Here is a 72,089-nt window from a genome sequence, read left to right on the forward strand (position 1 = left end):
AGCACCATTTGTTTCTAGGCTATCTTTCTTCATGTTAGTTTCATTTATTTGTTATTGTCATCAATGCTGAACTGGATATACCTGCATATTTAACTTTTTGGTGCATTAACTAGGCTTTCTCCTCTTTAATAATTGATTCCTAAAAATATACCGAAATAACTAGTATGAATATTTAATATTTTGAAAAAAATGTAAAATTATGTTTCAAAAAGGATTCACCAGTTTATATTTCCACTACTAGTGTATGAGGTTCCTATCTAACCACATCTTTATTTACAGAGAAAATTGTCAGTTAATTTTTGTCAATTTTATGATTGAGACATATTTTTATTTTTAATTTGCTTTTCTCTACTTATTAAAATTGTGCATATTTACCTAAGCATATTGATTATTTGTAGTTTTTTCTTTGATTGTGATGAATATTTTATTGATTTTCTTTTTTTTCACCTTTTATTTTGGATTCAGAGGGTACATGCACAGGTTTGTTACCTGAGTATATTGTGTGAGGCTGAGGTTTGAGGTATGGATAATCCTGCCACCCAGGTACTAAGCATACTATCCAATAGGTAGTTTTTCAGCCCATGTCCCACTTTCTCTCTCCCGACCTCTAGTGGTCCCCAGTGTCTATTTTTTCCCATCTTTATGTTCATGAGTACCTAATGTTCAGCTCCCATTTATAAGTGAGAACATGTGGTTTTTGGTTTTCTGTTCCTGTGTTAATTCACTTAGAATAATGTTGCTGCAGAGGACATGATTTCGTTCTTCTTTATGGCTGTGTAGTATTCCATGGTGTGTGTGTACCACATTTTCTTTACCTAATCAACCACTGAGGGGCACTTAGGTTGATTCCATGTCTTTGTTACTGTGAGTAGCCAAGCAGCTTTTCAACTCCCTGTCTGCCCACAGTCAGTTAGGAGTCAAGCTCAATTAGCTGCATGTTCTTACAGTCCAGACTTGTGGTTTCTTGCTGAAGTGGACCCTGGGAAGCACTGCTCAGACCTCATGTAGAAGTAAAGGACTTATTTTCCCAGCATCCTGGAGTGTTGCTAACAGAGAGTTCTCTGCCAGCAAGCTCTTCAGAATGGCCTGACTTGAAGAGAGCTGTCTTACCCAATGTTATGCCTTTTCTGGGTAGCCTATATCCATAAATGCCCAACACAGGGGTGTATGGTCCCTGTCCTTTGCTCCAGTTGGTAAAAACCATGATGTATCACCCAGCCACTCTTGCCTGGCTGACACCTCCACTGAGGCTGCATCAGAGTCCAGCTTCTTTTCTGCTGAGTTCTGGTTCCTTCCCTTCCCTTCCCTTCCACAGGTGTGTTCCCAGGGCACTCCTTTGAAAACCCCTGCCCTTTCTCTTTAACTCTTTCAGAGTCTGTATCCCAGGGAACAGCAGTGTTTAGCAGTGCAACTCCTTTTGAAACCTAGTAGACTTATGGTCTATTTGATTCTAGTCTGTTCTATTCATTATCAACCACACCCAAAAGTCTTTGGTTCTTGGTTCTTTGCTTCATTGTCTGTCGCAACCCTGCCTCTCATTCCCAACTTGAGGAGGTGTCTTGAGTTGATCTGGAATCAACGGGAGAGCTACATCTTTGAGCCATTCCATACAATTTAGAATTTAGTAGATCTTATACCCTTAGTTTGCTCTCTGCACAGAAGAATCTTGATCCATTGTGAGGCTTAACAATAGGTAGGAAGTCATAATCTTATTTTTATTTTTTTAGAGATAGGGTCTCACTCTGTCAGGCTGGTGTACAGTGCCACAATCACAGCACACTGTGGCCTTGAACTCCTGGGCTCAAACAATCCTCCCATGTCAGCCTCCCGAGTATCTAGGACTACAGGTTGCACCACCATGTTTGGCTAGTTTTAAATTTTATTTTGTAAGACAGGGTCTTGGTATGTTGCTCAGGCTTGTCTATGTTGCTCCTGGCCTCAAGCAAGCCTCATACCTCAGACTCCCAAAGTGCTGGGATTGCAGGCATGAGCAACTGCACCCAGTGTGTAAGTCATAACTTTAATATTATACTCTCCCCAAGGCTAACTTGTAGTGGGATTGTTTTTCTTTGAGAGATCCTTAAGATCCTTTATTAATGGTTTAAAATACTTTACATGCCAATGCATTCTTACCCTAGAGGGATGACATTTACATTTTACTGAGTCATGCACTACTGGGTGACTTCAAGGCTGAGGAAGGCTGCTGTTTTCAAAAGGATGCCAAACCTGGGCACGTACTCAATTTCTGGATAAGCTGTCACAAGGAGCCACCTGGAGTGAGAAATGGAAACCTGAGAACCTCCTAGTGTGTAGATCTATATCTGTTTCTATACGTATATTTATCATCAATCTGGATATATATGAAATATATTATATGTTTTATATATAATCAGATATATTTTATATATAAGCACATATTTAGGAATGGATGATACATTTTAATATTTTATATATTTCTCTAATTAAAATATATTTCTGGATACTAATATATACTATCTTAAGTATTCAGATAACCGCTGAAATGATGAAGTTTGTCAGTCATTCATTCCTTTGTAAATTATAATATTGTCACTAAATTTTTTCACAGGAAATGAGAGGATGCCTTTGTGTGTGTGTTTGTGAGCGTCTGTGGATAAGGATTCATGTGTGTTTTTCTAACAAAAGAGCCACTCTGTTATTTAACAGTAGAATATATTTTTCAATTTGATTTAACATTTATATTTTCCCTAATCTCTTGCTAATTAGAAAATGTGTCTATGCTCTTCAATGTTCCAGTTCAGTACCCGAACCCACAGAGTTCCCAAGGGAATTGTTAGAATTCAATGCAAGATGGAGTTTTCCCCAAAAAAGTCAACATTTTCTTCAAACTGCATTCAGACAGCAGATGGGGTCAAGGAGGCAACCAATACTTATCTCTGGAACCTCCATCAACCTAATCCATTCATATAAAAAGATGCTCATGCTGAGAATAAACTGCGGGTAACTTCAAGACTCTGGTAACTATGGACAAAAACGTTAGAAATTGAAATAAGGTGAGTTCTCCCAACACCTTCCAGTTTTACATGCAGAAAATGTAGTTTGCTATATAATCTGTATTACAAACATCTTCCATCTTCCATTCTGCTGCTTAGAGCCTGAGGGATGTTGGAGCCATGAACTAGAAGGTGCTCACCTCCCAGAAAACTTTGCAGATCAGAGCTCAAATTCTTGCCTTGGATTGTGTACCTCCACGTTTTTAAGCGAGCGAAAAAATTGAACTTTGGATTGTTTGAGCCACAGATATTTAGATTTACAACACATGGATAAAAATCTAATTCCAACTGAAACATCATTCCACTTGGAGTAAAACCCAAAGCCTTACGCAGCCCTAGTGATCTGTTTACTAGCTACATACACTCATGAGTCTCCCGCTCTGTCTACTCTAAGGCTACTCAGACCAACACTGCTGGCTCAGGCCTTTAGACATTTCCTCAGCCTACATTATTTTTCCCCCAGAGAATTGTATGGCTCTCTCTCCCTTAATTGAGTTTTCTCTTCAAATATCATTTTTATTAGAATGGCCTTCCCTGATCTATATATTAATATTAACTCTATCCTCCATCTCTTCCGTTTCCTGCTTTTTCGGCTTTGTTGTTCTCCTTAATCCTCATCATAATCTAAAATACTAACTAATCACACACTTATGTGTTCATTTTCTGCCTCTCTCCACTAGTATGCAAGTTCCATGAGTTCAGGGTGCCTTTTTACTCACTGCTGTATGTCCACCACCTTGAATAGTGCCTGGCTTATTGTAGCTCAATGAATGAATGAATGAATGTGAAGGCACATCATCTAGACCATGAGAATACAATAGCTAGTTGATATTATTATGTGCCTGAGAATCCAAAAATATTGTAAGGTTTATGGTTTTCAAAAGTTAGAAAGCCTTACATAGCAAAAAAAAAAAAAAAAAAAAAAAAAAAAAAAAAAATTAAAACTGTTCCTTCTTTGCCAGAAAGCTATGGATATTCAATCCATACCTTTTTAAACAGTACAGCCCATATGGAAGAAAACTGATGAATATTAGAAATCTTACAGAATAAAAATGTCATTGATATGAAGTAAATAGCTTCAACTGGAAGTAGGCAAAAAATATTTTCATGAAAAAAACAAACTAGAAATTCAGTATAAATCTGGAAATCAAACAGTTAAGAAATTTAGTGTAAATTTAGAATTTAATTGTGTAGCATTGCTATAGAATTTTAGAATCTGAGATTTTCAAGCTTAATATTTTTTTCTCAGTTTTATCTTCTATTATTTGGGATAGAGAAGCAATGGGCTTTCAACTTTTCAAGAATCCAAATTTCCAAAATCTCTTCTTCTACATAACTGCTTGCAAACTGGTTCTTTCAGAGCTTCTCTCTTTCTTGTAATTTTTCTGTCAAATGTAGTCAAAAGCATTTGATATACACTATTAAAATTTTATTTTCCAATCTTCTCTCCCAGAGTGACACTTTAATTAGCTACCTAATTTGCCTCTAAAATTATCTCTGGTTTGCTACATGTTTGCCGCTACACAACATAGTTTCTTGCCTTCTGACTACTAAGCCATTGACATACACATTTGAGACACTTGTCAGAGCCAGACCCAGCTCTTGCTACCAATATTTTTATCAGTCAAGATAAAGTTGATTATGCTTTGGTACAAGCATGCTGAAATCTTGGTGGCTAAACACAGCAAATATTTATTTCTCACACACATTTAACCTGCTCTGGGTCTCTGGGTGACTCTAAATCAATCCAGTGGGTTAACTTTCAGGATTTTTAGACATTGGTGTATGTTACCCCACTATGAAGATTCTTCCATGACAACCACAGCAGGGAAGCAGAGAGTACACAAAATTATGCACCTGCTCCTTAGTGCTGCAAGTTAGAATGGACATACATAACTTAATATTTTTAGTCGATCATTGGACAGAACTATGATTTGTCCACATAAGCATGAGAGGACTAGGAGATGTTATTCCCCTGGCCTCCAGTAAGGGAAAGATAACTGGATATGGGGAGCACCCGACAGAGCAGTGAGCAGTGGCAATGGTAATGTCTGTCGCCAATATCACAGGCATTGGTTTCTGCTTAACTCCACTGTGACCTCAACAGTAAATAAAATTTTTAATCTTCTGTAACTGGCACCATTTGATCCAAAATTTAAAAGTAGTTACTTATAGCAAAGGAGGTCAATTTGAAACATCTTTGAATCACAGACTATGCCAAATCATCCAGGTTGATTACCATATCACAGGAAAGTGCCTTTGGGTAACAGTTGCAAGCTGTATTCGGATCCCAAAACTGAAATCTTTGGGCATTCTAAAAGGGCTGTCATGGGTACAAATCTTAGTAATTATTTCATCATTATCACCATTTCTTTTACTATTTTATTCAGGGCAGAAATGTTTAGCAAAATAATCTTTTCAAATTGTATACGTTTGATTATAGAAATTTGTGGTATAATAATTCAGAAATTATATTTTTCATACTGGAATGCATGATTTTTTTCTGGAGGCACTTTAAAATACATTGTTGTATTTTATTTAAGTTGAATATGAAAATATTTCACAAGATTATTGTCATCAGAAGAAATATAAAAGGCATGTGGTTCAACTTCACACACGTATAGTACACAAGAAACTGAACACAGGATGATGAGGCTGGTACTGTCAAGAAACTGTCCAAGGGAATTAAATTGGATGCTGATTATGTGCACACTAGACAATCTTCAAAGAAGATTAAGAAGATGATTAAGAAGATGATTACTCTAACGACCACTAATGGAGTATTGTATGATTTCAAGTTACTTAACCAGTAATGGGGGTAGATTTTCTCTTGTATCTGTATTCTCTAATTTTGTTGTTTTAAAATTCATATTCTAACTATCCCTCAAATTATCTGAGGCAGATAACACAAGCCTGGTGGACTTCCACTTCCAGCAATTGAGAGAATATCCACATAGTCCTCCTACCATAAATACCTATAAAACTGGACACATATTTTTAGGTATCAGACAAAGGCAGTACAAGACTGATCGTTGAGGGAAGGGGAACGCGTAAGGGGTACCTTCCCCCATCCCCGTTTTCTCCAGCTCTGTGCCAAGGGCAATGTCCCCTTAGCACAGAGGGCAGGTTGAGGCCGAGCCAAGCACAGTGGTTCAGGGAACTGGGAGGCAGAGACCAAGTTCTGGCCCCTGACACAAAGGAGCAGGCCTAACAGGTGCCACAAAGGAGGAAGCCACACACAGGGACCTCGAGACTGTTGTCTCTAACAATTTTTCTTCAAATTTCATCTGCAAAATTTGGTTTGTATCTTCCTTATTGGAGTTTAAAACTGTGAGATCCTGAAATTGGTAAGAATTTATTTCAAAGTTGTAGGTTTCCTCTCCCTCTACCTGCAGAGTAATACTTTAATTACGTGTATTAGTCATATTCCTGAAATAGTCTATCAGACACTAGGTGTTCATTCAATTTCCAAAGAAAAGGTCACCTTTTCCTGGGCAATATCCTCCCCTGGACAGAATTTTATAATCATAAGTTGCACACTTTTAGAAGTTGTCATTATAATATGCCAAGATACTTAACTTCTGGTAAAAGTAAGGAATAAAAGTTATTTTATAAAAAACATTTTATTTTTAAAATGACATTTAAATAGTCATTTCTCTACTCTTCCATCATATGCTGATATTTATCAGAATTTATCTAGCTTTTTTTCTCTTTGTGCTTTACTCATACATTGTTCTTAGTTTTCAAGTTGCCACCCTATGTTATAAAACACAGGGTCCTGGGATCCCTTCAGGTAGTGAAACAGACTCTTTGTGAAGGCACCTGGGAATATACTTCAAACAAGCCCCATAGGGTTATCTCATTATCAGTTGAGTGTGGGGAGCTCATCTTACTCAAAGTTGGTTTTGTGTTTAAACATTCACAAAGGTCCCTTTATCTTCCCCAACCTGATCAAACTTGGTGTGTGAACCTGGGAGCTATCTATCTATCTATCTATCTATCTATCTATCTATCTATCATCTATCTATTATCTGTCTATCATCTATCTATCATCTATCTATCTATCATCTGTCTGTCTATCATCTATCTATCATCTATCTATTTATCTATCTATTATCTATCATCTGTCTATCTATCTATTGTCTATCTATCTATCATCTATCTGTCTATCTATCATCTATAACTTTCAGGTCAAAACATATTATAAACACTCATATTTAGCTTTATTTGGGTTATTACCTAAAATTTTGTTAGTTGGAGAACTAAAATGAAACAGTAAAAACTAGAGAATCTGTATTATTTTCTTGTTTATGATATAACCTAGTAGTATCTGACCTAAATTTCCAGCTTTGAAATCTACACTTAGGAGAGAATGATCTGCTTTGGTTCATACATTTATTCAAAAAGTAATAATGAAAGAACTGACAGCATTGTTCTAAGCCTTATGATTACAACAGTGAACAAAAGAGACAGAAATCCTTGACAGCTTACCCTCTTCCTGAAACTTGGCATAGTTTAAAAAAAAAAAAAGAGAGAAAGAGAATCCTACCATTGAGTTGCCCCACTTTTTGTGTACTAATGCGTGTAACTCAAAAATAAGGAAAGAATTAGGCCATTTTGCATTAGAAGTGCATTCAGTCAGTTTGCCTCAGAATAATTTTCTATTTCCTTAGGTGAGAAGACTCAGTATAATCTAATAAATAATTCTGGTGAAGATAAATCAAGAGTAACTTCGCTTGCCCTTCATGAAAGAAGCTAAGTGGATTTAAATTAGTTTCCTGAGTGTGAGGGTTGTTAAAACACAAAATGAGTGGTAAAAATATAGGGAAAACCTTTACTCACAAATGCATTCAGACATTATGATAATGTTTCAGATAAAAGCTTGAAATTCTTCCTCCTACAACAGAGTATATGAAATCAAATATTTTCATGAAAATTTTAGTAAGGCACATCTCATTTTAGCCTAAAGTAGTAGCTTTAAAAATATGTACCAACTTATTTCTTTTCTTAACTTTTGATTCACTATATACTTAAAAAACACTTAAAGTTATGTTGACTAAAAATTAAAGTAACAAATCTTAGATGGTAAATTTGTAGAAACCAGTGTCCAAATTAGTTTTGAGCACAGATAAAAGTTATATTTTGCCATTAAAATGTGGGTATTAAAATAACCAGTTGTTTTGTGAATTACGAAGGTTAAAAACTTGCAAGCTTCTGCTGCAACCACAAAGATGCACAGATAAACGAAGAGAGAGCAAAGCTTTGCTTTAAAACCTTTGGATTTAAATTCTGGATTGGAATTAATGATGACATCAGGGAATTGGGATTGTTTCCTCAGAGAGCAAATCTACAGTAAAGGCCACCATTTCTGCAGTATCTGCACTAAAATTTCTATAGCAAATACGTGAATTTTGGTGATTAGATAAAACTGAATATATTGAACTTAATATTTACAAATATATAATGGATATTAATATTGTTATAGACACCTTGTAATGCAGGCATTTGTATAATGTGGAGATGGAAGAAAGCCTAAGTTTAAAACAAGGAAAACCATTGGTATTAGTGAGATAAACGTGATACTGTGACAAGAAGAAAGAAGATAGAGAAGACGGCTTATTTCACTCAAATATTTTTGGAGTTTGGAACGCGTGAACACTTCTACACAGGCGAGGGACATTTGCCTTTCATTCCTTCTTGCACTTTTCTATACATATTCTAATTGATATATAATAATAAGGAGAACCCAAATACTGAATGAGATGACTTTCTAATGATGCTGTAGGATTTTTATCCAACTAAATTCAACATTGAGTACACTGCTCAGACAATGCACAGAGTGATAGGAAGAGGAGCCCTTCTCTCAGAAGCACTTCACCAGGCCCTCAGACTTCTCCACATGTGGGGCTGATAACAAGGCTATGTGTATCAATGTGACTAACTTATGCACGATAAGAATAGCGGATTTTAAAAAGGCAAAAAAACAAAAAAACAAAAAACCTTCTGATTTTATTTCATAACAAACATTTCCAAATCTTTTGTGATGTCATTTCTTTTCTTTTCTTTTTTTTTTTTTTTTTTTTTTACGGGGCTCGCTTCCTCCGCCCGGGCTGGGGTGCGGTGGCCGGATCTCAGCCCCCTGCCAGCTCCCCCCCCCGGGTTCACGCCATTCTCCTGCCTCAGCCTCCCAAGTGGCTGGGATTACAGGCGCCCGCCACCTCGCCCCGCTAGTTTTTTTGTATTTTTTAGTAGAGATGGGGTTTCACCGTGTTCGCCAGGATGGTCTCGATCTCCTGACCTCGTGATCCGCCCGTCTCGGCCTCCCAAAGTGCTAGGATTACAGGCTTGAGCCACCGCGCCCGGCCGTCATTTCTTTAAAGTATGGAAAGATTCTTTCAGGTATACAGATGCTTTAGGGAATAAACTCCCCTTTTTTTAAACCAATTCATTTACACAAATGTGTTGAGCTGAAAGTTTTCTAAAAATTTCAAAAGAAAAGGCATTTTAGACTCTGCTGTCAATCAGGTGGCATGCATATTTTGTGTGGTTGATAATTCTTTTCTATGGTGCTATCTAATAATGCTATCATATGATTCACAGATAATTTAGTATGTGACAATTCATTTTTGGAAAAGAGAACTAAGTAAATGTGTCTTCTTCATTTACCTTTCAGGAAAGGCCTGAAGAACACTGAGTCTATGTTTTAAAAAATTTAAAATATAAAAATAAAAATAAATGGTATAAATTTTAAAAATCATGAAGGACACAAACATTGTTTATCTCATTGTAGTACTCCATAATTTCTTAATAATGGCTATTACTTTATGCCTGATTCATAAAAATATACAAAATATGGCTTTTGTGATTTAAAGAAGAAAAATACAATTGTTTAGATAACAAGACTATAGAACAACTTTATACGTATCAGTCTGTTGGCTATTAGGGTACTAATATGTTATTATCATTGTGACATTGGAAAGTAGAACAGAAATTATTAGAAAGATGCAGGGAAATAGTGAAGGAGTGAAAGCCATGCCATCTAAATATATGCAAGATTGATATATTGATTATTTTGAGTTGGAAACATTGGAGAAATTGTAGTTTCAGAAAGTGTGAGCTGACCCTGTCTCTTCCTGCATCCAGTAAGCCATAAAGATTCATCTAGGAGGCATGCCCGCCCCATAGAAGGGCAAAAAAACAGCACTTATCACCAGAGATTGGGAACTGGAGGCTGCAATGGACCTGAATAAATTTACTTAATGAAGTACTCCTTATCTTCCACTAGTTTTATACCCTCCCAAATATTTCCTAGTGACTCACCTAGAAATTTCCTGCTTCTAGCCAGATCCCCTTTGTCCTTTCATTTCTTCTCAAATTTATTCTTTGTCTAAATGGTATAAAAGCATTTTCCTTTGTCCACTTCTTTGGACTTCACTCTCTTGTGAAGATTCCCTTATATGTGGAAAACTAATCAAATTTGTATGCCTTTCTCTTGTTAATCTCTGTGGAGTCAATTCTAGATCCAAACGAAGAGCCCAGGGTTGGAGGTGGTCTCTGGCTCCCCTGCAATAGAGAATATAACATATCTGAAAACTCTTTCAGCTCATCTTCAAAACTAGTCTGCAACATTAATGTTAAAGTAAGGATTCTAATTATTGCCTTCTTTTTCTTTTCCAGTAAAAATAGTAAGACTGGCTCATAATCTAACTTTCTGTGTAGAATGCTTGTTGACTATCATGAATACGTTCTAGTTTTGGCTAAGCACAAATATTTGCAATATTTAATATATTACTTAGCATTGGATATATTGTTCAGACACCTTTGAAATTCATTTGTGAACTGCATAAATTACCACTATATTAGGCTGCCAGTGGTAACTTAGTTAAGGATCAAATAATTACAATTTCTTTTTGGAATTAGTTTTTATCATTCATGACTCTCTCCTCTCAAAAAAGAAGGATCTTCCTTTAAGAACCCCAAACTGAAAACCAAATATCTGAGAATATTTTGTGTAACAAGCTAAGTAACTCTAAACAGGGACACTCCTGCATGGGTACCTTAGATAATGATCATAAACATTAGATTCTTTCCCTGATCTCTGCAAAAGCATACCTCCAGCCCTAGATCAACTGGGAAATATTACAAAGGCTTGGCTACTCAACGGTACTAGTTGGTTGGATATCCCTAGATTCAAGCATACACGGGTCTCTCAAAGATTTCTTTAACCTGGAATTAAACACAAAAAGAATTATGTGATAGCAGAATAAAAAAAAAATCTTAGGGGTCAAATCTACTGACGGTTTACTTTACAGTTCCTGCCTTAGAAAGATGTGGCCAGTCCCATTACTGCCAAAATCTTCACTTATATTTTATTCTAATTTCTTTATGATTTTGGTGTTTATATTTACTTATTAATATATCTTTTTACCTTTCATAAAATATTTATTAAGGTTATAATGAGAAATAACACCATTTAGACATTTCAGGTTTTAATCTTCTTGCTTACACACATAAATATAACTTAAAGGGTATAGATTACTGGATCACAAATGTTTTTCTTAGTGTTCTTTGGACTGTGATGCATTTTCTCCTTGAATTTAGCATTGATGAAAATGGTGCCATCAACCTGATTATTGAATCTCTTTCATCACCTGAAGGCATAATTTTTTTCTTATATATTTGAAATGACAATAAAAGAGAATCAGGGTATGTCTAGATGTTGGTCTCATTCTTTGATTTTGCATTGTGTATAGTGAGAACTGTTGGTCTGGAAATTCAGATATTTTGATTTTGACAATTGCTTCTATAATCTATTGGGAATTGTATGGTAGGCAGTATGAGGTAAAGATGCAGCCATTTTGAGGGAATTATTTGAGGAGGATCAACACAATGTATGGTAAACACTATTTATGTTTTCTAATGATAAAGTTGGGCATAAGCACATAAGGGCTATATATTTACCAGTGATAAGTGTAAGCAAATAAGCATCATCTATGATGATTCCAAACATGGTCTTGTATTGCTGTCAATATATCTTTATTAAAGTCATCTTTGGTCACAGGTATTTAATAGTCAAGGTCTTTGTTTTATTTCTGCTTTGAAGCTTACATATTTTACTTTTATTCAGGAGGTCTCTGACTTCCTTTGTACCAGCTCAGTATGGGGATTAAGTATTTCCTATGTAAACTACTGGTGATTACTGCTGTACATCCTATTTCACTAACTTAAAAATATTAATTGAGTTCCTAATGTGTGTTCTTAATAGGGTGTGGTACCTGCCCTGAAGGAGTTTACAATTTGATCAAAAAGCCAGACAAGTAAACAAATTACATTACATATAGTAGTGCCATCAAAGGCATCTTAGAAGAAATACAATAGGAGAGGGATCTGGACCACTTCCTGCTAGAGCAGAAACATCTTTGGCCCTACCAATTTATGTGTTATACTGCCCAGTTCATTCGTTCATTCATTCATTCGTGTTGCATATGGTTTTCGGGCAATGTCACTGAAAGCAAGCTCAATAAGAAACACTGGGCATTTTCCTCATGTTGCACGTCTTCTTTACCTTTCTTCTAATTTGTACTTCAAATGTTATTCTGCTATTTTAAACTATTTTGGTATTTTTCTCTCGGTTTGGGAAAAGTAGAGAATTAGCATAATGATTTAGGTACATCAAACAAAATATTTTTATATATGTTCTTCAAATATTTCAACCTAGAATTTACAGAAGAATTATCTTAATTTTGTGTACAATTTCAGAGCAAAAGGAGTCAGAAGCAAACATTCAAAAGGCAGGAAAATCTAAGAGACTATTATGCTATTAATTTTCTCAATTAAATTTTGAATGGCTACATTTCATGAGGCTCTTGAAATTCCTATAGCATAAAAGTAACAGAGAAACAACATGCAGCATCTTCTGTTTATCCCTCCAGTCCCTCACTCCTTCTTCCTCCTGCGCCAGCCTGCCTGGGTCTAGCTGACTCACCTCCATGGGCTGCACCCACACCCTCACTTGCTCTCTGGCTTCCCACAAGGTTAGGCCAATGGACACCCCACAGGAGGTCAGAGGGCAAGAAGGGATTGAAGGGTGGTTCCCGTGGCTCCTTCCTGTGAACCTGTGGAGTGAGGAGATCCAGTCACATCCTCCTACCAAGTGTTTGGTCCTGCCATGCTATCCAGACCACACAGTTCCAGAAATTGCTCCCTTGTTTCATTCTTTCAGGCCCATGGAGGTTAATGCCTCTTCTTCCTCAACTGTGGCTCCTCCATGAGAACCCCAAACTGAAAATAAGGTATCTGAGAATATATTGGATAACAGGCAAAATAACCTCTAGCAGGGACATCCCTGTGCAGGAATCTCAGAGAATCATCGTAAACATGAGGTTCCAGAGTACACTTTTTCTTATTTCTACTCATCTCCTTAAGCATTACTCATACTTTTCATAGTCTTCTCCTAAGACTTTGCAAATTCCCCAAATCCAGTGTGAAATGTACTCTAAATTGTATTTCAACGAAAACCCCATGAATGGAGACTGTCTAAAGTATAACTTGGGCTAACTGAAAGTTTAAACAGGTGTATTTCTTCATTTTAAAAGATGTCAAGTTAAAAGAACAGAATAATTATAAGGGAGAAATTCTATTTCCTCATAATTTGATATCATTATAAATTGCATACAAGAGATTATATTTTGACTTCACGTTAATTTGAAATAAGCATTAATTATTTAGAAGCTTCACTAGAAAGATTATAAAATACGAATGTAAAACATTATATCATGCTGTACTAGCTTTGGTAACTACAAGTCATCCATATCAGAATGTCCAGCACTCAATAAATACTTATTAAATGAATGAATTGCCTATAATTCAAAAGTATATGTTACAACTTAAATTAAGTGAATGTATTTACAAAAGAAAAAAATCTTCAGAAAATTAAATTTCATCAGATAAGGAAAAATAAACAGGATTTAAAAAAATAGACCATCTTATACCTGCAAATTTTCAGAATTATATATCTGGGCTGAGAAGTGAAAAGAAATTGGACAGCTTAGTTGGGAAAGAGGTTGTTAGACAGTCACCTCTTAGTTTTCGATGATAGTCATTCTGTTGGCTTATTATAAATGGACTTGAAGCAATCCGGATACAAGAGGGTAGTACATTACTGACGTTTTAAGTGCTATCAAGAATTGACATTTCAAGCAAAGTTTTAGTTGGTAAGCAGAAGTGTTAGTAATCGGGAAAGATGTTACGCATTTGGCCAGTTTTATTGACTCTAATTTCGTGGCTTTATTACATGGTCAGTATTTTTTTAGTTCCAAGAATTTCCCCTTGTGTACATATTTATAAGTCTCCCTGGATAACATATTTTGTTCCCTAGCCTTCTATGGCAATAACCTAGGGGAGCTACCACTTGTAGGAGTAAGAAGGAGCCAGGGCTTAGGTCCAAATGGCTGGGTCTTAAACTCTGTCTTCTCTGCTTACTACTTGGTGACCTTAAACAGATGACTTCCTTTTGCATGCCTCAGTTTTCTCATCTGGAGGATGGGGATGATGATAACAGCACCAATCTGAGAATTAGATGAGCTGAGACTTCACAAGCATTCAACAAATGTAGATTATCTTTCCCAGAAGTGCTATTTCTGCTGGTCCATTTCTAAGCATGCCCAGTTTCTATCTGACTATAATAGGACATGAAATGAAAACATTCCATGAATTCAACAGGCAAAAAATACAATATTTCTTGACCATTTCTTTAACATAAGCTAGTCTTGAAACAAGTCAACCTTTAGAAAAAAAAATCTCACGTGCTACCTTGACTCAGTTTCTCTGGAATGACTACAATTTGAGAGTGAGACGCTAGGAGCCATCAACTCAAATGATGTTTTCCTGTCCATTCCATAAACAGTGATTTGGCTTTTCATTGCACTCTTGCATACTTCTAGCACGGAGTTGTTTTATGGCAACATGCTGTGGTGCCCAAATCTTTATATGTGGTAGCCACGTCTTGTGTGCATGGCACCATCTTCGATCCCCAGAACCTTTTGGAAGGCAAAGGTCATCTGAAGAGAAGCTACTCAGGGAGCGCAGCAGCAGAACTCCCTCAAATCACAGCAAAGGGGAGACTGTTGCTTAGAGATGGCACAATCTGAGCAGTAAATTACCATACAGATGCCATGGTTATTATGTCATCTTACTACACCTTTTCCAGTTCTCAGCATTGTATTCTAAGTACCTAAATAAGAACCTCCATGAATTATCAATATTATCTCTGTGTCACTCACATAGGGCCATAAAAGAAAGCAGATAAATGATAATAGACTTTAGACTTCGATTAAAGTTCTGTGACCTTTAAGTTACAGAAACTTGAGTTGTACATAAATTATCTGCAAGCCAAGCTGACATGGTGATTAAGCTGTAATAATGGCCAGTTTTAAGGGCAACCTCACAAGTGACTCAGTTGGCCAAGAATGATGATGGACAAACTGTGAATAATGACGCATATCCAGGACCACTTCTAAGCATATAGATCACAGGCAGCACAAAACGCTCTGGCTGAGGATCCATCAGAGGCATCTTTGCTTGCAAATACTGTATTTTTCCACTAGCCAGCCCAGTAACTGAAAACCTAGAGGCTTTCCTAGGGTTGAAACATCTTTGAAATACTTTAAACAACAAACATTACCTGAGAGGGGTCTTCAATTAACTCAGTAGCATCCTTTGATATTAGACTTTATTGATTCATTCATTAAACATTTATTAAGCTTGTACTGTGTACTTGGCAGTGAAAATAGAGATGAAGGCTACACTCACCTCTTTTAGTCAGCAGCCAGTCTAGCTGGAAACATGGAGGGGTTAAAAACATCAGTCTTGGGGAAGAAGTCTGTGGAGAAGAAATTCAAGTGTCCTGAGGACCCGGCAGTGGAGTGCCTATACCTGTAAGGAGTTAAGGTATGGCTGATGGCATTTGAATTCTATCTTATAAGTAACATAATTCAGTGGGAAGATTTTAACTGGAAAATGATAACATCAGATTTGGATCTGAGAGCTAATACTGAGGTAGCAATATAAAGGAGTGAACGGGGACAGTGGGCTGGGGAAATGGAAATATGGAAATTAAGAAAGCTACCGCAATGCTCTAGGCAAGACATGATAAAGACATGAACTCGGCTGGTTTAGTAGGAATTTAAAGGAGGTTTTGGATTCAAGAGTTTATTTAGGAGTCAGGGTCAGCAATAGTTCTGATTGGAAATTTGGGTATGAGAGGTTTCTGGCCACGGTGACTGCATATCTCTGTTGGTGCTGTTCATAAAGAGAATATGACAATCAGGTTTGAGGGATGGGGAAAGTGATGAGCTTGCTGTGGAAAGCTGGGTGAGAGCTGCCAGTGGATATGAAAAAGAAAGTGGCCAGTAGGCACCAGGGCACAGATGCAGGGACTTAGCAGGAATGAGCTGGGCTGAGTGGCAGACTTGAGTGCTGTGTCACCAGCACAGAGAGGTAACTGGGGCTGGGAGTATGAAATACATTTCCTTTTAACTGTTACATTACCAAAAATGTGATAAAATCTGGATAGCAAATAAACACACACTACAAATGCAATCACAACCAACTATATATGTACACAAAAAGTGTCATATTATGAAAACATGAACACACTGTGTTTCAGTGTTAACTTATGGGAAATTATTATCTTCTATTTAAAATGTAATCGCTTCCAAAGAAATAAAAATAAAGATTTGGGGAAAGAATATAAACATATTCTCCAGTGTTTAGCAAAGGTGTTTTCTCATGACTTTGTTAATGACAACTAGGGCTTTTGGAGTTTAATGGTATATTATGAAGCTCCATATTTTGTTCACTGCTAACCATTATAAGTGATTCTAACTTAATTACCTCTTTAAAAATTGCTATAGGTTCAGGTTCATTCACATCCTCAGCAGCTGAGAGGATCAGGACTTCTTATAGTAACAGCGACTTGCATTTCAAGGCTATGTGTGTGATTCCATGATTCATTGATAATGTGCCATTTTTCTTCCTGAAAAAAGTTTTGTCTCCTAGGGCTCCATTGGGATATGTTAAAAAGGGAAAAGTGCTACATTACACAGTATTGGAAATGCAGAAGTTACAGGGTTTGGCTTTTAGTTATTTGAGTGTGTTTCTGTTTTTTCTTTTTTTTTTTTTTTGTCTTTTCTTTTTCTTTTACATGGAGTTTCACTCTGTCGCCCAGGCTGGAATACAGTGGCACGATCTCAGTTCATTGCAACCTCCGCCTCCTGGGTTCAAGCAATTCTCCTGCCTCAGCCTCCTGACTAGCTGGGACAACAGGTGCCTGCTGCCACACCTGGCTAATTTTCATATTTTTAATAGAGACAGGGTTTTACCATCTTGGCCAGGATGGTCTCGAACTCCTGACTTCAGGTTATCTACCCACCTCGGCCTCCCAAAGTACTGGGATTACAGGCGTGAGCCACCACGCCTGTGTGTGTTTCCTTAGTATAACTCTGAAGCAAAATATACAACTGAGCGGCCCTGAGAAGAGAATGTGCCGTTAATTGTAAAGTTCAGTCATCATAACTTAGTTGGCTATGTCAAGACCTTGATGAAATACAAAAGAAAAATGTAATTTTAAAGGCATAATCCAATCAGAAAATAAAGTTTATAAAAATATTTTTTGGGCCGGGCGCGGTGGTTCACGCCTGTAATTCCAACACTCTGGGAGGCCGAGGCGGGCAGATCACGAGGTCAGGAGATCGAGACCATCCTGGCTAACATGGTGAAACCCATCTCTACCAAAAAAAAAAAAAAAAAATTAGCAGGGCGTGGTGGCAAGCACCTGTAGTCCCAGCTATTCAGGAGGCTGAGGCAGGAGAATGGTGTGAACCCAGGAGGCAGAGCTTGCAGTGAGCCGAGATTGCGCTACTGCACTTCCACCTGGGTGAAAGAGTGAAACTCCGTCTCAAAAAAAAAAAAAAAAAATTTGTACTACATTCTTCACTTCCATGATTTTATGAAGGCTCACCAAGTGAAAATTTGAGATGAATTATTTACATTGGTAATATTACTGATAGAGATAGAAATGTGTTCTTTCTTGTTTTCACTGTGAAGACACAGAATTTCATACAATTCTGAGAACAACTGTATGAAAGTGCATTTTGGGATGCATCCTCAGTCTTTGGATTTAAATGGACCTCTGTTAGTTGCTGTTGCTAGTGCTTTCACCCTTGTGAAAATATCTTCATATATAAGAACCACATAGTCAAAGACAGTTGGAGGAGCTAAAATGAAATTATTCCAGTTGAAATATTATTGAGAAATAGAAACATAGTATAATAGAAACATTAAAAACAGTGTCTAAAATGATTGTATCCAAATCTGAAATTCACTCTCCCACATCCTTATTTATAAATTTGTGGTTAAAATTTTAAAAACCCAGAAGTTAAAAATTAGAGGCCATATAAATGAAGACTTGATCATTATATGTACATGTTTATTTTGTTCTACATTATATATGTGCTGAGCAAAATAGTGTCAATAAACAATATGAAATCACACATATTTATTTATTCGACAGATATTTATTAAAGGCCTATTCCAGGCACTCTTCTGGATTCGATGTACAAGTCTCTGCCCTCTGCCAGCTTATGATCTAATGAGTCAGGTAGATAATAAGCATGCAAACAACAAAATACTGTGTAATATCAGCTGGGGCTGTGAAGGGAACCAGAGCAGGATAAGGCGAGAGAGAGAGATGTAGGAAGGTGTCACTGTAGATCGAGTGTTCAGAGAAGGCTTCTTTCAGGAGGCAGCATTGAAGCCAACTGTGAATAAAATGAGGCAGCCATTCCCTGGAAGAATTTTGGGAAGAGCATGACAGGGAGAGAAAATACCCACCACAAATACTAAGAAGGATTGAGCTTTGGTGTGAAGTCAGTGAAGAGGGTGATAGGAGATGAAATTGCAGAGGGGCAGAGGCCAGACCACAGCGGGTCTTGCTAGCCTGGAAGAGGAATTTACGTTTTATTCTCATTGTAGAGGAAGACTGCAGAGGTTTCTGAGCAGGGAGGACTCTACATGATTTATTTTGTAAAGGATCACACCAGCTGCTGTGAGATGCAGGCTTCGGAGCAGGGGTTCTCAGAAGGGGGTGATTTTGTCTCCCAGGAGACATTCAGTACTAAGACATATTAACTAGAAAAACCATTAAACTATTAAAAGAGAGTTTTTTTTTTTTTTTTAAAGACTCTAAGGAATGCAGAAATAGCAACTGAAGGAAACAGGCCTAAGACAGAGTAAACAAGGAATGAATGAACAGCTTGGAAGAGGGCCCTCCGCAAGGCTGAATGTGACCTCATCAGAGAGGCAGTGGCTGCCAGGAGCACCTGCCACCCCTGGAGGGAGGAAACTTCTTCCCGCAGACATATGTTGCAGCTCCACAGTTAGTCAAGTGCTGGTGGCAGAGAAACTCAGTGAATGTGGCAGCCACACCATAGGAAAAAACCCTACTGGAATCAGGAAGAGAAGCGACTTCATTTTGCTTTCACAAAGTCTAACACTGTGTCAGCTGGAAAAAGAGAAATATTTATAGGATCTAACTACAATATTGCAACACAGGGCAAAGAAGGAGGGATTTGGTGTTGACAGATAACGAAATGACAACTTGTATCACGTACGCCTTTTCAGGTTCCATATGCACACTTCCTCAGGCATTTAAACTCCCACAAGACAAATACCTTTACCTTTTCACCTAACAAGATGCAGCTATCCTTCCTACAAGTGAAGACATTCTTACCCTTTCCCTCAAATGAGAAACACAGTCCGAATAGTCACTGCAACTGTCACAGAACGTATTAGTTACTTCTCAAATTTAGTCATCTTCCACTGAGAATCATGCTATCCAAAGACGAACTTAAAAAGTTAACATCCAATGAGGATGAATCTTTACTTCCTCCATGATAAGCCTCCATGTCGAGTCTCCTGTGTAATCAACCTGCAACTAGGTAGCTGGCTGTACCTCCAAAAGAATGATTCCATATTTGGGGCTAAAACATTTCTCTCTGCTGTTGGCTGATTAGAGACTCAGTAGCAGCAGCAGCCAGGTCAGCCTTGATAGAGAGAAATCCATGTTGTTGAGCGCACGAATAGCCTCCATTCCTGTCACCATGGACATTTTGCTCTTGGGTTCATAAGTACTGCGTTGTTGGTGAAAGAGGCTGGCCAGCATCCACAGAAGTCACCATTTGTCCAGCTGATTACTGACAGCCTCCATTTCAGGGAATGCCCTTTGATGAGTATTCATATGAAACATTGTGGTACACAGTCTGCCTGATGATGCCTGGTTCCCGACATTCATGCCCTTGTGTAATTCCCTCCCCTAAGTGTGTGCGGAACCTAATGTCTTGCTTCCAGGAAATAAAATATAGCAAAAGTGATGCTGTGTCCCTTCAGAGATTAGTTTCTAAAAGACCATAATTTTTCTCTTACTGGCATTCTCTCTCTGGCTCTGTTTGCATACTTGCCCTGATAGAGAGGGAGGGCTATCTGCCAAGGAATCAAGGGTGACCTCTGGCTTACAGCGAGTGAGGAATTAAGGTCTTCAGATTCAGAAACGGAATCTTTGCCAACAGTCATGTGAGTGGGCCTGGAAGTGGCTCTTTTCCCTCAAGACTTCAGTTGAGATTGCAGACCTGGTTGATGTCTTAACTGCAACCTTATGAGACCATGAAGCAGAGGAGCCAGCTAAGCCATTACTGGATTGTTGCTTTAAGCTACTAAGATTTTTGGGTGATAAATACACAGAATAGATAATGAATACAGACACAAATATCTTCAAAATCTATGATCTATGTAACTCTTTCCCAAACCTTATTGTCACCAGTCTTCCAATCCTGTCCTTTGCACATTTACCATTCAGCCAATCCTTCAGCTTTTGCCCATGAATTGATGTAGGGTAATATTTCTAGCCACATGCTGTCTGGACAAGGCAGACCTATCTTGTTTCAAATAACATGAGAGATGTCCGAGAAATCAAATAATTAGGATTCAATTTTACTGTAATTTTTGAGGGCTTACTTTTTGAATGTGTTGTATGTTGTAAGGTATAAACTCAGTCATTTCCTCTTTAACATGCTTACATATTCTAGGGTCAGAAATCTTTTTTTTTTTTTTGAGACGGAGTCTTGCTCTGTCGCCCAGGCTGGAGTGCAGTGGCCGGATCTCAGCTCACTGCAAGCTCCGCCTCCCGGGTTCACGCCATTCTCCCGCCTCAGCCTCCCGAGCAGCTGGGACTACAGGTGCCCACCACCACGCCAGGCTAGTTTTTTTGTATTTTTTAGTAGAGACGGGGTTTCACCGTGTTAGCCAGCATGGTCTTGATCTCCTGACCTCGTGATCCGCCCGTCTCGGCCTCCCAAAGTGCTGGGATTACAGGCTTGAGCCACCGCGCCCGGCCCTTATCCTCATTTTCTATAACCTTCAGAAACTAGCTACAGTGCCACATCCTCAATGACATCTTCCCTGATTTCTCCCAATTGGTAAGAACAGTTCCTTTTAATGGACCTCCACAAGACTTTGCCTGAATACTGCTTTGCCTTTATCACAGCAGTTTATCCTGGATGGCATGTTTCTAAAGTGTGTTCTGAAGAAGGCTAGTAGTCCCTTGGAAGCTTCCACATAGAGAAGTGTTCTTAGGACATGTTAAGTCTAAAGAATTTTGTCTACTGCTCTTTGTCTCGGAGTTTCCTGATTTACATGAGCATACTGAAGATTCTAAAAGGATCTGCAATACAGAAAGTTTTTATCTTTAACTTACCATATTTAATCATTTTCACCTATTATCTACCATTAACTTTCAGAGCCCTTTTGCCATATACAGTATCTGCTTTCTTATTGTTGTATTTCTAGGTAGTCTATACATTATCTTATGCATTATAGTTACTTGATGATTGTTGAATGTGATGCATCTCGCTCCACACTCTGAGCCAGATTTTGGTAATGTTTTCTTGCAGGCAATTCTGCTAGAACTTTAACCAGGCCATCAGGAACTAAAGGAAATGAATTATTACTACTACCAGAGGGGGCTGACTGAGAAATTAGAACTGCTTGAGGCAACCATTAATGGAAGAAGTGAGGAAGATGAATACACGACACCACAGGAATTTAAATGGAACAATTATAAACTTTTGGAAGTCTTACCACTGGCTTGATGAAAGAAGACATAAAAATGATAAGAAACCCAATATTCAAATGAAATATTAGAGCATTAGTTCTAGTGAATAAAGTACTGATGAGTCAGCCCAGTCAGAGAAGCATCCAGCGTTTTCCAGGTGGTTTATTCATTTACCAACTTTGTGTGTGTGTGTGTGACAGAGTTTTGCTTTTTCGCCCAGGCTGGAGTGCAGTGACGTCATCTTGGCTCACTACAGGCTCCACCTCCCGGGTTCACGCCATTCTCCTGCCTCAGCCTGCCAAGTAGCTGGGACTACAGGTGCCCGCCACCACACCTGGCTAATTTTGTGTGTGTGTGTGTATTTTTAGTAGAGACGGGGTTTCACCACGTTAGCCAGGATGGTCTTGATCTCCTGACCTCATGATCCGCCTGCCTCGGCCACCCAAAGTGCTGGGATTACAGGCGTGAGCCACTGCACCCGGCCACATTTACCAACTTTTAATAAGGCACAGTTTGCCATGACGTGGTTGACTGTTGCGTAATCCATGTACGTACTATATTTGAAGATTTTAAATCTATTGTGACATGACTCCATGTGCTCCTGGTCTGCCTTCTAAGATGGTAAAGAGGAATCCGTTTTCTCCTAGGCTTTTATTAATAGAATCAGTGACCACTTTGCTGTGATCATTTTTCCCTTTAGCGTTGCCTTCAGAAGTACAATGTGCAGAAATTGGAAAGTGCTGTCATCTCTTTAGTGTCATCAAAAGCATTTCATTTTTAAACAGTAATAACCAAGATGCTCTAAGTGCCTTTGTCCCCAAAAAAATGAACTCAGATAAATGTTGCAACTTATTTTATTACTTGACATGCCTTCTGAAGAACATCTGTGTAAACAGAACCACATCATGCACACATTTCTGCCCTGCCACTTGGGACCGGCAGTACCTTTATTGTCCATTACTCAGTCTTAATTATACTCCTGGCACACAGGGTTCCAATATGAAGATATATTTTTTGGTATTTTGACCAATTTATGTTCATCATCTTATCTTTCTAAGCTATAAAAACAAACTGATATCAGAATGGCTTATTTAATCCTGTTTTAGCCTCCAACTTAAATTCTCCAAGTGAAAATGATTTATTAACATAAAAAAATAGCTGCTGACTATATGGGACCAATTCTTCAGAAATAACGAAAGCAGAAAGTAATTCATAGAGGTTAGAAAAGGTCATTTCCTTACAATTGAGAAGTTCTTTCATTTTGAGGCTATTGGTCAGAGGTACTACTAGGTTTAAACATTGTAATGAACATAGGAGATCAGCAATCAATAAAATGATACATTTCTTGTTTTGGTTTCTTGTTGTTGTTTTTAAGACAAAGTCTCCCTTTGTGGCCTGGGCTGAAGTGGTGCAGTGGCGCAATCTCAGCTCACTGCAGTGCTCCGCCTCCCGGGTTGAAGTGATTCTGCAGCCTCAGCCTCCCAAGTAGCTGGAACCATAGGCGCCGGCCACCATGCTTGGCTAATCTTTTGTATTTGTAATAGAGACAGCGTTTTGCCATGTTGCCCAGGCTGGTCTCGAACTTCTGAGCTCAGGAGAACAATACATTTCTTAAGGAAAATGCTTAACTTAAGATTGGCTGGCTACTTATCAAAATTCCCTTTCCTTTGGCTCTTATGAAAGAAATGGATTAACCCTAAGTACAATTGCAAAAATCACATAAATATATTTTATATTTGAATCTGAATGTTGGCTTGGCACTGAAATTGCATATAATAAATCAATTAGTGGGATTTAACTTTGACAATTCTTGATTGATGAACACAATTAAAACATTTTACTTGGAATTCATTCTGTGGCTTACAATTCCAGTATTGTAAAACCAGTGAAATCATGACAACATAAATGGTATGGACTATCTTCTAATATGTCTAAATATAAGTTCACTATGCTTCATAGCAACTCATTAACTAAACACATTTACAGATTTCTGGGAAGGGCTTCCAATTTCTTTTTCTTTTTAATAGACTTTTATTTTTTAGACCATTTTTAGGTTTACAGAAAAACTGAGCACAAAATACAGAGAATTCCCATCTCGTCCCTGCAATCACTTACCTTCACACACACAGTTTGTCCTACTGTTAGCATCTTGAATTAATGTCGTACATTTGTTACAATTGATGAACCAATATTGATACATTATTAATAACTAAAGCTCCTAGTTTATATGAGGGTTCAGTTTTTCGTGTCATACAAGTGTACAGGTTTTGACAAATACATACAATCAAGTATCCACAGTTATAGAACTATGCAGAGTAGTTTGGCTGCCCTAAAAATCTCCCGCGCATTACTTATTCACCCCTCCTTGTTCCCCATCTCCTGCTCCCTCAAACCTTGGGAATCACTGATCTTCTTTACTTTGCCTTTCCAGAATGTCATATCATTGGAACCATGCAGGATGGAGCTTTTTCTGACTAACTTCCTTCACTAAGCAATATACACTTCGGTTTCCTCCATGTCTCTTCATGGTGTGATATCTTCTATCACTGAATAATATTCCATTGTATGAATATATCACAGTTTGTTTATCCAGACACCTATTGAAGGACATTTTGGTTGCTGCCACCTTTTGGCAATTCTGCATAAAGCTGCTATAAACATTCACATGCAGGTTTTGTGTGAACATAAATTTTTAAGTGATTTGCCTAAATATCTAGGAGCACAATTGCTAGATGGTATTATAAGACTATATTTAGATTTGTAAGAAATGGCCACATTGTCTTCCACATTGGTTGTACTACATTGTATTCTCACTAGCAATGAATGAGAGTTCTTGTCCACCAACATTTGGTGTTGTCAGGGTCTTGTATTAGGTATATGGCTGTATCTCATTATTACCTATCTTACAACTTTCTAAAGATATAGAGCTTTGACCGTTTTCCATAATCTTATTTGCCATCTGTGTATCTTTTTTGGTATTTCTTCTTCTGTATTTGATATTTCTTCTTCTGTATATCTACTGTGTCCATTAGAGCCGATTGAACGTATGTGCTCCCATCCCAAATTTCTATGTGGAATCTCTAATCCCCAATGTGATGATTTGAAGGTGGGGACCTTTGGGAGGTAATTTGGTCATGAGGGTTAGGGATCAGTGCCATTATAAGAGGAGAATGAAATAGATCTTACCTCTTTCTCTCTCTGCTGTGTAAGAATAGCAAGAAACTGGACATCTGTAAACCAGGAATAGGGTCCACACCTAGAACCCAATCGTGGGGGCACCCTGATCTCAGACTTTCAGCCTCCAAAACTGTGAGAAGCAACTTTCTGTTGCTTAGGCCACCCAAACCATAGTAGTTTTGAGACAGCCAGGTGGGAGGAGGTCCTCAGAAAACCTCCAACCAGCTTGTGCACTCACTGGGGTGGAGCCTCAGGAGGTTCATGCACTTTGCAGGGGGGAGGAGCCTGTCTCCTCCTCTTCCTCTGTGGAACCTGGGATTTGAGCTGTGGGAAGCACTCTAACAGGGACTCTGGCCTTGGAGAGGATCCCTGTTTCACAACCCCCACCTTTTTTTCCCTTTCCACCCAATAAAACCCTGTTTTACTCATATTTCAAACCATCTGCGAGCCTAAATTTTCGTGGCCCGTGGGACAGACAAGGATCCCATCTTTAGCTGAACCAAGGAAAAGTTCTGCAACCATTTGCTGTAGTCGCCTGAACTAAGTCAGAGCCCTTAGCATATTAATTGTAGTTAAATTCCAAGTCTGATCGTTCCAAAATCTCTGCCATATCTGAGGCTAATCCTGATGTTTGCTTTGCCTCTTCAGACTATGTTTTGTCTTTTAGTGTCTGCTGTAATTTTTTGTTAAAATCCAAACATGGTGTATTGTGTGAAAGGAACTTTCATTAATGAAGTTTTATGCTTATCCTGGCTGGGAGTTAAGCTCCATTTACTGCTTGTTGTAGCTATAGGTGTCAGAAGCTAAAATTTCTTCTATTGCCCTTGTTTTTGTCTCCTCTGTTGTTTTTGGGTTTCCCTAAACCCAAAATATAACTGCAATTCTTTCGGTTATATTTCCCTGCTATTATACAGAAGCAGCTCCACTGACATGGTAGTAAAATGTAGAGAGAGAAGAGGCATTCTATAGTCCTTTGATTAGACCTCTGTCTTTTAGTGAGCCTATGCATTGGGAGGGATGACCCTAGCAAATGCTTCTTAGCTTCCCCTCTAACCATCTTAAGTGAGTCAGGAAGGCTGGAGAGGTTGGAGTTGGGTATTTCCCTCCCCTAGTGATGAAGGTTAGAAGAGGCTGAAATTGGGTATTTCCCTTACTCCACATGAGTTAGGCTGGTGAAGTAGCTTCCTTTGAGGGCAAGCCTTTGCTAAGAAGAGCAGAAGCTCTGGATGTATTTTAAAATTGTAACCTTTCCCCTCCCCATGCAGGAAGCTGGAGGGAATTTTTATTTTAACTGCATAGTGAGAACCTGGTGGTAAAAGTGATAAAAGTGTGGGGATCTCCTAAGGCTGTGCCCACAGAAGTTTTACTTTCTCAATCTAGTCCATGCTCATTCTTCAGCAATTGGTTTCAACCAGTTGCTGGCCTTAGTGGTGACTCCATCCCCTGTCAGCTGTGATCCTCTTTATCTACCTGTCGCTCTTTCTGTAGAGTTTTGGACTGGTGGCTGGCCCTCCATCCTCAATTTTTGGGTGGATCTAAGAAGAGTTGATGATTTTCAGAGCCTGGCTTTGCCATTGCTATGAGGACATGAGTAATGACCTCCAAACTCTTTACATGTCAAACTGAACTAGATGTCTCCTGCTTGTGTTTTTTTGCTTTGCACATTTTATGAAACAGAACTTTAATACTTTGACCAAATGATGTTTCAGACTTTGAATTTAGTATTTTTCCTGAGTTTTCCTATTAGCATTATTACACAAACATCATTTAATGTGATGACTTACATATGCATCCTAAAATTATAACCAGATATCACACATACAGGAAAATGTCAAAATCCACAACTGGGTTTTTAGTGCTTTACTTCTCAGAATATGAGGGAGCATCAAGACAGAGACAGTCTTTGTCAAATTTTCCCCGAAAAATGGCATGCTGGCTTTGATGGAAAGCGAAGACAGGCTTTTCAGTTCTGTGTGTAACATCAACCCAATGATGTGCTATAGACAAGTGACTTGCTTTTATTCTGTCTCAATTTCCTCATATAACAGTAGTAGTAACAGCAAGAGCAAAGATGTAATGAATACTAATTATATCAAGGCAGTATTCTTAACACTTTACATATATTATCATTAAATCCTCAAAGTAATTTAAGAGATGGAAAACATAAGGCATAAAAAGTTTAAGTGATTTATGCAGGGTTGCACAGCTAGTAAGTGGTGCAGACATGCTCTAAAGCCCTCCTCGTTAAACATGAGAAAAAAACCCAAACACCATGTGATGATGGAAGTGAAGAGTATCCTAGGCAGAGGAATAAGAACAATAAGCTTATTTCTACTCTCATGTCTTTGCAAAGATAGAAATAAGTTCCAAATGTTTGAAGGACACAAACGTCCAATTTGACTACAGCAAAATAAATAAAGTAAAAAAAATGGGAGAAGATGAGATTAGAGAGGGCTTGTGTCATAATAGCTAATGTTTATCAAGTTCTATTAATTATTAGGTACTGTTGTATTTTATGTTTGTTTTCTTTTAATTCTCAAACAACACTGAAAAGTAGTTCTAATAGTAATCATTACTGTTGTTATTAACACTATTGACAGGCAAAACACATGTGACATAATTTTTTTAAAAACTTCAAAATAACTTATGGATAAGAAAGAAATAATGAAAATGGCAATTTTTATTTATTTATTTATTTATTTTTTTTTTATTTTTATTTTTATTTTTTTTTTGAGACAGAGTCTCGCTCTGTCTCCCAGGCTGGAGTGCAGTGGCCAGATCTCAGCTCACTGCAAGCTCCGCCTCCCAGGTTTACGCCATTCTCCTGCCTCAGCCTCCCGAGTAGCTGGGACTACAGGCGCCTGCCACTTCGCCCGGCTAGTTTTTTGTATGTTTTAGTAGAGACGGGGTTTCACCGGGTTAGCCAGGATGGTCTCGATCTCCTGACCTCGTGATCCGCCCGTCTCGGCCTCCCAAAGTGCTGGGATTACAGGCTTGAGCCACCGCGCCCGGCCGAAAATGGCAATTTTTAAAAAGATCTGACTGCCACAGTGCATATAAGACTTTTAAGATACAGGTGAATTGGTGCTTTGAGGCAGATAGAAAAATAAATAAAAAGTGACCATTGAAACAATCATTGTAAGAATTTGGAAAGGCAACAAAGGAAAAGCCCAAGAAAGAAAGAAAAAATTATTTTAAAATTTTAATAAAATATAAAGAATAGGATCAACAAAACAAATAGCTCAATCTTAGAGAAATCTATTCAAATAGTCCTTTCAAACCTCTGGCAAAATATATTAAGAAAAAGTAAAGTACAAATAAGAATATTAAAAATGAAAGTGGCCAAGAGTAGAGTCAAAAATATTTTTATAACAGCAAGCTATGGTATTTGCAAAATAAAAAATAAATAAAGGATTAAAAATAAAAACTAAATAACATATCAAATAGATAAATCTGAATAAAAGCAAGATGAAGAAGCATAGCTAGATGATGATAATTAAACGTTTAAAATACTCAAAGAAATATTAAATATATTTTGGATTAAAAAATGTACTACAAGTATAGAAGCATGGATGGAAAAGACTCATAACCAACTTCAGAACTGTGGCTACAACTCCAGGTGGAGACCAGCATTTACACTGATTTCAAGGTATGGAGATTTTTGCAGCAAATATGTAATGCAGATCTGGACTCCAGATTCACTAGTAATAAAAGGCACAGGTATTCATTTTGGGATAAGATTTCGTTTCTTTCATCTAAGCTAGGTATAATTTTCCTTTTCTGCCCTCTGAACTGCTAGGGGAGTTTTTATGCACTGGGGTTGTACATATACAGGGGTCTCAGTTTCACCTTTTTTGCCTCAAGTAGTTAAGTCCCATCTGCTGGCTTTCCATGTGTTATTTTAAAAATAGCTTTGTTGAGATATTGCAGTAAACATGCAATAAGTTTCCCCATGTCCCTCTAGTCGTCTCCCCCTGTCTCCTTTTCCTACTCCCCTTCCCATCTCTTTTGCCAAGAAAAAAACTGATCTGATTTCTGTCACAATAGATCAGATTAGATTTTCTACTATTTTATATAAGTACGGTCTTAAGACTCTTTTTTTTTGGTCTGCCTTCTGTTGTTTTGCATAATTACTTTGAGATTCATCCATGTTTTAGTGTGTATCAATTCTTTATTCTTTTTATTGTTGAGCAGTATTCCATCGCATGAATATACTGTAGTTTGTTTATCTATTAACCGGTTGATGAGCATTTGGGTTGTTTTCAGTTTTCGGCTATTAGATATAAATCTACTGTGAGCATTCATGTATAAGGCTTTGTATGAACATATATTTCCTTTTCTTTACAATAAATACTTAGGAATAGAATGACTGGATTACATGGTAGATGCATATTTAATTTTTAAAGATACTATCCAACGTCTTCCGAAGTGGTTGTGCCATTTCATACTCCTAAAGTGTATGAGAGTTTCAGTTCCTCTGTATTCTTGACCACACTTGGTATCATCAGTCTTTTTAATTTTAGCCATTCTAATAAGTGTTGTAGCAGTATCTCTTAGAAGTTTTAATTTGCATTTGCCCAATAATTTATAATGTCAGGCAGCTTTTCATGTGCTTATTTGCCATAAAGTTACCTTTTGTGATAAAATTTTGCCTGTTTCTAAAATTGTACTGTTTGTTTGCACATTGTTAAATTGTGAGAAATTTTAAAAATATTCTGCATAAAGATCTTTTATGAGATATTAACCTTACAAATGCATTCACTCAGTCTGCAGATTGTCTTTTTATTCTCTTTACACTGTCTTTTGAAGAGCAGAAGTATTTAATTTTTGATTAAGTCCAATTTATCAATTCTTTTTTTTTTTTTTTTTTGAGATGGAATTTTGCACCGTTGCCCAGGCTGGAGTGCAGTGGCGCAATCTCTGCTTACTGCAACCTCCGCCTCCTGGGTTCAAGCAATTCTCCTGCCTCAGCATCCCGAGTAGCTGGGACTACACGCACGTACCACCACGCCCGGCTAATTTTTTGTATTTTTAGTAGAGACGGGGTTTCACCGTGTTAGCCAGGATGGTCTCGATCTCCTGACCTTGTGATTCACCCACCTCAGCCTCCCAATGTGCTGGGATTACAGGTGTGAGTCACCGTGCCTGGCCTATCAATTCGTTCTTCAACATTATGCTTTTGATGTTGTATCTAAGAAACCTTAGCTTAACTCAAGCTCACAAAATTTTTGTCCTATGTTTTCTTCCAGAAGCTGTGTAATTTTTGATTTTACATTAGACATACTGTCCTTTGAGTTAATTTTTGTATGTAGTGCAGTATAGCTTAAAGCTCATTTTTTTTTTTTTTTTTTTTTGTTTAGTGGATATCTGTCTGTTCCAGTACCATTTGTTGAAAACACTATTCTTTCTCCACTAAATTGTCTTTGAATGTGTTGAAAATCAGTTGTCCATGGATATGTGGGTCTTTTTCTGAAGTCTTCATTCTGTTTTATTAACTAAAATAGTCTATCTTTATACTAAAACCACACGGTCTTGATTACTATCACTTTATAATAAATGTTGAAATCAGGTAATGCTAGTTTTCCAAATCTGTTTTTCTTTTTTGAAGTTGGACAGTTATTCTAGATCTTGTATATTTACATATGAGTCTTTTGTTAGTTTGTTTGAGACGGAGTCTCTCTCTGTCGCCCAGATTGGAGTGCAGTGGGTGATCTCGGCTCACTGCAACCTCCACCTCCCAGATTCAAGCGATTCTCCTGCCTCAGCCTCCTGAGTAGCTGGGATTACAGGCACGTGCCACCATGCCAGGCTAATTTTTGTATTTTTGGTAGAGACGGGGTTTCACCATGTTGGTCAGGCTGGTCTCGAACTCCTGACCTCATGATCTGCCCACCTCGGCCTCCCAAAGAGTTGGGATTACAGGCATAAGCCACCGTACCCGGCCACATATGAGTTTTAAAATCAGTTTATCAATTTATACTCCCTTCCCCACCCCCAGATAGACATGAGTGGGACATAAGATTTTGAGTGGGATTTCATTGATCTAAAGATCAACTTGAGGGTTAATTAACATCTTAACAATATTGAGTCTTTTGACTCATAAACATGACATGTCTTTCCATTTATTTAGGTCTTTTTAAAATTTCTTCAAGTAATGTGCTATAATTTTCAGTGTATTGGTCTTTTACATCTTTTGTAAGATTTATCCCTACATAGTCATATTGCTTGATAGTATTGTAAATGGTATTTTAAAAAATTTAAATTTCAAAACATTTAAATTTCTGATCATATTAACAATGTATAGGATGTAGAAATGTAAAACACTTTTAAATGGATCTTATATCATACAATCTTGATAAACCCACTTGTTTATCAAGAAGTTTGTTTTTACAGATTCATAAAATTTTCTAGAAGTTTTTTTATAGATTCCAAAAATTTTTCTTCATACACAATTATAGATTCTAGGTTCTAGAAGTATATTCTAGATTCTAGAAGTATTTATAGACAATTATAGATTCTAAAAGTGTTTTCATAGATTCCATAGAAGTTTCTTCATAGACAATTATTGCCTCTTCAGATAACAACAGTTTTACTTCTTTGTTCCCCAAATTGGATGTTTTAAAATTTATTTTTCCTTTTCTTTTTTTTTTGAAATGGAGTCTCGCTCTGCTACCCAGGCTGGAGTGCAGTGGCCTGATCTTGGCTCACTGCAAGCTCCACCTCTCAGGTTCAGGTCATTCTCCTGCCTCAGCCTCCAAAGTAGCTGGGAGTACACGTGCCTACCACCATGTCCGGCTAATTTTGTGTATTTTTAGTAGAGACGGGGTTCAGTGTGTCAGCCAGGATGGTCTCGATCTCCTGACCTCATGATCTGCCTGCCTCTGGCCTCCCAAAGTGCTGGGATTACAGACAGGAGCCACTGCGCCTGGCCTAAAATTTCTTTTTCTTTCCGTATTGCACTGGCTAGAATCTCCTGCATAAGACTGGTTAGAAAGGCTGAGAAAGGACATTCTTGTTGTTAATTTTAAGGAAAAAACATCTAGTCTTTTTGTATGACAAGTACTATGATTTCGATGTTTCTATCTTTTGATTTCTGCCTTGAGAAAAATTTTTTCTAGGCTAAGGAAAAACAGTTTTGAAAGTCAGAGCATCATCAAACCAAGAACAGTGATTGCACTAGATATCATTAGTCTTGGTACTCAATATTCAAATATCACATTCAATACTTTTCAAAATAAGGGGTGGTTGGAGTTAAGTATTTTGTTATTGATAAAAATTTTGGTTCAAGCACTAAAATTGCTAATGGAAATTTCCTTTTTGACAATAGTGTGGGTAGGTTTCAAGGGATATAAGGTAAATTCTATATGTAAATGTTTATTTTACATATATTTTTTTCACTTTTTTTGTGGTTATTGTCATTTCATAAGTGCTGGGAGAAATCTCTTCTCCATATATTCTTAATTTCTTCTTATTAGTCAGCATTTCATGACCGCAAAGTACTATTATGGTAATTTTTATAAATATATATATATATTTACAATTATAAAAGTAATATATGTTTTATTTAAAAGTTTTGGAAATTCAGAAAAATGTAAAGGAAATCAAAGTTACCGATAAGTCCATATCTTACAGAAATATTTTTAACATTTTGGTATATGTGTTTCCATAATGTCACATATTTCCAAGTAATTATGTATATGCAACACACATATAGGCAGGTAGTTTCATTTGGTAATTACTGTATAGAAAACTTAATATATAAAACTTTGTACCTTCTGCTTCTGGTTATAAATGAGGTAGCTTATATCACACAAATCCTCCTATTATGAACTACCATAAAAAATTGAAGAAGAAAAAAGCAACTTAAAACATCTGTTTGAAGGCATTGGGGAGCCGCCAAGAAAGCCAGGATTTAGAACACCAGATTGAAGTACAGAGGAAAGCATAAAGGCCTAACAGGCATGTACTTGGGGTCCCAGCAGGAGGGACAAGGGAGTGGGCTGAGGGCTTTCCAGAATTGAAATACACATGCACACACACGCGCGCGCGCGCACACACACACACACCCCTAAATCACAGATTTAAGAAACTCTATAAACCAAAACCTGGATAAATGGAAAGAAAATCACTCCTAGCGCATCATAGTGTAGCTTCTGAAAGACCAAATCAAAGATATACTTTAACAACAGTGATAGAAAACAGACAAATTACCTTTCAAAGAGCTATAGTGATATAAAAAAACACTTTAAAAAATAAAAATAATGGAAGAAAAAGATCATGGAATTTCAGTGTTGAAAGAAAACAACTGCAAACCTGAAATTTAATATCCAGTGAAACATTTCTTTAAAAAAAGTTGGGCAAAATAAAGATACTTCAAAACAATAACAATAGCAGTAAAAGTTTATCAACACCAGAATGCACTTAAAATATTAAGTGAATTCGTTAGGTAGAAGAAAAGTGATACCAGATGGAAGCATAGTAATGCAGGAAGGAACAGGGAACACTGGAAGCACAAACGTGTGGGTAAATATAAAGGCATATTGCCCATTTGAAAGTAATAATAATGTTTTATAGAGTTTTGAACATATGCAGATTTAGAATATATGTTAACAGTTGCACATAAGGAAGAGGGCAGTAAATGGAGTTTAGTGTTAAAAAGTTTTTGCGGCCGGGCGCGGTGGCTCAAGCCTGTAATCCCAGCACTATGGGAGGCCGAGACGGGTGGATCATGAGGTCAGGAGATCGAGACCATCCTGGCTAACACGGTGAAACCCCGTCTCTACTAAAAAAAAAAAATACAAAAAAAAAACTAGCTGGGGGAGGTGGCGGGTGCCTGTAGTCCCAGCTACTCCGGAGGCTGAGGCAGGAGAATGGCGTAAACCCGGGAGGCAGAGCTTGCAGTGAGCTGAGATCCGGCCACTGCACTCTAGCCCGGACGACAGAGTAAGACTCCGTCTCAAAAAAAACAACAACAACAAAAAAGTTTTTGCATTGTCTGGGAGCCTGTAAAAACAATAATTTAAAGTAGATATTAGTAAGTTAAGGATATATATAATCTCTAGTATATGTCCAAAAGAATCATTAAAGCTTGTAGAAATAATAAGTTAATGGAGTGGGAGAAAGTAAACAATAAAAAAATTAATTAATCCAAAATAATGTAAGAAAGGAAAACAGAATGGAAACGAGATAGGAAAAATAGAGGACAAAGCATATAGCAGGTGTATATCCTTGTCTTAATCTGTTCAAGCTGTTATAATGAAATACTATACACCAGGTGGCTTCTAAACAACAGAAATTTATTTCTCACAGTTCTGGAGGTTGGGAAGTCCAAGAACAAGAGTCTGGCAAATTTGAAGTCCAATGACCATCTTTTTTGCTATAACTCACAAAGCAGTAAGGATGAGGGATTTCCTTGGAGCCTCTTTTATATGGGCCCGCATCTCATTCATTAGGGCTCTGCCCTCATGACCTAATAATCACCTCCCAAGGGTCACCTCCTAATACCATCACATTGAAGATTAGGTTTCAATATGTGAATTTTGGGGAGACACATATATTCAAACCATAACATTCCCCTTTTGGCTCCCCCCAAATTCATGTTCTTCTCATATCCGAAATACATTCATTCCATCCCAATAGTCCCCAAAATCTTAATTTGCTCCAGCATCAACTCAAAAGTTTAAAGTTCAAAGTCTCATTTAAAAATCAGATACGAGTGAGACTCACAGCACAATTCATTCTGAGGCAAACTGCTGTTCAGATGGGAACCTGTGAGATTGAACATGTTGTGTGCTTCCAAAACACAACAGTGGGACCAGGCATAAGACAGATATTCCCATTCCAAAGGGAGAAAGAGGAAAGAAGAAATTCATAGCAGGTGTTTCCCAAGTCCAAAATCGAACAGAGCAAACATTAAGTCTTTTTTGGGGGGATGGGGAGTGGGGACAGAGTTTTGCTCTTATTGCCCAAGCTGGAGTACAATGGTGCAATCTCCCTCACTGCAACCTCTGCCTCCCAGGTTCAAGTGATTCTCCTGCCTCAGTCTCCCCAGTAGCTGGGATCACAGGTGTGTGCCACCACACCTAGCTAATTTTTGTATTTTTTTCAGTAGAGACAGGGTTTGACCATGTTGGCCAGGCTGGTCTCCAACTCCTGACCTCAAGTGATCTACCCACCTCGGCCTCCCAAAATATTGGGATTGCAGGCGTGAGGCACCGTGCCCAGCCAACATTAAATCTTAAGTCTTAAAAATAATCTTTGGTTCCATGTCCCATTTCCAGACATACTGAATGGTGAACCTGTCTCCACAGCTTTGGGCAGCCCTGCTCCCAGGGCAGCTTGGTGCCTGGCTTGCATCCTGGCTCCCTGGGACTAGAATCACACACTGGCTGCTCTACTGCTCTGGGTCAAGGAAGCAGATCTGCCCCAGTTGTGCTGGGCATTGGGCTTCACAGGGACTCTCTGTGGTGCTCCACACCTTCGGAGGCTTTTGCACTCTGTGCCTTTACGAGGGCACTAATTCCATTAATGAGGGCTCTGTTCTTAGTACCTAGTCACCTCCCAAAAGCCCATACCCAAATACTATCAATTGAGGATTAGCTTTCAATATGTAATTTTTGGGGAGACAAAAACATTCAGACCATAACAACCCTAATACTATCTTTAACTACATTTAATATGCTATGAACTCAATACTTCAATTCAAAGACATTGTCAGACTGGATTAAAACAAATGTTCTAATGCTTACATGGGATCCACATTACATACAAAGACACAGAAAGGTTTAAAGTAAAAAGATTTTTTTAAAAAAGCTATTCCATGATAATATTAATGGAAAAACAGTTAATGTAGCTGTAATGAAATCAAACAAAAGTGGCCACATACAGCAAGAAGTAGGAATCTAGTTAGAGATGTTAAAATGATACAAGGTAATATATACCTAAAATATTATAATTATATGTGATATATTCTGTATTATAATGTTAAATGTATAATCATTTGATAAAATAAAATAACATGATGATAAAATCATTATAATCAGACTATCAAGATGAAAGGGTAAATTCCACAGGAAAATACAGCGATCTTAAACTCATGTACCCTTAATAAAACAGCATCAAATTATGTAGTGAAAACTGGCCAGTCATGGTGGCTTGCACCTGTAATCCCAGCACTTTGGGAGGCCACGGCAGGTGGATCACTTGAGGTCAGAAGTTCAAGACCAGTCTGGCCAACATGGTGAAACCCCATCTCTACAAAAAATACATTAAAAAAAAAAAGTAAAAGAAAATTAGCTGAGCGTGGTGGTGTGCCCCTGTAGTCCCAGCTACTCGGGAGGCTGACACAGGAGAATCACTTGAACCCAGGAGGCACAGGCTCCCACCACCATACTTCAGCCTGGGTGATGGAGTGAGTGAGACTCTATCTCAAAAAAAAAAAAAAAAAAAAAATTATGTAGTACAAATTGACAGCATACAATGAAAGCATAAGTAGAGAAATTCACACTCATTAATTGAAATTTTCCCCCATCCTTTCAGTAACTAATGAGACAGTTAGATAAAAGTATTAACAGAAGCCAGGCACGTGGCTCACACATGTAATCCCAGCACTTTGGGAGGCTGAGGCTGGTGGTTCCCTTGAGCTCAGGAACTCGAGACCCACCTGGGCAACATAGTGAGACCCCATCTCTATGAAAAATACAAAAAATTAGTCTAGTGTGGTGGTGCGCACCTGTAGTTCCAGCTACTAGGGGGGCTGAGAGGGGATGATTACTTGTGCCAAGGAGGTTGAGGCTGCAGTGAGCTGCGATTGTGCCACTGTACTCCAGCCTGAGTGACAAAGCAAGACCCAGTCTCAAAAAAAAAAAAAAAAAAAAAAATCAATAGACAAATTTGAACAACATAGTAAATTTGACTAGTTGACAAATTTAGAATTTTGCACCCAACAAATGCAGAACAATTTTTCAAGTACACGTGAAATAATTAGAAAACAACTATACACTGGGGGGTAAGATTCAAAAAATATCTATGAATTGAAGTCATACTGAATATGTTCTCAGTTTACAGTGTAATTAAACAGGAAATCAACAACAAAAAGGGTAGAAAATCTCCAAATGGTTGAAGATGATCAACTATATACATACATGTGTATATACACACAAACATGCACACACATGTATATACACATGTATAAACTATATACATACATGTGTATATACACACAAACATATATACACATGTGTATATGTGTATACAAACATGCACACATGTGTATGCACGTGTGTGTATAAACTATATACACACGTGTGTATATATACACACATATACACGTGTGTATATGTGTATACACATGTGTGTATATATGTGTGTGTATATAGTTGATCATCTTCAACCGTTTGGAGATTTTCTATTATATGTATTTCTTCTTTAACTTTATATGGTGTTTTATCATATAGTGTTTCTTATGGACAAAGCTTAAGAATCATCTGTTATTTTTTTCACAGAAAGCATGAAACGGCAGGGGAGCTGATTTGTATAGATCCTGGTAAAAAGATAATTGAGTAGGTAAATTCCAGGGAGCTTTTGTACAGTGGATCCCCCTGTCAGTGGCTTTGGAGTCCCTAGTTTCAGTTACTCGTGGTCAACTGTGGTCTAAAAATATTAAACTGAAAAGTCCAAGAATAAACAGTTCCTAAGTTTTCAATTGTGTGGGGTTCTGATTGGCGTGATGAGATTCAGCCATCTTACTCCTTCCCACAGAGGGTGAGTCCTCCCTTTGCCCAGCGTTTCCCTGCTGTCTACACTATCCACCTGTTAGTCACTTCACATTCTGGGTTATTAGATGACTGTGGCAACGACCAGTGCGGTATGTTCAAGTCGCCCTGATTTTACTGACTTTTTGCCCTTATTTCTCTCTGGCTCCAAAGTGCAAGAGAAGTGATGCTGGCAATTTAGATATGCCAAAGAGAAGCTGCAAATGCCTCCTTTAAATTAAAAGGTAAAACTTCTGGACTTAATAAGAAAAGAAAAAAAAAATCATATGCAGAGGTTGCCAAGATCTACTAGAAACAAATCTTCTATCCATGAAAATGTGAAGAAGAAAAAAGAAATGCATGATAGTTTTGCTGTTGCATCGTTTTTGGATGGAAGAACAGAAACATGTTCCCACTGATGGCAATGGGTACTATCCATGGTTTCAGGCATCCACTGGGGCTCTTGGAACCTATCCCCCACAGGTATGGGAGGGTTACTGTATTTCTGGCCCTACAGTCTTCTACTGGCGACTTTAGGTTTCTCGGGATCTTAGGCCCCTTTCTCTAAGATGCATCCTAGAGGACCAGAATTGCACTTTATTTGGGCTTTGCCTGCTTTTGTGGAAGGGAAGTTTACTAGAGGATATAATTTCGTGTTTTAATTTGCTGTCTCTCCTAAAGGGAATGTGGGGGGGGGGGGGGGGGGGAAGCAGAAATTGGAAATAACCAATATTTAGTTAATTTCATTAGATTCTCAGGGGAACTGGTGAGGAACCTAAGATGGTTTCCGCTTCCTAAAGGAAGAATCCAAGGTCCAGAGAAATAGCAACAGAGGAGTTCAAGACTGCCCCTGCTAGTCCTTCCTTGGCTACTCTCCGGTGTGATGGCAGGATAGCTTTCATTTGCAGGAGAATCGGGCATGTGTGTGGATAAGTAGAGAATGTGTTGAAAAACTTGCAACATTTTATGAAATATGCATTGTCATGATTCTTTAAAAGGCTTTGCGGAAGCCGTTTGTCTTTACTGATCAAGTCTTCACTTACACAAAAGTAGAAGTAGAAGTAGTTTTAGAAAACATACTAACAATCTTCTATCCCCTTGAAGACCAGCGTAGCAGAAAACAGGTGATTTGCATTATAAAATTGCACTCACAGATTTCACATTACATTAGCCCATTTGTGTTACGGTGTTTAAAAAAATGCAACAGAAGCCCCCACTGCATTGTTCTCCTTTAAAAATAGATCACTTACAACCTAACTTTGTTTTTCTTAAATTCGATTCTTAACAGGAGAGCTTTCTATTATTTCAGATGGAGTGAGGTTGCACTACTAGGATGGAAGAAAGGAATCCCTTAATTTTGGGGGGAGTTTCTGTTCTCTGTTAGTTCCAAGACCATTTTACTGGGGGTGGGGGTTGGGCTCGGCGGTCGGGGCAGTGGAATGCAGTCGCGGCTGCGCCATCCCTGCACTTCCAGGCGCGCGGGAGGGACCCGCGGGGACACGAGCTGTGGACTCTGGCGAACGCGGGGAGGCAGACATCCGGAGGCGGACAACTAGCCAGCAGGCGTCTCAGCCTCCCAGCAGCCAGTGGGCTCCTCTCCTGACAGCTCCAGGAAAGGCTGGAGCTGGCCGTTCCCGGACAGCCAGGTAAGGTAAAGACTGCTGTTGAGCTTGCTGTTACTGAGGGCGCACAGACCCTAGGGAGACCGAAGCTTGCCACTGCGGGATTCGGTGGGGTGACCTGGGTCTACTGAAGTTTCCTAAAAGAGAGGAGGAGGGTTTGTATTTTTCCTACAAAGGGGAGGATTCTTCTCTCTCTAGCACTTCGTTTAATGTATTCAACTGGTAGAAGTGAGATTTCAACAGGTAGCAGAAGCGCTCACGTGGAAGAGGTTTAGGGCGCGGCGGCGCCCCCCTCCGCACACACACACACACCTCAGGACCGCGCCTTTTTCTAAAGTTACACGTCGACGAACTAACCTATGCTTTAAACTCCTCTTTCCAGTCCCGTGAATCCGCAGCGACAGTGGGCCGTGGGGTGGCTGGGAACGGCACCCTTCTCCAGAAAAACTAGAGAACGGCTTGGAGAGCTGAAGCGAGCGTCCGCGAGCAGGTCCGTGCAGACCCGGGCTTCGGGACCGCTGAGCTCCGTGGGGCGGCCGTGGGGGACGCCGGGTCGCCGGCTCCTGTGCCCTCGTTGAGATGGACAACGCCTCGTTCTCGGAACCCTGGCCAGCCAACTCATCGTGCCTGGACCGGGCGCTGAGCTGCTCCAACGCGTCGACTCTGGCGCCGCTGCCGGCACCGCTGGCGGTGGCTGTGCCGGTTGTCTACGCGGTGATCTGCGCCGTGGGTCTGACGGGCAACTCCGCCGTGCTGTACGTGTTGCTGCGGGCGCCCGGCATGAAGACCGTCACCAACCTGTTCATCCTCAACCTGGCCATAGCCGACGAGCTCTTCACGCTGGTGCTGCCCATCAACATCGCCGACTTCCTGCTGCGGCAGTGGCCCTTCGGGGAGCTCATGTGCAAACTCATCGTGGCTATCGACCAGTACAACACCTTCTCCAGCCTCTACTTCCTCACTGTCATGAGCGCCGACCGCTACCTAGTGGTGTTGGCCACTGCGGAGTCGCGCCGGGTGGCCGGCCGCACCTACAGCGCCGCGCGCGCGGTGAGCCTGGCCGTGTGGGGGCTCGTCACACTCGTCGTGCTGCCCTTCGCAGTCTTCGCCCGGCTCGACGACGAACATGGCAGGCGCCAGTGCGTGCTGGTCTTCCCGCAGCCCGAGGCCTTCTGGTGGCTCGCGAGCCGCCTCTACACGCTCGTGCTGGGCTTCGCCATTCCGGTGTCCACCATCTGTGTCCTCTATACCACGCTGCTGTGCCGGCTGCATGCCATGCGGCTGGACAGCCACGCCAAGGCCCTGCAGCGCGCCAAGAAGCGGGTAACGTTCCTGGTGGTGGCGATCCTGGCCGTGTGCCTCCTCTGCTGGACGCCCTACCACCTGAGCACCGTGGTGGCGCTCACCACCGACCTCCCGCAGACGCCGCTCGTCATCGCTATCTCCTACTTCATCACCAGCCTGAGCTACGCCAACAGCTGCCTCAACCCCTTCCTCTACGCCTTCCTGGACGACAGCTTCCGCAGGAACCTCCGCCAGCTGATAACTTGCCGCGCGGCCGCCTGACTCCCCCATCGTCCGGCTACGCAAATGCCCCGCCACCCCTGGCCCGCGCAGGAGGAGCCGCCGCCAGAGTGCGGGACCTGACAGGCCTCCTAGGCCTCCCGGGAAAACTGACTCGCGCCCCATCCCCTACCTAGCAGATCGGAAGCGCCGCGGCAGCGCCCGCAGGTTGACCTTGCCCTCCAGGTGATGCGCGTCCACGCCGCGTGAGGAGCACTGCGGCTAAGATCGCCACGCCGAGCGCTACCTCACGCCGAGGTAGAGGTAGAGGAGGGCAGAGGAGGAGGCGGGTATTGCTGGGAACCACCCACTCCCTGCCCTGCTCCCTGCTCTCTGCTCCCCCACCCCGAGCCCTGGTCGTCTGGAACCTGGCTGGAGTAGGAGCTCTCTGCGCCTTCGAAGGGAGGCCCGAGGACGCTGCGGGCGCCCCTAGGCGTCGGCTCCGCGGGGCCCCTGCTGTAGCTGGCGCACAGCCCGGGCGGGTCACCTTGTCCTCCGCGCGCTCTGGGAAGAGGGTTGGGCGCGAGCGTTTGGCGCCCACCCTGTGAGACGCACTTGCCCTGGAGCCGCGCGTGGGGACCGCTGCCGAGGCCGCCAGCGTCTCTTCAACTCGGGAAAACACACCAACTCGGGGTGCCCCATCGGGGTGTGAGTACACCCCTGTGTAGGTGTGGTGTGCGCGCGTTTGCGGAGGCATGAGATGCCAGGAAGGAGGGTGGCGCTTGGCTGTGACTGCCTAGGATGTGAAACGAATAGTGATCCTTCTTCCTGTGTGCCCCAACTCCTTCTTTTCTTTGCCTTTTCTCTTTCCTATCCGTAATCTCCCCTGAAAATGTCTCAGACTCCCTGAGCAAGGAACCCGGAGTAGCCCGGGCGCGCGGTTCCGGCGCCCCCTGGAGGAGCCAGAGGCTGGGCGCTTAGCGTCCGAGAACCGCGGGGCTTTGTGGTGGAGCGCTCGGGCTGAGCGCGCTTCACAGCGCTGCGGCGCACTGGTCATCGCTGCTTCTAGAGGACGCCAAGCCCCACGCCCCATTCCCCCAATTGGCCTCGTCTCTTGTCTGACTTAGACCAGTTTGTTGTAACTGTTCATGTGTGTACTGTTTTTCAGGACTGAAAACTTTATAGATAATGTACATGTCTTAATCTCACGAGTTGCCATGAGGATCAAATAAGATAAAAAGAAATGCTATCTATCCTCTTGTGTTCCCTTTCTCTGTGCTTCCTGGGCCCCGCCTTAGGGACAGCAGGAAGCAGAGATGACCGATGGCTTCAGGTTTTTTCTGCTGGACTTTTCACAGGGAGCTGTGGATTACGTGGGCTTTATTCCTTAGTTGTAGACAGCATCCGGCAGGTAGTCCCGGTAAACCGGGTAAATACTGGTTCTGGAGTCACCAGGGATACTGGCCAGCATCTTACCTGTGTTTTCATCTCTGCATATGGAAGACAAAGTGGATTGAGAGAGAAGACTGGCACTGGGTTTGCCCAATCCTCTGCAGTTTAGCCTTAGATATGAGGACCGAACCCTAACCAAACTTTGGTCATTGATTATGGTGTTTTAAAAGGTATTAATCTTTGGGATGAAATCCAAACAGGATGAAAATTTCTACAAATGTTTGTTTCCTATGTCATATGTGAGACAAAATGTGAGCGTTGCAGAAGATTTTGTTTGCTTAGTTTGGCATCTTCAATCAATTTCTCAATTATTTAGGTTGAAAATAGCTTTTAATAAATATTTGGAAGAGAAAAAAAGCCCCCTTGGAATGGGGGGAAGCAAACCCCCTCTCTGATTTGGGTGAATGAGAATTGCTTTCTTAGCTCTCAGAGTTTTTAGGACATTGAAATAATTCATAGCCATCAGTTTAGAAAATATACATTAAAAAACCTTCTGTCTTGGGTCGCAAATAATAGTAAATTGTTTAAAAGAAAGTTTTCATCTGCAGTGAGTTTCAAATGGTGGACCTCAGGCCTCTCTCTCCTGGCTGGCTTCAGAGGCTTCTTGGAATTCATTTTAGTATCTTTTGAATTTCTAGGAATCATTCTATTGATTTTCCTTAAAACTCTCAAAATTATCTCATGAATCCTCCGTAACTTTTCAAAATTAAAGTTTTAAACTTAGAGTAACTTCTAGATTTACCTAAGGTGATGGACAAAGAGTAAGGTGAACATTTGGCTACAAACACAGCTGGGGTGATTGTCTGGATTCAATTCTCATCAGTCTTAATAAGTTCAGTAAATGGACTCAGATGGGGGACAGCTGAGTGATCCATCTGTCCACTGTTTCATCCCTACAGTAGATTGACCTCGAGCCTTCTTGGAATCTATGGAGATGACTGCTGGAAAAATATACAGGCTGACATTGCTATTCATCCCCAGCAAGGCATGGATTGGCTTCTGAGTATGCCTGTGTGATTAATTTGGACTCGGTAGTTCAGTTCCTCCTGGGCTTTCTGATCACTGGATAAATTGTTGTATCATTATATCTAGGTCGTTGCCCTTCATATGAGCATGTAGACTGTACATCTCAGGCTTCCTTTTTATGTCTTAGGTAATCAGTTGAATAAATACACACATAAGCCAGACAAAAGTAGAATTTATTCACATCATTGTATTGCAAAGGTTTTAACACTGTGTTGAATTCTTGCAGTTTCTGTGTAAACTCTATGGTTTGGTTTTACCACTTTGAATAGTTAAAAATGTCTATTTGCTTTTACCTAATTTAGTACAGTTACATAATGTATATGCTTATGTTTTCTCTTTGTAAACGCATAAACTCTATAGTCCATTGTAGAGGAGCTCAGTTTAAAATAAAAGCTGAAACATTCTGTGTAATAAGTGAACATTCTATTTTCTGAGAACATGTTATTCACAATTCAGTCACCTTAGCATTTGTGCAGTATTATTATTTAAAAATACTGCCTTCATTGGAAAAGTGATCTAATGAATACTCAATGAATAAATAGAATTATTTGACAGAACAAAATGAAGAATGAACACCCCCACCCCACCTTTTAATTTGGTTGATTGTGAAAATGATGCTAAGCTGCTGATAAACGCAGAGATTCCAGAACTTAAGCTGGGCAGAGAAAGGATGTCAAGCTTTTACCATACCATCAAAAGCCTCATTTCTTAAATATTTAAGCAGCTATGTGGAGGGGGAGAAGGGAAGATAAATTGCTTGAATTATTAGCATACACATCGCTATCAGCAATATGCATAGACATAGCACCAATATGCAAGGTGGAGAATCTCACCTGAAAAACCCACAAACTTATTATAAACCCTTCTTTCCTCAGCAACATGCTGGGAAAACAACAGCAAGACAATAAAACAATAACCCACCTTGGATATTAATAATGTATGCTTATGCACATTAAGAAAGAGATCAGAGAATTCTGCCCATAACAGTCTTTTATTAGCACGGCTTTGGGTCTGGCTCTTCGGCCTCCATTTTACATACAAAGAAAGTGAGATACGAGGAAGTAGATCAATTTAGCCACGCCCATAGAGATCAATGAAGATCAATCAGAGTCATGCAGTTCCTATTCTATTCTAGGAATTGCGTCATCTTTTTTCAACAGAGATGGAATTCGTTGCAATGTGTAATTTGGAAATATTAGACTAGAAAACGATATCTTTTAAATATTTAGTAGATTAAGCAAGGTGTATCTACCATTAGCTCATATGAGATAAACGGAGGGTAAGATTTAATATTATAAAACTCCAGTCTTAATTCAGAGACTTACAAAGTGTATGGGGTTGTTGAAAGTTATATGAGAACAAAAATTCTTAACAAAGCTGTCACACAAAGGCACCATGTGCCTAGCAGCCCCCATGCTTTTTGTACGTGGAACTGTGCTCCAGAGGGACTGTTCGTATAGGAGCCAATGCTAATGATAGCTCTATCTCTATAGAATGGAGCTTTGCAATGGATGATGCTGTCCTTGAATTTAGGGCAAGAGAAATTTATTTGTTTGTACCATATCTCATAAGGTTACATTGGTGACATCACATTAAATAAAAATAAGAGATGGAAAAAGGGAAGGAAATTTAAAATGATATTGTTCAGAAACTGTCAGAATGCATGAACTGCATGCTTCCCACAGTCCAGAAAAGATTTCTCTTGTGCCTGGGAGGCAATAGTGCACACAGACCTGATGCCCTGTTGAGCCAAGACCCAGGGAGCGGCTCAGCATTTTCCTGTAAAATCTGGATCTTCTCACAAAGATTGTTCGACCCCATTCTGAGCTAACCCAAGGACCAGAGTCACAACTGCAATAACCAGGCCACCGTTCACCACGGAAAGAGTGGGTGTGTGCGTAGTCAACAATGTGGAAGAAATTGCAAATGTTCCCAAAGGCGAGGGGCAAATCATTTGTGAATGCTAAATAGTAACAACAAAACGGATATCTTAAATGATTCATCCATTGGGCAAAGCAGCTTCTTCCTTTAGGCAGTGATGAATGGTCTGTAGAGGAGGAAAAATCAGCCCTATTCAGTCACGGTGGTATGAATGCAGCAATCAAACCTGAAAAGATGTAAATATTTAGACCTGCAAAAGTACCAAGTGAATTATCCACATTCTCCTACATAATACTGTTTTGATTCCTTTAACTCCCCTCTTCCAATGAAAATAACATTCCTCATTGCTACATTTCTATTTATTCTCTTTACAGAGGAATTTCAGGGGTCTGAGTTAAAAGGGAGTTACATAATTCCTTAAAAAAAACTGCATCTTGGATTTATCATGACAATGTATTATTATGGTTAAAGATTATATTAAACCTTTAAACGCATTTATTTAAAATGAAAATGTATTTTAAATGTACAGAATATGTTAAGTAATGAGGTTTCTTGTGACTTATACTTCCAGTTGAAAGGAAGAATGCATCTATATAACTTTTCTATTGAATATTTCAAATGATAATGAAAACAACAATCCACATAATTTTTTGAACTTTCATTTAATAATGTTGAGCTCAATTTGTGTTTAAATTTTATGTTTGAAATTGTTTTATTTATTTAAACAATGAGATCTCACTATGTTGCCCAGGCTGGAGATGAACTCTTAGGCTGAATGGATCCTCCCGTCTCAGCCTTCTAAGTAATTAAGACTACTGGTAAGTGCCACCTCGCCTAGCTTGAGATAGTTTAATTTTTATCAAAGTAATACATTAATTTTAAATTACATTTAAAAATAAACAAATGTAAAACATTTCAATAGCTTTAGGAGTACACATAGTTTTTGGTTACATGGGTGAATTGTATAGTGGTGAAGTCTGAGGTTTTAGTGCACCTATCACGCGAGTAGTGTACATCTACCCGTTTTTCCACTCTGTATGCCTTTCGTACTCATAGCTTAGCTCCCACTTACAGGTGAGTACATACTGTATTTGGTTTTTCATGCCTAGTTACTTCACTTACAATAATGTCCTCCAGCTCCATCCAAGTTGCTGCAGAAGACATTATTTCATTCTTTTTAGGGGTCGAGTAGTATTCCATGGTGTATATATTCCACATTTTCTTTATCCGCTCATCTGTTGGTGACCACTTAAGTTGGTTCCATATCTTTGCCATTGTGAATTGTGCGGTCATAAACCTACAAGACCAGGTGTCTTTTTGATATAATGATTTCTTTTCCTTTGGGTAGATCTCCAGCAGTGGGATTGCTGGATTGAATGGTAGATTTACTTTGAATTCTTTGAGAAAACTCCATACTGTTTCCCACAGAGGTTGTACTGATTCACATTCCCACCAGCAGTGTGTAAGCATTCACTTCTCACCACATCCATGCCAACATCTATTGTTTTATGACTTTTTAGTAATGGCCATTCTGGCTGGTTTTATTTGCATTTCCTTGATGATTACACTGATGTTGATGTTGAGCATTTTTTCATGTTTGTTGGCCATTTTTTTTTCTTTTTTTTTGAGACAGTCTCACTGTGCTGCTCAGGCTGGAGTGCAGTGGCACGATCTCAACTCACTGCAACCTCCACCTCCTGGGTTCAAGCGATTCTCTTGCCTCAGCCTCCTAAGTAGCTGGGATTACAGGTGCCTGCTATAATGCCCAGCTAATTTTTGTATTTTCGGTAGAGCCAGGTTTCACAATATTGGCCAGGCTGGTCTCGAACTCCTTACTGCAAGTGATCCCCCTGCCTTCGCCTCCAAACTGCTGGGATTTCAGGCATGAGCCACCCCTCCTGGACTTTGTTGGCCATTTCTGCATCTTCTTTCGAGAAACGCCTATTCATGTCATTTGCCCATTTTTAACGGGATTATTTGTATTTTTCTTGCTGATTTTAAACTTCTACAACTTTTGATTGTCGCAGAAGATTTATTATTATAAGCACCAAGTTTCCACCCAGTCCCAACTGGCCATAGTCCCTCCCAGCCACATGAACTATTGATTCTGAGATTTACCTCCTTGTTACTGACTTATAGATTTATACCTCAATGTTTTACTTGCTTAATTTTGTACATTATGATAGTGAAGATTTTGGGGGCGGGGTTGTTGGCACTTTTGAAAGCCAGTTGTGTTCAGGGGATCCCTCCACTTATTCTGTTTTCAGACTTTTACTTTGTCTCCCTAGTTTTTGTTCCTGTACTTGGTTCCTGTCTTTTTGCAGCACTTGGCTCCCTGTAACGCATCTCTGGAACCAGTTTCTCCAGTCACCAGCAGAGATGGGGAGTAGGTGTCCCCTGGCTGCAGCCGCCAGGCTGGGGAGCCTAACCATTCTTCACACAGCTTTCCTTCAGCCTCCCTATTTGTGGCCCTGCAGCTCACTCCCAACTTCCACGGGCATGGTGGTCTCTCTGAGTGGCTTTACAAGCAAATCAGATTGGATAAAAGCAACACTGCTGTAAACATTTCTGCATTCTGTTGCTCACTAGCGCTCCTTCTGCTGACCAACCTCTCGAAATCCATTGATATCTCTCACCCTTGTCATTGCTTGTCTAGCTCTTTGTCCATTTAAGAAATTTCTTTCCTGTTCTTATAGTAGGGCTTCCATAGAATATAACAGTAAATAAATACTGTGTAAATGCCATCATCTTAAACTGAAGTGAGTGTGTGTGTGTGTGTGTGTGTGTGTGTGTGTGTGTGTAACAGGTTTGATGACATTTTAGAGAACTTTCTTCCTGGCTTAGAAGAACTCAGTAAGAAATGAGTTACTTGGAAGCAACTTAGTCTACAAATGTCAAGAAATATCTTGGAATGAAATGATAAATTCAAGCAATCTAAAATATTAGGTTTCTCTGACAACCAGCATTCTGCTATTTGGAGATACCCACATGTATCTGTCAAGAAAGCGTAGCCCACTCGCCACAGAACCTCTGTGTAGTTCAGCATCACCCTCAGGCCAGGCCCAGCACACACAGCAGCAGTCATCATCCACATAGGCCAGGCTGCCTTTGAGGCCTGTTAATTAGATCAGCTTCTCCAGGTGGCATCAGGGCATCAGCCTTTCCAAAGCTCCCAGTCCGGATCTGAGAATGAGACATGGAACAAAGCCACTCAGATGACATGCAGCTCTGAGAACGTGAGAATCAATGCTTGCCACTGCATGCCTCTGAGTTATGTGGCACTATTGTGGTAAAAGCTGAGACACTGATGTGATTTTATTTTCTTACCCATCAGTAATTATCAGTGATTCTGGGCTTGCTTTTAACTGCTCTCTTTCAGAAGCTTGCACGTTTTTAGAATCTCAAATATCAAAATATTGATTGTTTAGGCTTTCCAGGGCACATGCTTCTCTTGATTATAGTGCTTTATTTTTTTAAAAATCATACAAGAATTATTTCTTTGGCCTGTGGTGTGTATAAAAACTCTTGTTTTTTTCCTTGCCATTAATATATTGAAATATAAATAATCCCCCAAAATAAACATTTTCTCTATGAGTAATAGTTTGTGCCCAGTGAGTAAAACAGAAAACTAGTTAAATTAATTATATTTGTTATTCTCAGTAGGGTGAGCAAAACTGGTAAAATAAATCTGCAAGAGTTATTGTATTTTCTCTCTATTTAAGGTGTTGGTAAAAAGTGGACTTGCTGCCACCTTAAGGATGACTGGTGCAGAAAAATCGAGCTTTGCAGTTGCACCATGCTAGTTTTTGTAGTAATAATGATAATAATCTTGAATTTTTCCTCACTTGCTGGGTTGTTATCATAACATTCTACAGAAAGCGAAAGTGTAGTAATAGTCTTTGCCATTTCTCTACTGCAGTTTGTTCCTTTACTATTGTTATTTTATTTTATCTTATTTTATTTTTTTGGAGATGGAGTCTTGCTCTGTCACCCAGGCTGGAGTGCAGTGGTGTGATCGCAGCTCACCGCAACTTCTGCCTCCCGGGTTCAAGGGATTCTCCTACCTCAGTCTCCTGAGTAGCTGGGGTTACAGGTGTGCTCCACCACACCTGATTAATTTTTGTATTTTTAGTAGAGATGGGGTTTCACCATGTTGTCCAGGCTGGTCTCAAACTCCTGACCTCAAGTGATCCGCCCGCTTTGGCCTCCCAAAATGCTGGGATTACAGGCATGAGCCACTGCCCCCAGACTGCTATTGCTATTTTAGACATTTTTTCTTATTACTATAATGGGATCTTCATACATGTGTTTTAGCTTGTTTTAAAAATCATTTCCTTAGGGTATGCCTAGATGTGGAATTATTCCTTCATTTTCTCACAGTGAAGCCTCTGTGAGGCTTCCCCCTCCACCCTTTCGTCATATGAAAGAGATGTCTCTCCAACCAAACATCAACTGCATCCGGTGGCTCTTGATTCCTTTTCTTGTCACCTTCTCAAGGGCTTGTTTCTTTTGGCTCCCTCTTCTCTTCTAAATTATACACATCCACATACTGCATAATATTTATTAGCATTTGTAGGGGATCAAAATATACCACTCCAAAATATGCTACTTTTATTATTTTATTAGTTTTTATTTATTTGTTTTTTTGAGATGGAGTCTCGCTTTGTCACCCAGGCTGGAGTGCTGTGGTGTGGCCTCAGCTCACTGCAACTTCTGCCTCCCCAGTTCAAACGATTCTCCTGTCTCAGCCTCCAAGCAGCTGGGATTACAGGCAGGTGCCACCATGACCAGCTGTATTTTTGGTAGAGACGGGATTTCACCGTATCGGCCAAGCTGATCTCAAACTCCTGACCTTAAGTAAACTGCTGCCTCAGCTTCCCAAAGTGCTGGGATTACAAGTGTGAGCCACTGCTCCTGGCCTCAAAATATGCTACTTTGGCATGAGGATTATTTTGAGCTGAAGATAATTGAGAAACATTGGACACCAATTCAAAAACACTCTCTGGCTGGGGGCGGTGGCTCACGCCTGTAATTCCAGCACTTTGGGAGGCCGAGGTTGGCAGATCACCTGAGGTCAGGAGTTCGAGACCAGCCTGGCCAACGTGGTGAAACCCTGTCTCTACTAAAAATACCAAAACTAGCTGGGTGTGGTGGCAGGCGCCTGTAATCCCAGCTACTCGGGAGGCTGAGGCAGGAGAATCGCTTGAACCCAGGAGGTGGAGGTTGCAGTGTGCCAAGATTGTGCCATTGCACTCTATCTAGTCTGGGGGACAAGAGCGGGACTTCATCTCAAACAAAACAAAACAAACAAACAGAAAAGAACTCTCTGCCTCTCCTCCCATTTGTTTAAAAGCAGGCTGTCTCTTAATCACCAAAGACAACAATAGACTTGTAGTCCAGAAATGGCACCAAGAGGAATCTGCACAGCAAACCTCGCTTAAACAACTCATTTCTTCCATTAGTTTCCCTCTTACATTTACTTTCCCACAGTTTGCTGCCCCTAAAACCTAAACCCATTTTTAAAATCTTGTCACTTCTCTGTAAGTTTATTGTTCTTTGTTGAGATGGTATGTAAGCCTAAGTTCTAATCACCCTTCAGTTACTCATCACTGAGTTTCTCCACATGTATGCATGCTGCACATGTTAATAAACTCTGTTTCTCTCTTGTTCATCTGTTTTCTGTTGGTTTAATTTCCAGGGCCACATTCAGATAACCTAGGAGGGTAAAAGAAAAGTGCCCCATCCCTAAACATTCAAACATTCTAATGTTTTCAACTTCAATGGTTAATTAAAAATAACTTCTTAGGGCCAGGTGCGGTGGCTCATGCCTGTAATCCCAGCACTTTGGGAGGCCGAGGTGGGTGGATCATGAGGTCAGGAGATCGAGACCATCCTGGCTAACATGGTGAAACCCTGTCTCTACTAAAAATACAAAAAATTAGCCGGGCGTGGTGGCGGGCACCTGTAGTCCCAGGTACTCGGGAGGCTGAGGTGGGAGAATGGCGTGAATCTGGGAGGCAGAGCTTGCGTGAGCAGAGATCGCGCCACTGCACTTCAGCCTGGGCGACAGTGTGAGACTCCGTCTCCAAAAAAAAAAAAAGAAAAAGAAAAACAACTCCTTAAAGCCTTCTCTGCAGATGAATGCCAGCTAATAAATGTAGAAACAAATGAAAGATTTTGAAAAATCACCATTTTGCAGTTAGAATATCAACCACATTAATTTAAGCAAGGTTTATCAATGGATACAAAACTATTGGGTGGAACGTTTACTGGGAGCAAGGATATTTGCATGGTGCCAAGATAGCACCCCAAAGATCACTTGCTAATTGCAAGGGTAAAAGATAGACCTTTATAAAATAGAAATCTGGTTGGATTACCAAATAATCCAATGTAATGTGACTAATGACAAGACAACCTGGGATTATGTGCCGTATGGTACCATGCACTATAACATATATGACATGTTCTTGCTCAAGATGCTTAACTGTAACCTAATCAATTATTTGACTAATTTCTGGAGAAAATAGAAAATCTGGGGATATAAGAATAAGAAAAAAAATGAGGAAACAAATAAACACAAATCTAGAATGTGAGCAATTTCATAAGACAACTGTCTTGCTGAAGTCTCCAAAAAAGTCCGTGTAACACACATACACCCAAAAGAGATGGAGGAAATGTTAAAATAGACTAAAGGAAAATAATAACCAAATGCAATGCATGCACCTTGACTGCATCCTAATTTGAAATGCCCGCTCTAAAAGAGCTTTCAGAGACAACTGGGGAAATCTGAATGTGGATTAGATATTAGGAATTATTAAGTTTTTGGTAAATTTTTTACTTATAGAAAAGATATTTTGGTTATATAGAAGAATTTATTAGGTTATGAAGGTGTAAACGCGAGGGGTGAAGTGTTACGATATTTGTAATTTACTTTTAGATTATTTGGCAAAATATGTGTGTATCTTTAGAAAGCATGTACATCAAAACAGTCACAATTAAAGGAAATACAGGTGTTCTTCGCACTTTTCTTTCAACTTTTCTCCATGTTAGAACACTTTCTTACCCCCACTGTCGTGTCCTAGTGGGAGTCCTGCCATCTCTTGCCTGCACAACTGAAACAACCTTGTGAATGATATGCTTCCCTCCAACCCATTCTCCTTGTAGCGGCAAGAGTTATCTTATGAAAGAATAAATTGTTTCACTCACTCTTTTGCAAATGTCTCTTAAGTAGATTTTCACTACAGTGTGAATAGAATCCAAATGTCTTATCATGTTTACCATGCTCTTTAGGGAACTGCCTGGCTCCACCCTGCTTTGCTCCCCAAACTCTTCACGTGGCTACTTCTCCTGGGCTCACCACACCTTAGCAGTCATGGCTGCCCAGACCCGGGCTTCTGCACCATAGTGTCTCCGCACCTGCTCTGTGCTTGACCAGCCATGCCGCCCCAGTTCTCATAGGGCCAACTCCTTATCCTTGAGGTCACTTATCTACCCAGAAGGAAGATTTAAGCTTACTACTCAATGCTCTTCTCCATTTTTGACTCCTTGTTTCTGCTAGAATTTCTAGGTATTTATTTCTTTGCTTGCTTGACTTTGTCATTCCCACTGCATGTGAGTCGCCTGATGACAGGCCTGGTGCTTCCTGGGATGTCACTGAGCCTTTGACACCCAAAGCAGAATCTGACGTAGTGAGTACCCAGTGAATGGTTTTGAATGCAAGGATAGGTAAATGAATATCTTTCATCCTAGGCATTTATGTTTTAGGCAGCTTCGTTGATCATTTAGAGTTTTGGCAAATTTTCTTTGAAATTTTAAGCCCTGGAAACGACTTTGGAGAACAGACAAGTCAATTTTCCAGAGAAGCCACCAGAGGGAGCACTGAGACCATTTTTGCAAGAAAAAATAATCCCCAGTATTATTAATTATTCAAGTCAGTTGGGTCTTTTATATAACTTCACCAGGTTTTACTCAGAAATGGCAATTTTTCTCATGACTATGTAATCACATCTTGTATATTAAAATAAAAATTACAAATTAAAGTTAAACCCACAAAATTTGAAATATTGATAGTTATAGATTCACTCTTAAAACAGAATTAAGAATTAAGAAACCACAGTTAAGGTAATTTTGACCAGAAACAATTTCAATAATTGTATTAGTCTTCTGTATTGTTAAGATTTTGATGATATGTTTGCACACAATTGTTAGGAAATTTAAATTTAAATTCTATGCGTATGTATACATGATGAAGATATCAGGATTTTAATTTCACGATAGCTTTATTTGTATGTTATTTTTGTATTATCCCAAACATTTGAATTTCTCCAAATACAATCAATTTAAGCATAACATACTTTTTCTTTTCTTTTCTTTTTTTGAGACAGTCTCACCCTGTCGCCCAGGCTGGAGTGCAGTGGAACATCTCAGCTCACTGCCACCTCTGCCTCCCAGGTTCAAGCGATTCTCCCGCCTCAGTCTTTCAAGTAGCTGGGATTATAGGTGCCTGCCACCATGCCTGGCTAATTTTTGTATTTTCAGTAGAGACGGGGTTTCACCATATTGGCCAGGCTGGTATCAGGCTCCCAACCTGAGGTGATCCACCCGACTCGGCCTCCCAAAATGCTGGGATTACAGGCGTAATTTGAGATGTGACAAATTTTACATTTGTTGACATTAGTGCAACCATGATGATATAACTGTTTTTAGTTTAATTCTTACAGAGGAAACTCTTTGGGAAAAAATAACAATAACAACCCTATAAAGTTTGTTATATTAATAACTCTTTTGTCCTGAAAAGTGCAACATGTTTCTTGTGTATTCTTTGTATGTGTGTGATACAGCAAAACAAATGTCTATTAATGCATTAAACAAGATCTAGTGGTGGGTCCAATCATTTACTACAGTTTTGAGGTACTAATAATAATAAACCATGTTTTGAGAATTCTCCAATGCCTGTACTGAGTTACGAACATTTCTGTCATCATTCTTGGTGACAAAGTCTTAGGTACTCCTAATTCTACTATAGTTTGTTGCCATGTTCATAATAGAAATGCAAAATTTTAGTTATGGATTAGAGAACCTTTTTGTTTTTCTTCAATCCAAGTTCATAGATTGCTGAATTCTTTCTTTTCTCTTCTTTATGTCTCTTTTTACTAACTTTTAGGTTCAGGGGTACATGTGCAGATTTGTTATATAGGTAAATTGTATGTCACAGGAGGTCGTTGTACAGATTATTTCATCCCCCAGGTATTAAGCATAGTCCTTGAAAGGTAGTTTTTCGATCCTCACCCTCCTCTCACCCTCCACCTTCATGTAGGTCCCGGGGTCTGTTGTTCTTGTGTGTTCGTAGCCACTGCTCTTTTGGCTCAGTTTAGCTCACAGTGCTGACAGTGCTTCTATTTGGGAAGAGTATCTGTGGGCACCTTAGATTTGATGCCAATTTTAAATCTTCTATTCAAATATGTAAGCTAGTAACCAAACTAAAGTCTAGCATTGACTTACTGATAGCAAAGGAAAATTTCTCTTTCAAAGAAAACGAGTTTGGAACGCCCCCATAAGCCAAGCTGAGAATCCAGAGACTCTTGTCAAAGAATATTGTAAGTAAATGCACAGTAATAAGAAATCCGAGCTTTGGATTTTCCTAAAATATTTCTGATGGGAGAGGAAATTCTTGGCAAGGTGGATGTGAGAAGTTTTCCAGGACTCAAACATTTTCACATTTATCATGCAGAAAATGACTTTGATTGTCTGTCTATGTTGACATTATCCACTCTATTAATCAGAAAATGGGTCTCTTAGGGAATGTGACATAAAACAAAAGCAGATTTAATTAGCATTAATAAGAATAATTCTTTGTAAACTATATATATATATATATATATATATATACCATGTATATTTAGTAATCCTCTGTCACTTTCTCCTATACTGTGACTTGGTCATAGCTTTGGCATTTGTCATAATAACAGCCAAATATTTGGTCTAAAGTTACAAATGAAAATGTGCACAAATCTTTTTAAATAGAAGCAAATATGCCAGAACTGATTTGTATTATAAGTAGTTGAAAAAAATGGAGATTTTTGACTATACCTATTCAACAGTTTATACTACATTTTTTGAAAAATTTAAGACTTTGACTAGACATGTTTATCTTTACTTGCTTATATCTGTGTATCTATCCATCCATAGACAGTAGTTTATACTCTAGTTTTTTTTTTAATTAGACTTTGGCTAAAACAGCATATGCCTAATACCTAAAGAATTCTATAATAATATGTTTTCTATGATTCTGAAGATACTTCAGATTTCCCAATGTATCCAGTCATTGTTAGAATTTTGCATATCTACCATTCCTTTTTTTAGTTATACTAGCCTGCGAGTTAATAAAATATAGTTGCTAAAATATCTGATAAGCAAGTTTTAAATACACGTCAACGTAAAAAGTCATGCTTTAAATACTAAAAGACTGTACTTTTTCCTGCTTACTTTTGTTATTGTTTCCAAAAGGCGAAAAGGACATTGTTTTTGTAATAGTTTAGTACAGCATATGAACATTTCTGTCCAAAAGAAATTTATTTTAAAGGCATGAAACCAGGCCACAGCCACCCTTGATGACACAAAGTTCTGAGAGGCAGATCATGAGCAGCAATTTCAGATCATTTCCCCGAGCAGGAGGGCATTTCAGCTAAGAAAGTACAGCAGAAAAATCATGTACACTCAGCATGCTGATTTACCCAGGACAGAATACCTCTTGTCTAGAAAGGAGCTAGATTAGAAGTCCAATTTTTTGTTTCACATAAAGGAGAATTAACAAATAGTGCTCACAAAGAAAATGATTGAAAATGCTTGTACTGAACCATGTTGAAGTATCTAAAGAAGTATGATATACAGTCACCCAGGTTCATAGTATTACACATCTAGATATATCCACCATGAAAATGTTTGGCGATGTACGGGCAAAATGTTCAAATGGCCTTTTTTTTAAAGCTTCTATTTGGATTTTTTATTTTTTTTCCTGAAATACGGGTGGTCCCAATTAGTTTTACTGAAATAAATCTTTAAAGAAAAAGATAAAGCATTTAAAAAGACAAGTCAAAATGCATCAAGAACCACATATCCAACACAAACTTTCTCCTCAAATGAGTTATGTTTGCCTCACACTAATAACTTTTATTTCACTCAAATTAGAGCAATAATCTTCCATACATAAGTATCTTCCCTGCCCAATTCAAAGAAAATAATCCAAAACAATCAGTAAAGAAAAATATAAGAATTAACAGACCCTTTAAATTTGTTTTAAATATTTTGAATATTTAAAAAGCATTTAAAGTTTGTAATTCCTAGTAGGAAAACATTATCTGAATGAATACCCTAATGGCAAACCACTGTAAAATGCTTCAGCTGAATTTGGGGGAGAGGGGTAGGGATTATCTTCAAAGCACCCCAGCTCTCTTGATGAGAAGGTGAGAGGTACACTGGTTTGTATTATTGCGACATCCATAAGGTGATCTAGGTTGCTTTTCCTTCAGCAAGTGCTTTATTTATCAGAAGGGCATTACTTGACCTCCAAATTTGTCTGACAATTTACTGATGAGAGTCATAACCTTTGGATTGCTCTGGTATTTTGACATATTTGCTGGGTTCTGAGCCATATCTTGGAAGGCCACCATAACTTCTGGATCCTGCATGGCTGCAAGAACCTCTGGATCACTAAGAATTTCATTGAGTCCAGGCATTCCGGCCATTGCAGGCATGGCCTCTCCCATTCCAGGCATTCCTCCGGGAAAACTACCAGGCATTCCCCCAGGAAAGCCACCTGGAAAAGAGCCATACTGAGCTCCTGACTGTCGTCTGGCTTCCTCCTCCCCCTGGGCTCTCTCATGCTCTTCTCGAACCTTTTTAACTCGTTCTATTCTTTGATCTCTCGCTCTTCACGTTTTCGCTCACACTTTCTCCGATGTTCTGCAATTTTCTGTGCCCTAGGTTGAACTTCTTTCAGCATTGCACTAGCATCTTCAGCATAATTCAATTTACAGGCAAGGGCAAGATCATGGGCTGCTTCTTCCCAGTGGCCTAGAAGTCTGTGTACTTCCCTCACCACTTGTAAGGCTGAGCTGAATCAGGATTTATCTCAATGGCTCTGTCACAGTCTCAGATAGCAGCATTTAGCTTCTGTAATTTGACGAAGACACTGGCCCTCTTGGCATACAAAATGGCCAAGCGAGGATTCAGCTTGATGGCATCTGTGAATAAGTCAATGGCTTTCTGGAGTTCACCATCATTTAGGGCTTCAGTAGCAGCCACTTTTTAATCATTTGCCTGATCCATCATCTCCTGCGTTATTTCTGCATTTTCATCTCCCATTTCTTGAGGAGATTAGGGTCTGGTTCAATCACACCTTCTTTATCAATTTCTAGATCACTTTCCTCACTTGATGGTTCATCTGCCTTTAAGTCTTCCTCCACCTTCTTACTATCAGGTTTTTCTTCCTTGGTATTTTCTTCTGATTTAGCTTTCTGAGTAGCAGGTGGTACTTTACCCCCCATGCTCTCTACCCACTCTCTCAGGAAGCGCATTTCCTCGGTGTGCAGAATGCTCGGATCCTGCTTACACATTTTCACAAAGGCCCGAAGCTCGTTCACTTTGCGGGGGTCCATGGTAGGGAGGTGGTGGGCGAAGCTGGGGGACTACGGCCCTGTTCCAGGCCCAGGCGCTGGCTCCGCGTGAGCGCGCAGAAGTATTTGGATATTTTAATACTGGAAGAGGGCTCTAAGAAATGAAAATAGCTGAATATCTGCATCCCTTAATTAACCTATTATTCTTTCATTCATTCATTCACTCAACAAACACATGTTTGAGGTCTTACTATGTGCTATATCTGAACTGTGTATTGAAGGCACAACAGTGAGCAAGGCATGCAGTCTCTGACCTCATGAGCCATAGACAGAGTTCATATTCATTAACTGAACGTTTCCTCTATGTCTCTGTGCTGTGCTGACCACTAGTACTGCAGAAATATAGGAAAAGCTTCCTACTTTCAGAGAGCTCATGGTCTAATGGCGGAGATGAGCACATTCACTACAGGTGAGGCGTCCTGGCATGAAATACACATGAGGTGTTATGGGAATGCAGTAAGAAATAGATTTATGACAGTGTTTCTTCTCTAATAGCTGCTAAAGATGGTTTACTCAGTCATAAAGAAGTCACCTTGTAGTCCTAAGCTGGGTGTTTTTTTATTGATCTATTAGTTTACAGACCATATTGGCCATTTCATTTATCTTGAAAATGAGAGTTTATCACTGAGATCCCGTGGGGCTTTATATTAATTGAGTATTTAAAGAAAATGTTAAAAAAAGAAAGCAAATAGAGAAGTAAATGATTAGGTGTCATGTTGTGGCTTTTGACTTATAAACCTGAATTCGAGGTAAAAAAACCAGGTTTCCTACTCTGCAGCCCATCAATTCCCGGTAGGTGGCTCCATGTGGCTGGAGTCAGGGCTTCCATGAAGTGCTAAGACCTTAAAGCTGTGGCCTTCGCTCTCTGTCCCCTTTCCTCTCTTTTGTAGCAGTCTTTGTCTATTCAAGGGCAAAAATGTGAATTATTTGAGATGTAAACTGCACAAATGTAGAGCAATTTTAGAAATCCAGTATAATTTAACAGATACAGGGCTTTCTGTTGTCTGAGTTTCCAGAAGTCTGCCTTCCTCTTTAGTTTTGCTGAAATGTTGTCTCAGGTTGCCTGAGTCTTAAGAAAACGGATCCTGATCCCTCCCTTTCATGTGAAAGGGGCAAACCCCTGTTCAGGCCTCACTTCCTGCCAAGCAATCTTTTGACATCACAGGCCACCACCTGGCTGCCTCTGACTTATTTTCTCTGTCTCTGGCACTGCTCTTCTCTCTTATCTCACTCTTCTCATTTATCGTACATACTTCTTCATGCTACATTCAGATCATCATAGATAAGCGTTTTCAAAACCCTGTTACTATCTCAGGTACCCATAAAATGATTCTTGTTTAAAGACTGAAAGGGGCTCTGTGATCACACACAACTGAATGCAGACAGAACCAGTCACTATATTTGCCAATTTCATTAAGTGGGGGAAAAATAAAAAAACATAGTCTTGGCAACTGGGGAGCTTCATTTAGACAAGTCAGTTGAATGCTCTACTTCCTAACTGGGTGCTTTGATCTTGGATAAATGCCTACATTAGAAATTAATTATCCTAAAATGTTAAGTTTGCTTTTAAGAAATATTTTATGAAATGTTTCCGGTTATTTATGGGATATAATCTAAAGGCTTTATCTTGTCATTCAAGGTTCATCAAAGTTGAGCCCCAGTTAAATTTTTAATTTTTTTTTATTGAAGTGAAACTCACATAAACACTTTTAAATGAACAATTTAGTGATATTTAGTACATTCACAAAGTTTGGCCACCACCACTTCTATCTAGTTTCAAACATTCTTATTACCCGTAAATAAACCCTGTACCCATAGGCAGTCACTCCCCGTTCCTCTTTCCCCCAGCCACTGGCAACCACCAATCTGCTTTCTGTCTGTAAAGATTTGCCTGTTCTGAATATTTCATATAAATAGATTCACACAACATGTGACCTGCTGTGGCTGATTGCTTTGACTTAGCATAATGTTTTCGAGGTTCATTCATAGTGTGGTGTGAGAGGAAAACCTTTTTCCCTACCAATTTAGGTTCAGTGGCTGGGGTATGCTAATTTAGCTGACAATGGACAGATTAACAGGAGAAAAGATAAAGTTTATTCATATGTAGAACACAAAAGAAGTGGCTCCTGAACTGCTAAAGATAGAGGTTTATATGGCAGCTTTCATAGGGGAAGAGGAGAGGAAAGAAGGGACTTCTATGGGCAGATCCAATGGTTTCCTTATGAAAGACAAATGGATTTTTAGGGGAACAAATAGAAGATAAGAAAATTTGTGATGATTTTTGTTTATGTAGGTACAAGTGGTCTTCATCTTTTTCTGGGCTGTAAAACTCCCTGGAGAGGGATTTTGTGGCAGCCTCACTCCTAGAAGTTTCTGCTTCTAGTAGGATAAAGCAAGCTCCAAAAAGCTTCTTTCCACATCTGCTGAACCTCAAATACCTTCAGTTTAAAACAATCTTCATACCAACTCTGGGGGCCGAGTGGGTCCCCACAGTAGCATGTATAGCACTTTGCTGCTTTCTACAGTTGAAAAACATTACATTCACCTATTCATGGTTGATGGACGTTTATTTTCTACATTTGGCTATTACAAATAATGCTACTATGAACATTCATGTACAAGTTTCTGTGTAGGCTTTTCTCATTTCTCTTGAGTGGAAGTGATTAGGTCATAGAGTAACTCAATGTTTAACCTTTTGAAGAACTGCCAGACTATCTTCCAAAAGGGCCACACCATTTTACATTCACATCCTAACCAGACTTGTTATTATCTTTTTTTTTGTATAAGTGTAGTCCTTCTAGTGGGTATCAAGTGTTATCACACTGTGGTTTTGATTTGCATTTCCTTAGTGACTAATGGTGTTGAGCATCCTTCCATGTGCTTTTTGGCCGTTTGTATATCTTCTCTGGAGAAATGTCTGTTCAAGTTCTTTATCCATTTTTTAATTGGCTTGTCTTTTTAAAATTGTTTTAGAGTTTTTAAAATATGCATTCTGGTTTCTAGACCCTTATTAAACATGATCTGCAAGTACTTTTTCTCATTCTGTAGGTTGTCTTTTCACTTTCTTGACAATGTCTTTTAACACACCAAAGTTTTGAAGTTTGATAAAGTCCAGTCTGTTTTTTCTTTTGTTGCTCAAGCTTTTTGTGCTAATTTTTACATTTTAAATTCAAAGACAAGATGAAGAGCTAGAAAAAGCATGTTTTTGGCTCAGTGTTATTTGAATGCCTTCAAAAAACTTATAGGGAAGTAGAACGATGAGTTCTGCTTCACTTTACTGTGTCTTCACTATATTTACTAGCTTGAAGAATAAATAAGAGGATTTTTTTTTTTTTTTTTCCGAAAGGACAAAACTTTCTGAGAACTCACCCCTTATTGGAAACACCATTTTTATTTCAAGAAGCAAATATCTATCCTAAGGAATAAAGTACAGATTGCTCTGTTTACCATCAAAGGGCTGTTTTCTGGAATTCTGCATATTACATATTTTCTTAGAAAATACTATGAATGTTTTCCCATACCAAATAACAAAATCCTAATTCTAACATACATATAAAAAGGGTTTTGTGGAGAATATTAGTATTTATTGGCCAAGTGTCAATATTAGCCAGGTGTGAAGTATGCAGGAGCTCTTTGATATGAATTACACCTTTACTTCTCTGTGGTAGTTAATTTTATGTCAGTTTGACTGGCTTAAGGCACACCCAGATAGCTGGTAAAGCATTCTTGCTGGGTGTGTCTGTGAGGGTGTTTCTGGAAGAGACTGGCATTTGACTGGGTGGGCTGAGGAAAGAGGACCTACCATCACCAGTGTGGGATGGGCACCATCCAATCTGTTGAGGGCCCAAGTAGATCAGAAAGGTCTCTTTTTTAGAGCCGAGTCATCCCTATCTTCTTCTGCACTTGTACATCAGAGCTCCAGGTTCTTGGGCCTTTGGACTCTGGGATTTAACACTGTTGGCCTTTTGTGTTCTCAGGCCTTCAGCCTTAAACTGTGAGTCACACTCTCAGCTGCTTTGGTGCTCAGGCCTTCAGACTCAGACTGAATGACACCCCTGGCTCTCCTGGGCCTCTAGCTTGCAGAGGGCAAATCATGGGACTTCTCAGCTTCCATAATTGCATGAGCCAATTCCCATCATAAATCCCCTCTTCTATGTCTATGTGTGTCCTACTGATTTTGTTTCTCTGGAGAACCCTGACTAATACATTCTCTAACACTTCAGAAATAGACTGTATTATCTATATTATTATGACACTCTAGGACTAAGGGAAATATTATAAAATTGGCCTTAAGTCATTCAATTTGTACTTCATAAATGTAACATGAGCTAGACAATTTCAGTTTACAGCCTGATGACAACAGATGCAACATTCCAAAGTGATATCACTTTTTTGAAAGTGAATGATCCTATCTTTCCCCTGCCTATCACCTTTCAGTAGATTCCCATCCTTTTTAGACTGAAGTATAAGGCTTACAAGGCCTTTCCAATTCTTTACCTTCCTCCCCACCTCATTTTTTTCAGCCCTCCCTCTTCTTTCCCTTTCCCACCTGATGGCTTTATCTGGCATCCCTAACATTTAGCCTGTTGCTCCTACAGCCAATAGCTGAAAGGCTTCATGATGTGTTCTTTACGAAATGTATTATCTACAGTAAGGAGAAATCTAGAGAGCAGGATTTTGGTTAGAATTATATAAAACCCTCAGATATCCCATCTAGAGTTGACTTTTTGAGATGTGTGGGATGTGTCATTCCTCCAGCCTACATATTGATGTCAGCAAATTGAGAAATGGTCCCCCAGCCCCCATGATCCTGGCGACCTCATGTGTCCCCTGATTGCCAGCTGCCATAGGCAGGAGTAAAGGGCCAGAGAGCTGTGTGATCCTGGCAGCTCCTTTCTCCTGCCACCCTTCTTCCTAATACCCATTCCTTCTTCCTAATACCCTAATACCCACTTCAATCTGCCTAGGAGAACATCAGACATTGTAGTATCAGACCCCTTGTTTGTGTTTCTGTCAGTTGTCCAAAGAATCCCTAGACTCCTAGATCACCACTGAAGACTTGAACTGTTGGCCATATAGTCTGATGATGCCAGTGGTCATGGTGTCTGATACTTGAGTTTTGCTCTGGCCATGGTTCATTTAGTTTTATGCACCTTGGCTTCAAAGTTCTTCTGAAGCTAACCTCACAGTCAGATACCTGGATAAGTGATCAACAGCAGTGTTACCTGAAGTCTTTATGTATTTTATCTGTGCACTATCATCTTTTTCCATAAGTGTGGGATGAGGCCTGAATACTAATTCAATCTCACTAGCACCATCCATTTCTGAATCAATGGCAAATGTTGCATTGTCAAGATCAAGCTCAAGCCCAGAATCAGCAGATGTTTTAGTCCATTTGTGACTATGGCCTGTTTTCTTAGTTTTCTGTGTGGATGCATCACTACAGTGCAAACCGTCAGCATTCTCTTCTGCTCTGCTACCGTTTTCAGTCTGTTGTTTCTTGCCTCCCTGTAATCTGCTCCTGACTGGTACCTTCAGTCCTTCTTCAGAGTTGAGACTGAGTGCTCACTGATTACTGTGCTTGTGGATGCTGGCTAATACTCTCTCTCCAAGAACTTCATACTCATCACGACTTGGGTAAATTTTACTGATGAGTGCATCAAACATTTTAGACTAAAGTATAAGGCTTACGAGGCCTTCCCAATTATTTGCCTACCACCCCACCTCATTTTTGATAACCCTAGCTCTTTTTCTCTTTCTCACCCTATGGCATTTTCTGGCATCCCTAACATTGAGCCCATTGCTACCACCACCAAGAGCTGAAAGATCCCCTTAGTGATCTTTTGGAAACTAAATTTTTTTTTTTTGACAGGTGGGGTGTCTTTTGCTGTCATTTCTAAGGACTGTGATGATGCAGTCTGCACAAAAATGATGTAAACACTCCTTTGTGGTCATGGTGTCTTTCAACACATCTAAACAAATTAGGCCCATTATTTCATCATGTGGACTTTGAGGTGAAGCCACAATTTCTAAGCCATCTGTTACTGCCTCTTCAGGTGTTCGTTGTAATTCATATAAACTGAACTCCCATGTTTTGATTAATGGTTGAGATCCATTTGTTTGCACAGCCTGAGACATTGCAGCTCCTTTCCCCAGCCCAATTTTCTTTTTGACCTAGACTGGCAGGACTATTCAAATATTTTCCCCTTAATTTATGATTTTCTTTTTGGAAGGGATTCCATTTTCAGTACTTTTTCTTTTCTCTTAAAAATATGTCTAAGTTTGGCGAGGCACAATGGCTCATGCCTGTAATCCTAGTACTTTGGGAGGCCGAGACAGCCAGATCACTTGAGGTTAGGAGTTCGAGACTAGCCTGAACAACATGGTGAAATCCTGTATTTATTGAAAATACAAAAATTAGCCTGGCCTAGTGACACACACCTATAAACCCAGCTACTTGGGAGGTTGAGGCATGAGAATCTCTTGACCCTGAGAGGTGGAGGTTACAGTGAGTTGAGGTCACGCCACTGCACTCCAGCCTGGGCAACAGAATGAGACTCCATTTCAGAAAAACTGAATAAATTAATTTAAATATATATATACACGCACACACACACACACACACATATATGTATATATATATTCTTTTCCACAAAGTTTGGTTCCACTTAAAGTACACTTCTGGCCCAGAAATTTTTCATAGTTCTGTATCCTTAAGTAAAGATTCAGTTGGTCATCGTTTCCCCTTTCCCCCTCAAAAGGTCTTTAGACCTACAGAATATTACATAATATGTATTCTTTTTTCCCTAGAGTCTTGTATATTTTCTTTTCTATATAAACTGCAGTATCTTCATGAAGACTAAGGGTCAAATTTACTATGCTTAAAGACAATTCTCATAGGATTATTCTTTCCATAGTATTTTCTTCCATAATTTTCTTATTTTAGAAAAAAGTGTTTATTGAGTTAGTGTCCATTGTAATGCCATGTTGTTACTTTTTTCCATTCTTTTCCCTTGTAATTTTGGAATTTCTGGTCCTGGAAAAAGAATCAAACAATATCTTAATGTTAATCTATGAGAAATTTGTTCATTGACAGATATTGCTGAAGAAAGAAAAATTAAATTGGTTGTGAAATGTAGTCGTCAAGTATATTCGAGAGTGCTTTTGGCCAGGCATGGTGGCTGGCTTACGCCTGTAATCCCAGCACTTTGGAAGGCCAAGGTGGGCGGATCATCTGAGGTCAAGAGTTCGAGACCAGCCTGGCCAACATGGTGAAACTCCGTCTCTACTAAAAAAATACAAAAAAAAAAAAAATTAGCTGAGTGTGGTGGCACACACCCGTAATCCCAGCTACTTGGGAGGCTGAGGCAGGATAATCTCTTGAACCTGGGAGGTGGAGGTTACAGTGAGCCAAGATCACACCACAGCACTCCAGCCTGGGTAACAGAGTGAGACTCCATCTCAAAAAACAAAAAAAAAATGAGTGCTTTTTTTTGGTGTTCTACTATCACTTCAGGTCCTTTATTATATATGTTTGATTTTTTCCTATTAAAATACCAGATGTATGGAGACATTTGACACATTAACCTTGATGAAAAGTGTAAGATATATTTAAAACGGCCAGGTGTAGTGGCTCATGCTTATAATCCCAGCACTTTGGGAGGCCGAGGTGGGCGGATCACAAACCCAGGAGATCTAGACCATCCTGACTAACACAGTGAAACCCTGTCTCTACAAAATTACAAAAAATTAGCCAGGCGTGGTGGCAGGGCGCCTGTGGTCCCAGCTACTCGGGAGGCTGAGGCAGGAGAATGGCGTGAACCTGGGAGGTAGAGCTTGCAGTGAGCCGAGATCGCACCACTGCACTCCAGCTTGGGCGACAGAGCAAGACACCATCTCAAAAACAAAAAAAAAGAAAAAAAAGATATATTTAAAGCTTCCCTACTTTTTTTTTTTAATTGGTAGCCACATAAGTTTCAAGAATAATAAGGCAGCCAGGTGCAGTAGCTCAGACCTGTAATCACAGCACTTTGGGAGGCTGAGGCTGGAGGATCACCTGAGCTCAGGAGTTTGAGACCAACGTGGCCAACGTGGTGAAATCCCATCTCTACTAAAAATAAAAAAACCCACAAAACCCAGGTGTGGTGGCAGGTGCCTGTAGTTTCAGCTACTTGGGACCTGGCTGAGGCAGGAGAATCGGTTGAACCCAGGAGGCGGAGGTTGCAGTGAGCAGGGATGGTGCCACTGCACTGCAGCCTGGCCTCAGAGGGAGACTCCATCTCAAAAAATAAATAAATAAAATAAAGAATAATACAGTACATAGAATGAACAACAGAAAAGAAAATCCAGTTTGCTTCCATTAGAAAAGTGTGTTTAGCATTTTGAGTTGCCACATCAGCTTATAAATTTGGTGTGCTCTACTAATTGCACGTTGTGGAAGCAGATAATGAAGCTTGAGCCCTGCTTTGATATGTAGTGAAAGATTATTCTGTAGAAGAATGTCAGCTAGTAGGGTAAAGCCATTCTACTCTTAATTTGTATACTGAGGGACAAATTTGTGTACTGTTGGGTGTTTGGGAGCCAGAAGGCTTTATGCTGACAGGTTAGAAATAAGATTGACTTGTGTGTTATTTTTCATCTCTCTCCTGACTCTAGGTATGTTTCCAAGTTTATATTATTGCACTATTTACAAACATATGTTTTCATTGAAAAATTAATCCCAAAGGATTTTTGATTGATAGATCTCCAGTACCATGACGACTGAAGTCTGTCTAGTTATTGTACATATTTATCAGTCAGTTTCAACAGATTGAGGCTAGCTGGGTGTTCTAAATGTATTTAAGATCTGTTTCTACAGGGTTTGTTTTTTTAACTGTGCTATGAAATTTGAAAACCACTAGAAATGAAGGGAACTTTTTTTTTTTTTTTGAGACAAAGTCTCATTCTGTTGCCCAAGCTGGAGTGCAGTGGTGCAATCTTGGCTCACTGCAACCTCTGCCTCTTAGGTTCAAGTGATTCTCGTGCCTCACTCTGCTGAATAGCTAGGATTACAGGCATGTGCCACCATGCCCAGCTAATTTTTGTATAAAAATCAAGGGAAATACTCAATTCCTTTTCTGATGTAATGTAAGTTGTATAGATTACTAATGCATGTCCCCAGTTTTATAATAAAACTTCTTAGGTTTTATTGATAACATTTTAGATTCATAGTTGTGTTAAATAAGTTAAATAATTAGATTCCCATTGTGAATATTAATTGAAATTTTGTCTTTAGGCAGAGAGTTATTTATGAATACCAGCTTTGTGCCTAGAGAATGTATGTGTTTTTATCTGTTAGTATGGGAGGATATAAACTACATCATTAGTGAAAAAAAAAGACTTGAACTCTTTTCCCTCTCTCTTATCCTTCCTGACCTCCTGAAAATCCTCTCTTGCAGCCTCTGGAGCTCATGTTGCATCACCAGTAAATTCCTTAGGGACCTCCTCTGACCTTCTTCCTTCTTGCTGTGACCAAAATCATGATCTTATCTGAGTACACTGCCTCCCTTGTAGCTCTATCAATTGGCATCTATTTACATTTCATTAAGCTCTGTAAGACTAGGCCTGGGGGTAGAGTACCTGCTCACCTTGCTCACTGCCACATCCAGACTAGTGTCCCATCCTCCTTCTGAAAAAGCCCTGGCTTTGCAGCCTATGCCATTAGTCTATATTACTCACTAGCCCTCCTTAGCATAGTCATCTCCAGGCCCTGTCCTGCTCTCCAGGTTAATGGAAGATGTTAGCACCTGCCCTGCTGCTCTGTCCAACACTCCTGTTATAATTCTAGATCTTTCAGTATCCACACAGATAATCCTTCCAATATTTGGCTTCCTTTTTCCTTTTCTGCCTCTTCTCCATTGACCTTGTGCCAAGACCAGCTCAGTCGTGGAGACCCTAACTCAGCTGCACTAGAGAAATTAAAGACACACACACAGAAATATCGAGTTGGAGTGGAAAATCAGGGGTCTCGCATCCTTCAGAGCTGAGATCCTCAAACAGGGATTTACTCACATATTTACTGACAGCAAGCCAGTCATAAGATTTACTAAAAGTATTCCTTATGGGAAATAAAGGGATGGGCCGAAATAAAGGGATGGGCTCTGGCTAGTTATCTGCAGCAGGAACATGTCCTTAAGGCACAGATCGCTCATGCTATTGTTTGTGGTTTAAGAACGCCTTAAGTGGTTTTCCGCCCTGGGTGAGCCAGGTGTTCCTTGCTGTCATTCCGATAAAGTGAAAACCTTCCAGTGTGGGCATGAAGGCCATCAGGAGCATGTTACAGTGCTGCAGAGATTTTGTTTATGGCCAGTTTTGGGGCCAGATTATGGGCAGATTTGGGGGCCTGTTCCCAACATGTCCCCCTTCTTTGTTTTGCAAAGCAATAAAAGTAAAGGCAGCTTTGTCGTGACGAGATACTTCTCACAGGAGTCAGGATCCACATCTGCAGTGGCAGTGGTGATCACTGCTGTCATAGCTACCATTAAATTACTTACTGTGACTGGTTGTCTTGCTTTCCTCAGGTCCCAGGTTTTCTTCTACCATCTGTGACAGCTTCTTGATCTGTCCCCAGGTGGATGGCTGTGTTTGATGGGTGTTGCTTGTGACATTTGGGGTCCTCCTCAGAGTCAGTCTCAACATGGCTGCAACCGGGGGGTCCTCAGGATCTTCCTGGAATCTCTTCCTCAGCATCTGTTTCATGGTAAGGTTTCAGGTGTCTTGATGGTATCTAAATTGGCTGTTGATTTTGGCCTGGAGAAACACAAGCATAACCTCTATCCCAAGTTATTATTTTACCTATTTCCCAACTTTTTGTTATCAGATCTCTCCACCAAACCAGTTGTTCTGCTTCTGTCTTTGCAGCTGGTTTCTGTAGATGCTGTTCAGCTGCTGATAGCATCTGGCCTTTGAGCAGGCTCAAAAAATTTAAAGTTAATAATGCTAGATTCAGTTGCATATGTGATATTCCATAGTCCCTGCTTTCCCCCCTCTGCTTTTGCAACTGCTGTTTCAGGGAGAGATTCATTCTTTCCACTATGACTTGTCCTTGAGAATTATATGGGATACCAGTAATGTGTTTAATATTCCATATAAAGAAAAATGTAGCTAGAGCTTGGCTAGTATACCCTGGGGTGTTATCTGTTTTAATAGAAGCTGGAACGCCCATCACCACAAAACACTGTAAAAAGTGGCATTTAACATAGGCAGAAGACTCTCCTGATTGGCATGTAGCCCAGACAAAGTGAGAAAAGGTGTCCACACATACATGTACATAAGCTAGTCTCCCAAACAAGGGAACATGTGTGACATCCATTTGCCAAAGAGATTTAGGTTCCAGTCCTCGAGGATTAACTCCTGTAAAAGATGAGAAATGTACCATTTGGCAAGTTGGGCATCACTGGATAATAGCTTTAGCGTCTTTCCAGGTAATGCTGTATCTGCGTTTGAGACCAGAGGCATTAACATGAGTTAAATTGTGAAAGTGTCTAGCAATAGATATTGCATTAGCAACTAGGTGATCAGCCATTTGATTCCCTTCAGTCAAAGGTCCTGGAAGAGGTGTATGAGCCCTAATGTGAGTGATATAAAAAGGGTGCATTCTACCCCTAATTGCTGTTTGCAATTGGGTAAATAAAGTCGTCAGTTGTTCATCTGCATGAAATCCTAACTGAGCATTTTCAATTAACTCTGTGGAATGAACCACATATGGAGAATCAGAAATCACACTATCAGGCATATAAAAGCAGTCAATACCTCAATTACAGTTACAAGCTCCACTTTTTGAGCTGAAGTATAGAGTGTCTGGAAAACTTTCCTTTTTGATCCAGAAAAAGAAGCTTTACCATTACTAGATCCATCTGTAAAAACATTTTCAGCACCTTCAATTGGTTTAAATTTAATTATTCTAGGGAGGATTCAGTTAGTTAATTTCAAAAATTGAAACAGTTTCATTTTGGGAAAACGATTATTGAGAATTGTTCAGTAACCAAGTCCTCTAAAGCCTCCAGTTTCTCTTTACTCAGTGGCCATTGTTCTATCCAAATTGGCTTAACTGTTAACTATTTTAAAGGCATAGGTTCTGGAATTTTAACAATGACCACCATCAAAAATGATGTCCTAAACCTTGGTGGGAACTTTTTCTTTCCACTTGAAGCAGTTCCTTCAAACCTTGCAAATTTTTTCCTAGTCCCATACCAGGAACATACCCCATTTCATGCATCATATGTGGACTTTGAGGGTTGTATAATTGTTCAGCAATTGGAACTTGTGCTCCCGATTGTTGTAATAAATCTCTTCCCCATAAGTTTATAGGTACAGAAGTTATAATTGGTTGAATAGTCCCAGGTTATCCTTCAGGCCCTTCACAATGCAAAATATAACTACTTTGGTATGCTTCAGGGACTTTACCAGCTCCAACTATGTTAAATTGAGTGGGAAGAATTGGCCACACGGACAGCCAGGGCTGTAGAGAAATGATTGAAATGTCCGCTCCTGTATCTACCAAACCTTTACATTTCTTTCCCTGAATAGTTATTTCTCAGGTAGGATGTTTATCAGTAATTTGATTTACCCAATAAGCTGCTTTGCCTCATTTATTTGTGCTTCCAAATCCTCCTGTTCATTTAATTTCACTTTTCCCCATTTCCACATACAGCACAATTAGGAGTGTGCTATATGCTCTCCTGGCTCTGCTTTCCAGGGAACAGAAGTAGATATAACAATTTGAATTTCCCCATTGTAATCTGAATCAATGACTCCTGTTTGTACTTAAATTTCAATTAGACCTTCCTAGAAGTAATCCTATCGTCCCCACTGGTAAGGGTCCACAGACCCCTGTTGGAAATTTTTGCGGGGGTTCCCCAGGCAGAAGGCTCACAGCTTTTGTGCAGCATAAACACCCCTCATGGCATTTCCCAAATTTAAAAGGAAAAGGCTCAAATGTAGCTGCAATATTTCCCTGTTAATCGAGTGGGTGTATTCTAACATGGAACTGCCAAGCCTCTAAATCACCCTCTCTTCTAACTTGCTGGATTCCTGCCTGAATAGAACTGAGAATGGTCACTCGAGGCACTGCTCAAACAGTCACTGGGGCAACTACTTTTCACCCAGGGTCCTCCAGAAAAGAAAGATCTGGAGGGTCAGGCCACTCTTTTGCTTCAAAATAAGGAGGGGTGCAGAAGGGTAGGGATGAACCTCTTCCTCCTTTGCCGTTTTAGCTTTAGCTGGCAGATAAACCTGCTCTGTTACTTCTTCTGTTACTTTCGTATACTCTCCTTCCTCCTCATCATTAGTGTGAAAAGTTTCCAAGGTGGAAGGAACCAGAGCCCACACTTGTCCCACTGTTATCCTGAAGCTTCCAAGCTCCCCTTCTTACTCACCATGGGGATTGCTCTAAGAATACTGGGGTGTCCTCCAGTTTAGTTTCATGTTTTCCAACCATTGCTCTGGCGACCCTTCGACCTGGGTTTGAGCTACCACATATGGACGCCACTTGCCTAGACCAGCTCGGTCATGGAGACCTTAACCCAGCGGCACTAGATGAATTAAAGATACGCACACAGAAATATAGAGTGTGACGTGGGAAATCAGGGGTCTCACAGCCTTCAGAGCTGAGAGCTCCAAACAGGGATTTACCCACATATTTATTGACAGCAAGCCAGTCATAAGAAATAAAGGAATGGGCTCTGGCTAGTTATCTGCAGCAGGAACATGTCCTTAAGGCACAGATCGCTCATGCTATTGTTTGTGGTTTAAGAACACCTTAAGCA

At 39.7% G+C, this 72,089-nt stretch overlaps 1 protein-coding gene and 2 pseudogenes across 1 annotated transcript; 1 reads left to right on the forward strand and 2 right to left on the reverse strand.

Moving 5' to 3' along the window:
* The first annotated feature begins 40,327 nt into the window (after positions 1-40,327).
* On the forward strand, positions 40,328-41,528 carry NPBWR1 (neuropeptides B and W receptor 1). Its single transcript, XM_023184211.2, has one exon. It carries the CDS (start codon positions 40,328-40,330, stop codon positions 41,312-41,314), a length of 987 nt encoding a protein of 328 aa, XP_023039979.1. The 3' UTR covers positions 41,315-41,528.
* Positions 41,529-57,153: 15,625 nt separating this feature from the next.
* LOC111521096 lies at positions 57,154-58,266 on the reverse strand (annotated as a pseudogene).
* Positions 58,267-63,429: 5,163 nt separating this feature from the next.
* On the reverse strand, positions 63,430-64,422 carry LOC111521095 (annotated as a pseudogene).
* Positions 64,423-72,089: the final 7,667 nt, after the last annotated feature.

This window comes from Piliocolobus tephrosceles, chromosome 7 (genome assembly GCF_002776525.5).
Source record: "Piliocolobus tephrosceles isolate RC106 chromosome 7, ASM277652v3, whole genome shotgun sequence".
NCBI lineage: Eukaryota > Metazoa > Chordata > Mammalia > Primates > Cercopithecidae > Piliocolobus > Piliocolobus tephrosceles.

What these genes read in the sequence shown, in the direction of transcription:
- NPBWR1 (XM_023184211.2), top strand. Translation starts at nt 40,328, where the DNA reads ATGGACAACGCCTCGTTCTCGGAACCCTGGCCAGCCAACTCATCGTGC.